Source organism: Capricornis sumatraensis, chromosome 1 (assembly GCF_032405125.1).
Source record: "Capricornis sumatraensis isolate serow.1 chromosome 1, serow.2, whole genome shotgun sequence".
Classification (NCBI taxonomy): Eukaryota; Metazoa; Chordata; class Mammalia; order Artiodactyla; family Bovidae; genus Capricornis; species Capricornis sumatraensis.
In genome coordinates this window covers 142,851,115-142,923,203 of record NC_091069.1, presented here as the reverse complement: position 1 = coordinate 142,923,203, position 72,089 = coordinate 142,851,115, and the positions used below count along the sequence as shown (strand labels likewise).

Below are 72,089 nucleotides of genomic sequence, written 5' to 3'. Positions count from 1 at the left end.
CAGGGAGGGGCTTGCAGAGGGAGCTAGCTTTCTGTATGGATTCTCCCCCTCGTACACCAACCCCCCACTTTGGGTCCCAGGTAGCTGCACACAGATCAGCCAGGTTAAGGCCAGGCTGAGACTGCCAAGATCACAGAGAGATTGAGTTCTGGGCCCCAGGCTCAGACAGGTCTCACCCAAGGTCCCCACACCCACAGTTCAGGCTGCAAATTGAAGAAGTTCGTGCTTCCCAGGTGGCTCAGTGGTAAAGAATCCTGCCTGCCAGTTCAGGAGACATGAGTTCAATCCCTGGGTTGGGAAGGTCCTCTGCAGAAGGAAATGGCAACCCACTCCGGTATTTTTGCCTGGAAAACTGCATGGACAGAGGAGCCTGGTGGGCTACAGTTCATAGGACCATTAAAGAGCTGGACACTACTCAAAGACTGAACAACTTCCCCCTACAATGTCTCTCCAGCACCCTCTACTGAAAATTTTAACATCATGAGAAGTGAAAAAAGTGAAATGTAAAAGGGAAATGCTTACAGGAGTTTCATTATTTATCATAGTGTTTATGTTCAAGGGTGCATTCAGAGCTGAGAGGCAATACATTAAGAGCTGACATAGCCCTGGATGACTTTCTCTCATATCTCCCTGACCAGAAGTGCATGACATGCACATGCCTAAACCAATAATGGATGGAATTAACCACTATATTTGGCTTAGACTAATCAAGCTTTTTTTTTCCCCCCCAGTAGTCATGTATGGATGTGAGAGTTGGACTATAAAGAAAGCTGAGTGCTGAAGAACTGATGGTTTTGAACTGTGGTGTTGGAGATAACTCTTGAGAGTCCCTTGGACTACAGGCAGATCCATCCAATCCATCCTAAAGGAAATCAGTCCTGAATATTCATTGGAAGGACTGACGCTGAAGCTGAAACTCCAATACTTTGGCCACCTGATGCAAAGAACTGACTCATTTGAAAAGACCCTGATGCTGGGAAAGATTAAAGGCGGGAGGAGAAGGGGACAACAGAGGATGAGATGATTGGATGGCATCACCAACTCGATGGACATGAGTTTGAGTAGGCTCTGGGAGTTGGTGATGGACAGGAAAGCCTGGTGTGCTGCAGTCCATGGGGTCGCAAAGAGTCAGACATGACTGAGCCACTGAACTGAACTGAACTGAACTGAACTGAATCAAGCTTTACCTTCCTAGGGCTGGAAAGGTGCTTTCTTTCCAGAGCACAAGATCCGCAAGGCCAGTCAGGGCTCTGCCCTCAGGAAGAAGCCTGAGATTGGTCATGGGCAGACAACCCACAGCACATGCTACCCAGGCTTCTGTTTCAGTGGTTTTGGATACCCCAGGTCAGAAAAATGGCAGAAACCTACAGTCTATTTTCTCCTAAAAAAAACTTTTATAAGTCTCTGAAACTTTAGCAAAATGATCGGAAAGCAGATGATACCAGAGAGCAGAATCTTACAATATTTAAGTAGCTGAGTTAGAAGATTCTGTGTGTTTTTCATAATGTGAAAATTATCATTGGGCTGCTGTCTATGGGGTCACACAGAGTCGGACACGACTGAAGCGACTTAGCAGCAGCAGCAGAAACTAGTTATAAGAAGGGAAAATGTTAATTTTGCTTGCTATGAAAAGAGAATGGGAGAAAACTTCAAGTATCCATCAAAAAAAGTCTCTAATCCTCACTTAGAGAAGTCTCCAGAAACTTTCACCATTGAACCACTGTCATCCTAGCCCTCTGATAGAACCTGGCTTCTCCTTTTATTACTTGCTGATGTCTCTGCTCTTTTGCACACTCATCTGAATGATCTCATCTTCCTCTTCCTTGCCCTGCTTTTTCCATATGATAAATCTGAATTCACATTTACCACCATACACTTTATTAGCCACACCTTCTGTCTCCGTTCAAAGGGAGTTGTACCAAAAGTGTGCTTGATGGTGAAGCTGTTGTTGGCCAGTTCAGTTCAGTTGCTCAGTCATGTCCAACTCTTTGCAACCCCATGGACTGCAGCACACCAGGCTTCTCTGTCCATCACCAACTCCCAGAGCTTACTCAAACTCATGTCCATAGAGTCAGTGATGCCATCCAGCAATCTCATCCTCTGTTATCCCCTTCTCCTCCTGCCTTCAATCTTTCCCAGCATCAGGGTCTTGGCCACAATGTTGGTTACAATATTGGTCACAATGTTACTAATTTAGAAATTACATCTGCTCAGTCTGAAATATTATTTGGTGAATAGTTTTTCTTATCTGCAAAATATAAATATATGGAGGACAGACATTGTAGTCCATACACAGTTTCATTTTTTAAAAGATATTTTAGGTTAATATGCCATCACTTTTAATGGGATAAAGTCAACCTTAACATTAAAAAAAAAATTCAAGGTTTTCCACTAAAGAATTATCTCCTGCCAGCTCAATCAGTAGTCACCTCTAAAACATGATAGGAATCATACATTTTAGGGAGCATTACAAGAATTTACCACTAGGAGTCATATTTTGGGGTGACATGTAACAAAGCTTTGGTAGCAGGCTAGTATGTCATTTACTTACTGATGTGGGATGTTGTCACTGAGACATATTTGCAAGCTGCCGAGACCTTCCTGAAGAACAGAATGGCCTCTTTGTTTTGGTGATTATGCCTTCTTTGGGAGAAGAGGAATTGTATTTATTCACAAATTTTGAATATTGAGTATATTCAAGACTTCAGAGCTTAACAGTGAAGTTCTATTTGGATGTGTGACTTAATAATTGAACCTCATTTAACACAACTCTAAGTAAAATTGGGCTTAGAGATTTTATACTGGGACAGCTACAAAGTCTTAAACTCATCCTATAACTAATTCAGGTTCAGCACCTCGATCTCCCAGGTGTAGGAAGAGGTTAAGGTCAGATCTAGGCTGAGATATGAGAGGGGAAGCTTCCTTGGTGCATCCCTCTGAGCAACCACCTTCTTCCCTATAGTCTCTCACTGTTACACCTGCAAAGTCCCCTCAGCTCTTTCCTTTCACTTTCCTCCCATCTTGATAGTCGAGCACTCCAACTACCCCATCCTCATTCAACCAGGAGTTGAGAAGAAAGGACTCAAACATTATGGGTGGGGTGGGGGGGATTGAAGGCAGGAGGAAAGACTGGCCCTGTTTTAAGGTAATCAGGCAGTTTTTGTCTTACAGCTGAGTAGATGCAAATTCATGTAGTTGCCTGGATTCAAATTCCATGTTTGATCCAGTATTTTCTGTACAACCTTGTTGATGTTATTTAATTTCTTTGTGCTTCAGATTGCTCTTCTGCAAAATGCAGAGAAAAATCATACCTACCTGACATGGTTGTTCTTAGATTAAATGATTTGATACAAATATAGTTCCTAAAATAATGCCTGAGACAATGTATATATATCAAGTCAATGCAAAGCATTTTTCAAAATAGAGAATAAAAATGTTACTTGATATACACATGAAGTTTAAATAATTTGAGTGTCAATAATTTATGAATATAAAAGTTTATGAATGTAAAAGTCAATAATTTTGACTAGAAGGCAAACGAGCAATTAAATGATTGAAATGCTGAATTGTATATTTATTATATTAAGAAATTTTTAACAAGTGTAATTGTGGCCAGTTTTTGACATGTGCTTCTGTTAAATTTTAAATACGCTGCTTTTGCAAATTATGCTATTCGATTAAATGAGTATTTATTGAACAACTACTGTTTGTAAAGTTATTCCAATTATTTATTATTATGGGAAAACCTTCCCCAACACTTAGTGACATAAAATTGTAACTAATTTATTATGTTCATTATTTTATGGATCAGGAATTTGGGTAAAACATAGTTTCTCTCTGCTGCATGATAACTGAGGTCTCAACTGATGTTGAAGTTGAAACTCCAATACTTTGGCCTTCTGATGCGAAGAGCTGACTCATTTGGAAAGACCTGATGCTAGGAAAGATTGAAGGCAGGAGGAGAAGGGGACAACAGAGGATGAGATGGCTAGATGGCATCACCGACTCAATGGACATGAGTTTGGGTAGACTCCAGGAGTTGGTGATGGACAGGGAGGCCTGGTGTGCTGCAGTCCATGGGGTCACAAAGAGTCGGACACGACTGAGTGACTGAACTGAACTGAAGTGAACAAATGGGTTGAGATGGTTAAACGGCAAAACGGAGGCCGCATGTCTGGAGCCTCATTTCTGGGTGGCTGCTGCATGTCTTGATTCTTCTCCATACCGCATATGCTAAGTCTGGAGTGTTCAAGATGCCTTCTTCCTCAAGTCCAATTACTAGGACTGGGATGGCTAGAACAGACGGGGCAGCCCAGGTATCTCTCTCTCACCTAACCTCTCCATGTACCTAGCTTGGGCTTCCTCAGAGCATGGACTTCTCATCCTTAGACTTCTCATATGATGGTTCATGACTTCAAGAGCAAGTGTTCCAAGAAGGTAGGGTAGAAGCTGCAAAGCTTTTAATGACTTATCTCAGAAGCCCCCAGATATCACTTTTGCCACATCCTATTGACCTGTAAGTCACTAAAACTAGCACAAAATCAAGGGGAAGAAAATTAGAAATGGGAAGAAAAGCAAATAATTTGTATTTTTTAATCCATCTCAAGTCAATGTCATCAACTTAATATATATCTTTTCAAGCTACTGCCCATGACAGTTAACCTTCTCAAAAGAATTGTTTACCAGGTTGTGTCTACTCTCTCCTTAATGGCCTCTAATCTTATGTTAACCCTCATTATATCACTTACACTCTCCTCGAAAAAGTTGTTAATGATCTCCATGTTCACAAATACACTGGAAACATTTCAGTATCATTTATTTTGATTTCCAAAGGGTTTTTTTAACACAGTTGAACGCTTTCTTTAAAGAGTCTCTCCTCTAGGCTTTTTGACACCTTTACTCTCTGATTTTTCTGTTTCTCTGGCTATTTCTTCTTAGCATTTCTACTTCCTCCTTTTTTTCCACCCTCTTCCTTATCACCACCATATATGCCCCCACACACCCCCATCAGTTGTCACCTCTGTTTTAACCAGTACTCAATCCATTCATTTATCTTTATTTCTACTGCTACGAATCCAGTCAAAACCCAAACTCTCTAGCACCTGACTATTTTTCAGTTCCTCAGCTACCATGCTCCTAACACCATAGCATCTTTCTCCACACTGATCTCTCCAGATGGAAAATGCCATTCCTCCCTAACTGTGTCCTGGCCAGCTCTCACCCTACTCAGAGTTGAGTTTAGTTACTAAGTCATGTCCAACTCTTGCAACCTCACAGACTGTAGCCCACCAGGCTCTTCTGTCCATGGAATCCTCCAGGCAAGAATACTGGAGTGGGTTGCCTTTTCCTTATCCAGGGACCCTGCACAGAGTCTCAGCTTAAATACCATCACCTCAGAGACAACCTCATCTCTCTACCTAAATTAGGTCTTCCTACAATTCTTTATCATTTCTCATCATAAAATATATTTCTAATTACAATTATATATTTGCTTATTTTATTTCTTTAACATTGTCTCTAGTAAGTAGGTTGTAAGCTTGATGAGGGAAGGAATACTATCTTTTAAATCACTTTTGTTGATATAATAGTGATCATTTTTCTCTCTGGAGTTAGATTACCTAATGTATATTCTGAGTACAGGACCAGCTATGACTTTGAGGAAGTTATATAATCTATTATGCTTCAGTCCTCTTATCACAAAAATGTGGATAATAATTAAATATGTCTAATAGGGTTGTGGCAAGGACTTAATGAAATAATATGTGTTAGATTAGCAGAAAGTCTAGGACATGGCATTGTATGCTTATTAAATATTTTCCATTGGTATTTCTATTATTATTATTTCTGGTGCAGTGCATGGAACATGGTGCTCAATAAACATTTTCTTTCTTTTTTAATTTAAATTTGTTTTTAATTGGAGGATAATTATAATATTGTGTTGGCTTCTGCCATACATTAATATCAACATGAATCAGACATAGGTATCTGTATGTCCCTTCCCTCTTCAAGCTCCCTCCCACCTCCCACCCCATCTCACCCCTCTAGGTTGTCACAGAGCACCAGGTTTGTGTGCCCAATAAACATTTAATTATTGGATGAATGATGAAAATTAATCATAGCTTGAGAAAGGTACTTTGTGTGATGTAATATGTAATTTTTATATACATTTTATATATTTTAAAAGATACATTTTGAAATATAAGGTAATAGTATATGAAAGAACTAAGGGAAAATTATTCTTGTATCAGGCTAAACATTTCCCTTGCCTCAGTGCCTGCTCTGTATTAAACTAAAACATGTCTTAATTATCTCTTTACAGATCATATAAAGGTTAATTCCAATTAGTCCAAGTTGAATATTTACATATTTTGAATTAATGACATTCTGATTAATGAATTTTTCTGTATGTATGGTTTATTCTAAAGTAAAAGTAAAGTATACATGCTGATGAATCATTAAATTTGATTCATATAAGCATTTTAATGAAATAATTGAATAAAATTTCTCATGAATAAGCATATATTTGTGGAATTATTATTAGAAGACAAAAATTGACCTGTGAAATTAAAAGAATAATTACCTATTTAAAATGAAAAGGGAAAGAAAAGGGTTCTTTTCTCTATAACATAATTATAATATAGTTACTAATTTATAATATGGTTTGGCTTTAATATTCTAGGAAAAGATTCATAGGTGATAATCAGACTAGATTTATAGGGGCCAGTATATAACAATATAAGTTTCGTTCTTTTCCCTTCCCACCAAATTTCCTATGAGAAAATAGAAATGAAAATTCACTCAAATTACAACTCGATATCTTACAAATTTCCAAATCAGTTATTCATCCATTTCTAAGCAGAAAAAAATATTATTTCTATTTATGGTAAAATCCAGAAACAAATTTACTCATATATATTTTAGTCAGGTTTATTCTTTTTTAGTAATTCAGTTTTATATTTTATTTCTGAATTAAATCCACTAATATTTCTGAAGGACATGTTCAGGGGATTCAATTATGTTATACATTTGAATATATCTAAAATGAAATTTTGTTCAGTTATAATGGTTTATAGAATTAACCATAATCTGCTCAAACTTTGTTGCAAAAAAATCCTTCCTATGAGAGTCTTTTAACAGCATTCATAAGAACACAAGGTGTGGGGCAGGGAGTTAGGCAAGGAGCATATATTCATTTTGGTAAGGAAATCTTAGAAAAGGCCACTCATTTTATTAGGAAATGTTTTCCTAAGAAAGCAGTATTTGCCAATTCACTCCTTTTCTCTTAAACTATAGAAAATCATGGCAATCCAAGATTTTGTTCTATGCCTTTCCTTGTTTAAGAATGATAAATGATTTTATCTCAACTACAGTCCTTTGGCCAACATGTATGGGGTTTATTGCAGCCATGAGAAAGTTGCATAAGATACTGGTGGCTTCTTTGTCTTCAAATTTACTGAAAATGTTTCTATAATCATTTTGTTAAATATCTTCCTATTGACTATGCCAAAGCCTTTGACTGTGTGGATCACAATAAACTGTGGAAAATTCTGAGAGAGATGGGAATACCAGACCACCTGACCTGCCTCTTGAGAAATCTGTATGCAGGTCAGGAAGCAACAGTTAGAACCGGACATGGAACAACAGACTGGTTCCAAATAGGAAAAGGAGTACGTCAAGGCTGTATATTGTCACCTGCTTATTTAACTTATATGCAGAGTACATCATGAGAAATGCTGGACTGGAAGAAGCACAAGCTGGAAGCAAGATTGCCGGGAGAAATATCAGTAAGCTCAGATATGCAGATGACACCACCCTTATGGCAGAAAGTGAAGAGGAACTAAAAAGCCTCTTGATGAAAGTGAAAGAGGAGAGTGAAAAAGTTGGCTTAAAGCTCAACATTCAGAAAACGAAGATCATGGCATCTGGTCCCATCACTTCATGGGAAATAGATGGGGAAACAGTGGAAACAGTGTCAGACTTTATATTTTGGGGCTCCAAAATCACTGCAGATGATTTTGGCTGCAGATGGTGACTGCAGCCATGAAATTAAAAGACGCTTACTCCTTGGAAGAAAAGTTATGACCAACCTAGATAGCATATTTAAAAGCAGAGACATTACTTTGCCAACTAAGGTCCGTGTAGTCAAGGCTATGGTTTTTCCAGTAGTCATGTATGGATGTGAGAGTTGGACTGTGAAAAAGGCTGAGCACCAAAGAATTGATGCTTTTGAACTGTGGTGTTGGAGAAGACTGTTGAGAGTCCTTTGGACTGCAAGGAGATCCAACCAGTCCATTCTGAAGGAGATCAACCCTGGGATTTCTTTGGAAGGAATGGTGCTAAAGCTGAAACTCCAGTACTTTGGCCACCTCATGCAAAGAGTTGACTCATTGGAAAAGACTCTGATGCTAGGAGGGATTGGGGGCAGGAGGAGAATGGGACGACAGAGGATGAGATGGCTGGATGGCATCACTGACTCGATGGATGTGAGTCTGAGTGAACTCTGGTAGTTGGTGATGGACAGGGAGGCCTGGCATGCTGTGATTCATGGGGTCACCAAAAATCGGACACGACTGAGCGACTGAAATGAACTAAACTGAAGTAAATTTAATTCTTTGAAAATTACTGATTCCTACATTGTTAACTCTCATTTAATCAGGGCATTCTGGTTTTGCAAACAGAATTTATTTTGTTTTTATGATGCAATTTGGTTTTTTATTTAAATCAATTAAAAGGAGATGAAAGTGTACCTGCAGATCCAATAGGAAGAAAAATCCTATCCTACCTGTCATCCTTACTGGCTTATGTTGTGACCCACCACCTCACTATGCCATTGCTGCCATCACACAGCAAGCAAAATCTCTAAAATGCATCCCTGCCCACACCCAGACCCACACCGCTGCCACAAACACACACAGCGATGCCTCCCATAACCCCACATGAGATGTGATATGATATCATTCCTGCGCTTATGTTATGCTCTGTGAAAGTTGACTTTAAAGCAGGGAGATTATCCAGGTGGGCCTGATCTGATCATGGATCTTTTAAAAGCAGAAAGCTTTCTCCAGCTGATAGCAAAAAGACAAGTCAAAGAGATCTGAAGTGTGAGAAGGACTTGCTGCTATGAGGATGGAAGGAGCCACCCTAAGAAGGATTGCAGATGGTCTTCTAGAGATAAAACCAGAAGCCCACTGATGGCAAACAAGGACATAGAGGCCTAACATAACTGCAAGGAATTGAATTTTGCCAATAAACAGGGAAGACACCATGCTCCAGTTACTTACAAAGCCTGCAAATACCCTCTGTTCAGCGTTGTAAGACCCTCAGCAGAGAACCAGCCAGGCCATCCCAGATTTCTGACTTACAGAACTGAGTGATAAATGGGTTTTGTTTTAAAATGCTAAACTGGGGATACTATGTTATGCAGCAACAGAAAACCAATACAACTAGGAACAATCCTAACATTTACCAAATGACTCACTGAACTTATATGATGATTTGGATCTGTAACAGAGTACTTCAATTTGTCATATGTTGATATCCTAACCACTGAGCGAGCATACACATTAAGACAACTATAGTTTGCCCCGGTCTTTTAAGTTCCTTTTTCAGCAACAATAAAAATTCTTATCTTTATTCTTTAAAAATTGAACAAAATCTATATTCTAACAACTCACAATTTACTAATAATATGACTGAAATTTGAAGAAATATTTATTATAGCTACTTTCTTAGAAGGGAGATTCCATTTTCACCCCAGATAGATCCATATTAGGAATCATTTTTAATAGTTTGATAATACTGCTTGTCAGCAGCAATATACATTCTTGTTCTAAAATGTACCTCTATCATCCAAAATATTATTCACAATTGCCCACATGTGCCTGCTACACATCTGTTTTCAGCTTTTCTATCCCTGTTCCTGGATTCTACTCTTAACTCTTCAATGCAGTGATTTCTTAAAATTTCATCAACCACAAATTAACCACCATTCCCCCCTCTTCCCATTTCCAAATGATTATCCACACCTGAAGACTTTACAACTTAACAGTACTTCTCTGCTTGCCTGGCATTTCTTTTAAGACTATTTTGAATAATACCAGCATCTTAAAACAATTCTAAAAATTGATATGGATGTGAATGACTTATTAGCAGTCCAGTTGAAAGAAATTAACAAGTGATTTAATCTGAATAAAGGGAGAAATAAAAAATAACACAAAAGTTTCAAGTAGATGACCTAAAGGAAGATGCCAGTAACAGTAACAACAACAACAACAAAGTACAGAAGAAGAAGCAAATCTGGAAGGAAACAGTGAGTAGATTTTAGATAATTTAATGTTCATTCAAATACTGAAAGGAGAGATTTGTACTAAGATTTAAAATTTTATATGAAGATTTACAACTTTATACTAAATCCTAATCTCCTCTCCCAAATTTTGGATTCTTCAACTCTCTATTATTAAGTAAATCTGTACTTTTCTTTATACCTAGAAACTTAATTTCATTTGTATGTAATAAACTATACTTAATGTGAGTATAAGCCCATACTCTCATGTAAGAAATCATCTTCTACTATATTTCTCTTGGTAATTCAGGGATTGACAATCTCCTTTAGGAAATATTTTTCCAAACTTTATAGCTAGTTTGCTATTATGACCAAGCAAGGAAATTTCACTTCCAAGTATAACCACAAAGCCAGCTACTTTCCTCTGTAAACTATTGTTCCAACATATTTCAGCCTGAAATTTTCCAGCTGTGCTCAAGGGCTTCTCACAACCACATGGAAACTATTTCTTGGGGCTTATTTTTAATTATAGCCTTTACTCTTTTTTGGTTCTTCAGATATTTCTGCTCCCAAGGTTACATGATGCTCTAGAGACATAACGTTTGTGACGCCACCACTGTATGATATTCTACAATAAGGAATATCATAGGACGGATGGAAGCATTACCACAGAATTTGGATTTGTTTTTGTAGTTTATTCAGACGGATGTCCATATTACCATTAACGTGTGTGCTTTGAACTCATCAGATGTTATTCATTCGGTTAGATGCCTGTAAATATGCCACACAACTAGGATCCCACAAAATGTCATGCTAAGCAAGATCCATACCCTTAATGACAGAAGTGGTAACATATATTACACATCCTTCCAGTAGGAAAATGTAGTAAAGAACATTGTGTAACATGTCTGATTTGAGAAGCAAGCTCCTATTGATTGATGTATCTTACTGGCAAAGGTTTCAAGCGAACTCTCAAGTTAAGTCCTGTTTATTTCTTATAAATCATCAAAAGTAAACCAGAAAGCTCAATAAGGTAGATATAAATGTTTTCAGTTCCGTCTGAAATAATTATAATGGATATATTCATAGTTCTTCCTCAAATTACTAGAATCTCAAAAGTTCAGGTTAATTCTAAAGTAAATCCAGAATTTGTGTATTCCAAGAAGGGGTTAAAGAGATCCAAGATGTAGTCTATGCAATAAGAATTCAGGGCCCACCATACTGCTTAAGGACTATTCAAGAATTGGCCAAGAAGATTCAAGTGATTTCTTTATGTGGGTGTCTGGAACATAGTATCCTGCAGTGGCTTTTGCCTTAATTTTTAGAGCTTTTTTAAAAATTAAAAGGATCCATACACTATATTCAGTATAATTTTTTTTCAGTGAAGTGTGTATGAGGAAAGAGGTGGAGTGAAAGTAGTGTTTATTAACTGAAAATTAGCTAAAGTAAAAGTGTTACTTATACAAGGTAGCTAATCATATAGGATAATTCCCTTTCTATAGATGATGAATTTGAGATTCAGAGACATAGAATGACTTTCCAGTAGGGCTGAGGAAGATTTAAACTTAAGTGTCTGTTTTCATTTTGAAATTCCAGTTCCCATACTTCTTCAACTATATAACACATGGTCCTCTCAAACTTATCACATTATTAATAAAATTTTTGTTTGAAAATTACTATTGCCAGAGTTAAATAGCAAAAATAACTATGCCACAAGACAGTGGTTTTCAAGGTAGGGGTCCCTAACTAGCAGCAGCTGTATCATCTGGGAAATGGTTAGAAATAGTCTTACACTCTAGTCCTAATGAATCAAAGTCACAGGAAGTGAGCCTGGGCAATCTGTGTCTTAACAAGGTTTCCAGCTGATTCTGGTACACATTCAATTTTGAGCTCTAGAACAGGAATTCTCAACATTTGATGGTGCATCATTATCACCAGTACAACTTTTCAAACTTGGATACATTCCCTACAGTTATTGCATATGTGTAATTCTCACTTGCAGAAAAGGTTGTGTGACATTGCTACAGAAAGTTCATGAGAGCAGAGAAATTCAGTTAAACAAAGAGCTTCATTATTTTCACATTTGGTCAATCTAATGATAACACTGAAACAGTAGTTTTCAACGGGACAATTTTCCACAATATATTTTATAACATTTTTCAGTATTGTGAGATTGAATTGTATCTGTAAGGATTTTATGTCAGATTTTTAGTTGAATATTTGTTTTGGGACCTGTGAGTGGAAAAACAGATAGATCTTGCCTTCTAGATATATCTAGACTTGCTTCAAGCTATCTAGACTCTACATGTGGTTATAGAGAGATGACATCTTTGAAGAATAATATAAACATGTATAGGAAAAAACACTAACCAGAGTGGAGAAACCTCATTGAATATACTGATTGTGTTCCACAATATTCATATATTAAAACCTTATTCTCCAATGTAACTGTATGTGGAGATAGGAAATATAAGTAAATGATTAATGTTAAATGAGGTCGTAAGGGTGGGACCCTACTCCGATAGTACTGGTGTGCTTATGTATAAGAAGAGGAAGAGACACCAAGGAGTTCAATCTCTCTCAGAACATGGACAGAGAAAAAGCGATATGACACCGCAGTGAGAAGGTGTCCATCTACAGGACAGGAAGAGAAGCCTCACCAGAAACCAACCCTCCTAGCACTTTGATTTTGGACTGCTAGGCGCTAGTACTGTGAGAAACTAAACCTATGTAGTTTAAGCTACCCAGTCTGTGGTATTCTGCTATCACAGCCCGAGAAGACTACTACACTGGATGTATAGAGTCCCCAGAAAAGACAGCTCTTTATATTGGGAATAAACTAATCCTGGAGAATAGCTACATTTACCCACCCACAAATGACTGAAAAGTACTTATCAGTAACTAATGCAACTTGCCAGAACACAGTATAGAACTTGTTAAAGGAATGCAACAAAGTCTAACACCCAACAACAAGAAATTGACCATGTCTAGCATCCAATCAAAAACTTCTAAATGTGCCAAGAAGTAGGAAAACATGAATCTTAAGCTGTTTTTTAAAAAAAATGCATTGATAGAAACAGGCCAAGAAATGATAAGGATAATTAAAAGGCCTGAAAACAACTACAATAAATATTTTAATATGCTCAGAATTTAAGAGAATATAAATATAAAGAGGAAAGAATTGGAAGATGTAGAAAATACTCAAATGAGACTTCCAGAAATGAAAACTCTATTATCTGTCTTGAACATGTTACTGGATGGGTTGTCAGCAAATTAAAAAATTCAAGAGGGAAAAAGAGAAGTAAATGGAAGATACTGCAATAGAAACTATCCCCCAAAAAGCACAAAGAAAATTAAAAAATAAATAGAATCTCACTGTCCTGTGGGACAATATTGAGCAGTCTAACCTGTGTTTATGGTGTCTTGGAGTGGGAGGACGGTATGTGAAAGAAAAGAGTAGAAGAGACAAAATACTTGAAAAATATAACTTTTTCCAAATTTGATAAAAATTGTAAACCCAAAGACTAAAAAAAATACACAAGTTTTTTTTTTTTTAAAAAAGGAAAACTATATTGAGAACATTATAGTTAAATTGCTGAAAATAGGTAATAAAGACAAAACCTTAAAGGAGAGGAAAGATTTGTTATGTATAGAGGGCAGTGATTAGAATGATTTCAGACATCTCATTGTCAAAAATAGAAGGAAAACTACATTTTAACATCTTGAAAGAAAACAAAAAGTCAACCTAGAGTGTTTTACTCATATAAATATCTTTTAAAACTAAAAGTGAAAGGGACTTTTAAAAAAAGCTGAGAAAAGTCATATTAATAGTTTCCAGTCAGGAATTAGGAAAAATGAATAGAACAGGCAGAAGAAAAATGATACCAGATGAAAATGAATCTGCATGAAGCAGAGAAGAGCATCTCCAAAATGGTATGGGGGCAAATAAAAAATACCTTCATCACCAATTTTATTTAAAATGTCATTTTAAAAAGTACATAAATTAATCCCTGCAAACCTTTATATTTTTAAAACAAGTTTCTCATGTATTTATTTCTGTAAATTTTCCATTTTTTTACCCTGAGGGTGGATTGCAAGTAGAGTAAATGTGAAAGAACTCTGTATCTTAATTTCATCCCTATAATGATTATTCACTCTTTATCATTTGGTTTCTTTTCACTTTATATTCCAGCTTTGTAGCTAGTAAGTGTGGATGACATTTAACTATTTTAAGACCATTTAGTCAGTTCTGAAGCACCTTCAGTGATTTCAGCATATAACAATTGCTCTTCAGGACACACTGCTGCTGGAATTCTCAGTCTGAAAAAGAATGTAAATGGCTTATATTGAATGCCATAACAAATTCTCTCAATAGGAAAGAGCCTAGACTTTTTCACTGTCTGCCAAAAGATACTCAGCACAGTTTAAAGGATCTACATTCTTGCAAATTATGTACTGAACATAATCGTTGGGATTTTTTTTTTATTCTTTCTTTCCCCTGAATAACAAATTCAGTGAATATTCCTAAAACACAGTTTAGTAACTGATCCAAATGTTTTTCAAATGAAGTCCTTTCAACTAACAAATTATCAAAATCATGACTGACTGGAGAATTATGTTGCAAAAAAAATTATGTTCTAGTGAAATATCACGAGAATCAAACATTTTTAATGGATTTCTTACCCAAAAAGCTCTATTCCTTAAACACTAAGCATATCCTGTGCAAGGTATTTTCTGCAAAAATAAATATAAAAGAAAAGAAAAAAGAAAACTAATTTAAAAAATTCTTAAAAGTTTTTAATGTTTAGAGTTGGAATTTCATAGTATAGCAGGAAGCAAAAAACTAATCTTGTACTTTCTTATAAACCCTCCAATGGCTTCCCACAAATTCTGGAATAAAGTCTATAGTCTTTGTCATTTCACTCACCCAGCTCAATGTTACCTTGGGCTGGAAGAAGCACAAGCTGGAAGGAAGATTGCCAGGAGAAATATCAATAACCTCAGATTTGCAGATGACACCACCCTTATGGAAGAAGGTGAAGAGGAACTAAAAAGCCTCTTGATGAGAGTGAAAGAGGAGAGTGAAAAAGTTGGCTTAAAGCTTAGTTCAGTTCAGTTCAGTCGCTCAGTCATGTCTGACTCTTTGCGACCCCATGAATCGAAGCACGCCAGGCCTCCCTGTCCATCACCAACTCCCGGAGTTCACTCAGACTCACGTCCATCGAGTCAGTGATGCCATCCAGCCATCTCATCCTCTGTCGTCCCATTCTCCTCCTGCCCCCAATCTCTCCCAGCATCAGAGTCTTTTCCAATGAGTCAACTCTTCACATGAGGTGGCCAAGTACTGGAGTTTCAGCTTCAGAATCATTCCCTCCAAAGAAATCCCAGGGCTGATCTCCTTCAGAATGGACTGGTTGGATAACTTTGCAGTCCAAGAGACTCTCAAGAGTCTTCTCCAACACCACAGTTCAAATGCATCAATTCTTCAGTGCTCAGCCTTCTTCACAGTCCAACTCTCACATCCATACATGACCACTGGAAAACCATAGCCTTGACTAGATGGACCTTAGTTGGCAAAGTAATGTCTCTGCTTTTGAATATGCTATCTAGGTTGGTCATAACTTTAAAGCTCAACATTCAGAAAAGATCATGGCATCTGGTCCAATCACTTCATGGCAAATAGATGGGGAAACAGTGGAAATAGTGTCAGACTTCATTTTTTTGGGGTTCCAAAATCACCGAAGATGGTGATTGCAGCCATGAAATTAAAAGATGCTTACTCCTTGGAAGGAAAGTTATGACCAACCTAGATAGCATATTCAAAAGCAGAGACATTACTTTGCCAACAAGGTCCGTCTAATCAAGGCTATAGTTTTTCCAGTGGTCATGTATGGATGTGAGAGTTGGACTGTGAAGAAAGCTGAGTGCCGAAGAATTGATCCTTTTGAACTGTGGTGCTGGAGAAGACACTTGAGAGTCCCTTGGACTGCAAGGAGATCCAACCAGTTCATCCTAAAGGAGATCAGCCCTGGGTGTTCATTAGGAGGACTGATGCTAAAGCTGAAACTCCAATACATTGGCCACCTCATGCGAAGAGTTGACTCATTGGAAAAGACCCTTATGCTGGGAGGGATTGGGGGCAGGAGGAGAAGGGGTCGACAGAGGATGAGATGGCTGGATGGCATCACTGACTCGGTGGACATGAATTTGAGTGGACTCCAGGAGTTGGTGATGGACAGGGAAGCCTGGTCTGCTGCGATTCATGGGGTCACAAGGAGTCGGACACAACTGAGCGACTGAACTGAACTGAACTGAACATGACAGAATCAACACCATCCCCAAGAAAAAGAAATGCAAAAATACAAATGGTTGTCTGAGGAGGCCTTACAAATAGCTGAGAAAAGAAGAGAAGCTAAAGGTGAAGGAGAAAAGGAAACATATACCTATCTGAATGCAGAGTTCCAAAGAATAGCAGGGAGAGATAAGAAAGCCTTCCTCAGTGATCAATTCAAAGAAATCGAGGAAAACAACAGAATGGGAAAGACTAGACATCTCTTCAAGAAAATTAGAAATACCAAGGAAACATTTCATGCAAAGATGTGTACAATAAAGGATAGAAATAGTATGGACCTAACAGAAGCAGAAGATGTTAAGAAGAGGTGGCAAGAATACACAGAAGAACTATACAAAAAAAGAACTTTATGACCCAGATAATCACAATGGTGTGATCCCTCACCTAGAGCCAGACATCCTGGAATGCAAAGTCAAGTGGGCCGTAGGGAGCGTCACTATGAATAAAGCTAGTGGAGGTGATGAATTCCAGTTGAACAATTTCAAATCCTAAAAGATGATGCTGTGAATGTGTTGCACTCAATATGCCAGCAAATTTGGAAAACTCAGTAGTGGCCACAGGGCTGGAAAAGGTCAGTTTTCACTCCAATCCAAAAGAAAGGCAATGCCAAAGAATGCTCAAACTACCGCACAATTGTACTTATCTCACATGCTTGCAAAGTAATCCTTAAAATTCTCTTAGCTGAGCTTCAACAGTACATGAACCGACAACTTCCAGATGTTCAAGGTGGTTTTAGAAAAGGTAGAGGAACCAGAGATCAAATTGCCAACATCTGTTGGATTATCAAAAAAGCAGGAGAGTTCCAGAAAAACATCTATTTCTGCTTTATTGACCACACCAAAGCCTTTGTGTGGATCACAACAAACTGGAAAATTCTGAAAGAGATGGAAATACCATATCACCTGACCTGCCTCTTGAGAAACCTGTATGCAGGTCAAGTAGCAACAGTTAGAATTGGACATGGAAAACAGACTGGTTCCAAATAGGAAAAGGAGTACATCAAGGCTGTACATTATCATTCTGCTTATTTAACTTATATGCACAGTACATTATGTGAAATGGCAAGATGGATGAAGCACAAGCTGGAATCAAGATTGCTGGGAGAAATATCAATAACCTCAGATTCCCAGGTGACACCACTCTTATGGCAGAAAGTGAAGGAGAACTAGAGACTCTTGATGAATGTGAAAGAGGAGAGGATAAAAGTTGGCTTAAAACTCAGCATTCAGTTCTAATGAGGTGGATGAAACTGGAGCCTATTATACAGAGTGAAGTAAGCCAGAAAGAAAAACACCAATAGAGTATACTGACGCATATATATGGAATATAGAAAGATGGTAATGATAACCCTGTATGTGAGAGAACAAAAGAGACACAGATGTATAGAACAGTCTTTTGGACTCTGTGGGAGAGCGAGAGGGTGGGGTGATTTGGGAGACTGGCATTGAAACATGTATAATATCATACAAGAAACAAATCGCCAGTCCAGGTTCAATCCAGGATACAGGATACTTGGGGCTGGTGCACTGGGATGACCCAGAGGGATGGTACAGGGAGGGAGGTGGGAGGGGGCTTCAGGATGGGGAACACGTGTACACCCATGGCAGATTCATGTTGATGTATGGCAAAACCAATACAATATTGTAAAGTAAAAAAAAAAAAAAAAAAAAAAGGAGGAAAGAAACCTTAATTTTTAAAAAAGAAAAGAAAGTGAAAAAAAAAAAAAACAAACTCAGCATTCAGAAAACTAAGATAATGGCATCCGGTCCCATCACTTCATGGCAAATAGATGCAGAAACAATAGAAACAGTGACAGACTTTATTTTCTTGGGCTCCAAAGTCACCGCAGATGGTGACCGCGGCCATGAAATTAAAAGACGCTTGCTCCTTCAAAGAAAAGTTATGACCAACCTAGACAGCATATTAAAAAGTGGAGATGTTACTTTGCCAAAAAAGGTCCATCTAGTCAAAGCTATGGTCTTTCCAGTAGTCATGTATGGATATGAGAGTTGGACTATAAAGAAAGCTGAGCACCAAAGAATTGATGCTTATAACTGTGGTGTTGGAGAAGACTCTTGAGAGTCCCTTGGACTGCAAGGAGATCAAACCAATCAATCCTAAAGGAAATAAGTCCTGAATATTCATTGGAAGGATTGATGCTGAAAATGAAACTCCAATACTTTGGCCACCTAATGCCTCATTGGAAAAGTCCCTGATGCTGGGAAAGATTGAAGGCAGGAGGAGAAGAAGACAACAGAGGATGAGATGGTTGGATGGCATCACCAACTTGATGCACATGAGTTTGAGCAAGCTCTGGGAGTTGGTGATGGACAGGGAAGCCTGGGGTGCTGCAGTCCATGGGGTTGCAAATGGTTGGACATGACTGAGCGACTGAACTGAACTGAACTGACATGACGGGTCGTCTCCTGCCTTTCTCAGCCCACCGTATGCAATGTGCTAAACAGTTTCAAGGCCTATTAACCTAGTAACATCATTTCACACCGTTGACCTTGCCAAACTCCTTCCGCCTGAGGACCTCCCCAAATGCTCTTCCCTCTGCCTGGAATGTGTTCTACCTGTCTACCACCATCTCCCTCCTTCTTCTCTTCTCATCTGTATCAGTTTAAAATATTGTGTTCTTTATTTTTTGTTCATTGCATTTATTTCACATAGTAATTGTATCTTTTCATATCTTTGCACTGACACTGTATTCCAGTAGGGAAATATCACATTTATTTGGCCTCTTTCCTCATGTCTAGGAAGTGCCTGGCACAGAGTAGGAACTTCATGTTTGTGGAATAAGTGAACAGCTTGATTTGCACATGAATTTATGAATGCCTTTTACCACAAGTGCCATTTCATTCTTAGATGAAACCCACAAACTGTGGTGGTATTTACTATTATTTTATCTGCTTTAATGGGTCTTTCAAGAACTGTATACTGAAATTGATTCGTTTGGCATTACATGGATTCCTCCTTGTAATATGGAAGAGCAGTTGAAAGCATCATATGTGAACATTTAGCGGTAACAGATGCATAGAAATTCTAATGTTCCTTCCCAAAAGTCCAATGCCATACACATGTATGAACTTGTACTAGAAAATGGAAGCACTTGTTTATGATAAGATGTTATAAAACGGAAAGGAAAATCAGTGCAGGCACTGGAAATCCCTGCTTCAGTGTGAGAACTCAGCAGGCCACCAGCATGGCAAGCGGAATCTGTGCTGCAACATCTCCACACTGTGGCCAAATCCAGAATCATTTACTTTTCTTTGGGAACACAAGCTTTTCGGGTCTTAAGTAAGGGTAATGCACACAAGCATTCCTTTGATATTAAATGCAACTAACTTGAATAATTTCTTGAAAATTAATCTCTCAGAATTTTATTAGTACCCCTTAATCATCATGGCTTAATGTCATGCTGGCACAGTTTACTGTGGTTGATTTTCTAACAGCTCACTCCTCTGTTTTTCATCCTACTCATATCCCAAGCCAATCTTTTTAAAAACTCAAATGCATGATACAGAAAAAAAGGAAACTATACTGTATCTCTCTTCCTCTATCCTAGCAGCAGTTTGCTTCATTAAGCATTGCTCCTTTCCCCAAAATTTCTCTAATACACAATAACCTCAATTCTAACCTTAAGCTTAAATTTTACAGTTACTTCAAAATTTTGTGCCATTACATTGAATATTTAAGATCAACTGTTTTCAATATATACTCACTTCAGAGTGCCTTTGTGTACACCTCTCTCTTCTAGTATTGAGTGAGAAGTAAACAGAGATTTCCTAAATGAAGAGAAAAGGCAGAAAAGTCTATCTAAATTTCCCAATTCTGCTGGGTCAAGCCTTTGTGATGACAAAAAATTGAGTTTAAGTGAACTCTCAAAGCATTTGGCACTTGATAATGAATTATACTACTTTGCTTCAAAAATATTAATCTATAAAATCTCTTGTTTGACTTGTCCGTTAATACTTTTACTATGTAAGAGAAAAGGCATTTTGTTACCTAAAATCATTCAGCATTCTTACTTCATCCAACAGTGACAACTTTCTATATTAGATTCTATAGATGGTATAGTAAAGATTTTTCCCAAGTAAGTACCTCCTCAGTTCAGTTCATTTGCTCAGTCGTATCCAACTTATTGCAACCTCATGAACCGCAGCACGCCAGGCTTCTGTGTCCATCATCAACTCCCAGAGCCCACCCAAACGCATGTCCATTCAGTTGGTGCTGCCATCCAACCATCTCATCCTCTGAGGTCCCCTTCTCCTCCTGCCCTCAATCTTTCCCATAATCAGGGTCTTTTCAAATGAGTCAGCTCTTCACATCAGGTGGCCAAAGTATTGGAGTTTCAGCTTCAGCATCAGTCCTTCCAATGAACACCCAGGACTGATCTCCTTTAAGATGGACTGGCTGGATCTCCTTGCAGTCCAAGGGACTCTCAAGAGTCTTCTCCAACACCATAGTTTAAAAGCATTAATTCTTTGGTGCTTAGCTTTCTTGATAGTCCAACTCTCACATCCATACATGACCACTGGAAAAACCACAGTCTTGACTAGACAAACATTTGTTGGCAAAGTAATGTCTCTGCTTTTTAATATGCTGTCTAGGTTGGTCATAACTTTCCTTCCAATGAGTACGCTTCTTTTAATTTCATTGCTGCAATCACCATCTTCGGTGATTTTGGAGCCCAGAAAAATAAAGTCAGCCACTGTTTCCACTGTTTCCCCATCTATTTGCCATGAAGTGATGGGAACAGATGCCATGATCTTCGTTTTCTGAATGTCGAGCTTTAAGCCAACCTTTTCACTCTCCTCTTTCACTTTCACCAAGAAACTCCTTAGTTCCTCTTCACTTTCTGCTATAAGGGTAGTGTCATCTGCATATCTGAGGTTATTGATATTTCTCCCGGCAATCTTGATTCCAGCTTGTGCTTCCTCCAGCCCAGCATTTCTCATGATGTACACTGCATATAAGTTAAATAAGCAGGTGACAATATACAGCCTTGACATACTCCTTTTCCTATTTGGAACCAGTCTGTTGTTCCATGTCCAGTTCTAACTGTTGCTTCCTGACCTGCATATAGGTTTCTCAAGAGGCAGGTCAGGTGGTCTGGTATCCCCATCTCTTTCAGAATTTTCCACAATTTATTGTGATCTACACAGTCAAGGCTTTGGCATAGTCAATAAAGCAGGAATAGATGCTTTTCTGGAACTCTCTTGCTTTTCCAACGATCCAGCAGATGTCAGCAATTTGATCTCTGGTTCCTCTGCCTTTTCTAAAACCAGCTTGAACATCTGGAAGTTCATGGTTCACGTATTGCTGAAGCCTGGCTTGGAGAATTTTGAGCACTACTTTACTAGCGTGTGAGATGAGTGCAATTGTGCGGTAATTTGAGCATTCTTTGACATTGCCTTTCTTTGGGATTGGAATGAAAACTGACCTTTTCCAGTCCTGTGGCCACTGCTGAGTTTTCCAAATTTACTGACATATTGAGTGCAACACTTTCACAGCCTCCACTGGAATTCCATCACCTCCACTAGCTTTGTTTGTTGTGATGCTTCCTAAGGCCCACTTGACTTCACATTCCATGATGTCTGGCTCTAGGTGAGTGATCACCCCATTGAGGTTATCTGGGTAATGAAGATCTTTTTTGTATAGTTCTTCTGTGTAGTCTTGTCATGTCTTTTTAATATCTTCAGCTTCTCTCAGGTCCATACTATTTCTGTCCTTTATTGAGCACATGTTTGCGTGAAATGTCCCCTTGGTATCTCTAATTTGCTTGAAGAGATCTCTAGTCTTTCCCATTCTATTGTTCTCCTCTATTTCTTTGCATTGATCGCTGAGGAAGGCTTCTTATCTCCCCTTGCTATTCTTTGGAACTCTGTATTCAAATGGGTATATCTTTCCTTTTCTCCTTTGCTTTTTGCTTCTCTTCTTTTCTCAGCTATTTGTAAGGCCTCCCCAGACAACCATTTTGTGTTATTGCATTTCTTTTTCTTGGGGATGGTCTTGATCCCTGTCTCCTGTACAATGTCATGAACATCCGTCCATAGTTCATCAGGCACTCTGACTATCAGATCTAGTCCCTTAAATCTATTTCTCACTTCCACAGTATAGTCATAAGGGATTTGATTTAGGTCATACCTGAATGATCTAGTGGGTTTCCCCACTTTCTTCAATTCAGTCTGAATTTGGCAATAAGGAGCTCATGATCTGTGCCACTGTCAGCTCCTGGTCTTGTTTATGCTGACTGTATAGAGCTTCTTATAAGAATACAATCAATCTGATTTTGGTGTTGCCCATCTGGTGATCTCCATGTCCAGAGTCTTCTCTTGTGTTTTTGGAAGAGAGTGTTTGCTATGACTAGTGTGTTCTCTTGGCAGAACTCTAATAGCCTTTACCCTACTTCATTCTGTACTCCAAGGCCTAATTTGCCTGTTACTCCAGGTGCTTCTTGACTTCCTACTTTTGCATCCCAGTCCCCTATAATGAGAAGGACATCTTTTGGGGGTGCTAGTTCTAAAAGGTCTTGTAGAACCATAGAACCATTCAACTTCAGCTTCTTCAACATTACTGGTCGGGGCATAGACTTGGATTACCATGATATTGAATGGTTTGCCTTGGAAACGAACAGAGATCATTGTGTCGTTTTTGAGATTGCATCCAAGTACTGCATTTTGGACTCTTTTGTTGACTATAATGGCTACTCCATTTCTTCAAAGAGATTCCTGTCCACAGTAGTAGATATAATGGTCATCTGAGTTACCCATTTTCTTCCATTTTAGTTCACTGATTCCTAGAATGTCGACATTCACTCTTGCCATCCCCTGTTTGACCACTTCCAATTTGCCTTGATTCATGGACCTGACATTCCAGGTTCCTATGCAATATTGGTCTTTATAGCATCGGATATTGCTTGTCACCAGAGTCATCCACAACTGGGTGTTGTTTTTGCTTTGGCTCCATCCCTTCATTTTTTCTGGAGTTATTTCTCCACTGATCTCCAGTAGCATATTGGGCACCTACCAACCTGGGGAGTTCATCTTTCAGTGTCCTAACTTTTTGCCTTTTCATACTGTTCATGGGGTTCTCAATGCAAGAATACTGAAGTGGTTTCCATTCCCTTCTCCAGTGGACCACATTCTATACCTCCTAGAGGGAAAGAACAATGTTTTCCCCTCCTTTTGTTTCCACCTAATCTCCTAACATAATTTGATGTCTATAGTAGAAATCTAATCATATTTAGAATTAGTAAACAAACAAATAATTATTTAATCATTTTATCAAATGTTGGTCTTTTATAGTTCTGAATCATATATGATCTGCTAATATGCCATGTGATTTTTACCTAGTTTCTTAATTTTTCTGGGATTTTCATTACTTATATGTCAAATGAAGCATGTAATTTTCTCCATGGTCTTCTCCAGATTTAGGATGCTATGATGATTCTGCAAGTGAAAATAATAATAATTTATTACATTAACAATTATAAGTAGTAACAAATATAAATTTTTATACCACATGCCAAATATTTAGGATTTACTATGAATTTTTCTAGAGAAATACTTGAAGGAGAAATCTACTGAGAGTCTATAAAAATATGAACTAGACCATACAAATGTTACTGAGTACACAGAACACCAAAGTTATATTTGTGTATCGGAGCAACTGGGTATATCATATGCTGACAGATTAGTTAAAAAGAAGAACAAAACTAGAAGAATTCAAACTAATCCCATTAATCTAATGAATGCAGCTAAAATAGGTAAACATAATAAGTGTTATCTCTAAACTTGCTGGCACAAAGTCATTTTTAAAATATTAGGACTTTAAAACCTTATCTCTGTCCATGGGAAAAGTGAAGCTAGACTGTTGGACTACACTTCATTTGTCCTGTAACTGTTTCTGGAAACTATTGTTTGGTAAATGCCCTAGAGATGAAAAAATTCCTACAACAATAAGTAGTAAGGGAAGAAAAAAAAAAAATCAAAGACTTAAATTAAATTACATAATTAATTAAAATAGCATTAGAAATGCATTAAAACTAAGTTATAATCAATCAGAAGTTCATTAGAGCTTTTAAACATTTTTAGCCTGTCTTTTGAAACCTTTCTCGCAGTAGGCACTGGTGACCTATGAATCATTAAATTCAGTTCTATCTTCTTGACCTCGCTTTCAGTTCAGTCAGTTCAGTCACTCAGTTGTGTCCGACTCTTTGAGACCCCATGAATCGCAGCACGCCAGGCCTCCCTGTCCATCACCAACTCCCAGAGTTCACTCAGACTCACGTCCATCAAGTCGGTGATGCCATCCAGCCATCTCATCCTCTGTCGTCCCCTTCTCCTGCCCCCAATCCCTCCCAGCATCAGAGTCTTTTCCAATGAGTCAACTCTGCATGAGGTGGCCAAAGTACTGGAGTTTCAGCTTTAGCATCAGTCCTTCCAAAGAACACCCAGGGCTGATCTCCTTCAGAATGGACTGGTTGGATCTCCTTGCAGTCCAAGGGACTCTCAGGAGTCTTCTCCAACACCACAGTTCAAAAGCATCAATTCTTTGGCACTCAGCTTTCTTCACAGTTCAACTCTCACATCCATACATGACTACTGGAAAATCATAGCCTTGACTAGACAGACCTTTGTTGTCAAAGTAATTTCTCTGCTTTTAAATATGCTATCTAGGTTCGTCAAAACTTTCCTTCCAAAGAGTAAGCGTCTTTTAATTTCATGGCTGCAGTCACTATCTGCAGTGATTTTTGGAGCCCAAATAAATAAAGTCTGACACTGTTTCCACTGTTTCTCCATCTATATGCCATGAAGTGATGGGACCGGATGCCATGATCTTCGTTTTCTGAATGTTAAGCTTTAAGCCAACCTTTTCACTCTCCTTTTTCACTTTCATCAAGAGGCTTTTTAGTTCCTCTTCACTTTCTGCCATAAGGGTGATGTCATCTGCATATCTGAGGTTATTGATATTTCTCCTAGCAATCTTGATTCCAGCTTGTGCTTCCTCCAGCCCAGCATTTCTCATCAGGTACTCTGCATATAAGTTAAATAAGCAGGTGACAGTATACAGCCTTGATGTACTCCTTTTCCTATTTGGAACCAGTCTGTTGTTCCATGTCCAGTTCTAACTGTTGCTTCCTGACCTGCATATAGGTTTCTCAAGAGGCAGGTCAGGTGGTCTGGTATTCCCATCTCTTTCAGAATTTTCCACAGTTTATTATGATCCACACAGTCAAAGGCTTTGGGATAGTCAATAAAGCAGAAATTAGCATCATGTTATGACCACCTAATTAGTCCCTTTCTTAGCTCTGCTTATGTACCTCTTTATGGTTCTCTTTCAGCATCCTAAAAACAGTCATTCCAGAAGATTCTATCCCACCAATATTTTATTGTTTACTTTAGATTCTGTGTCTTTTAGTATCATATTGACTAGATACATGGTTCTCAACTGTCTTTTTGGTATCTCTATAAGGAATAGATAAAATTCAGTGTGTTTAAAACTGAACTTTCTTTTCAAAATCAGCACATCCTCCTGATATTTCTGTTAATGACATTGCAGTTATCTGCGAATCTTACATGTTATCTGCACACTTGATACTCATTCAGACTCTGAATATTTTCATTCTTATCTCAGTGCTCTTTCTCACACCCATCTTTTCTTCCCCACTTCCAGTGCCAGCCTCCTAGTTACAAATACCTCTCCTTCATCTCTTGCCTGGAATGTTGAAGTGATTTCTTAAGTCTGCTTCATGTATCAGATCGATCATTTTTACAGCACAAGTCTTGATTTATTCCATACAATTTTAGTATTTCTAAAAGAACACACCAAATCTTTTAATGTCCTGCTGAAAAAGCCCTCTCTCTATATATATATATCTTTCCACTGTATGTGAACAAAATCGAAAACTCTAATGGTCAAATCCTTTCCTGAGCTTCGTAAATAATATTTCCTCCTGTTTTCTACCTGTCTCCACATTCAAGTGGAACTGAACCACCCTCAGTTCTCTTCATTTGCACCTAATTTCAAAGAAGAAACTCATGGTGTTACCTCTGGTGCCCTATTCACCTCCATCCCAGCCTTTTATCCTTTTGCTTCTTCAGACAGCTTGTTACTTTCCTTGATTCCCTCCAGTCAAACTTGATATACCCACCCACCCCAATTCTTATAGTCCTTAAAAAAATACATATTTTTAAACTATTTCAAATATATAAAAAGATATATAGAAGAATGGGGTTTCCCAGGTAGCTCAGTTATATAGAATCTGCCTGCCAGTGCAAGAGATGAGGATTCGAACTCTGGGTTGGGAAGATCCCCCAGAGAAGGAAATGGCAACCTACGCCAGTATTCTTGCCTAAAAAATTCCATGGATAGAGGAGCCTGGTGGTCTATAGTCCATGGGGTCACAGAGTCAGGCATGACTAAGCTACTGAATAATTTAACCCATATAGAGAAGAATATAACTGACGAAGAACTGAAAACATTGAGGATATCACTTAACCCTTTCCAAAATGAATTCTTCTCCCTGTCTGTGAGGTAACCATGATCATAATTTTGGTATTTTTCATTCATGGGCATACTTTATCATTTGTATCTACATATGTAAAAATATATGCACATATATAACAATATTTTTATATATAAATGTATATTTATAATTATATATTCTTGAATAATATGCAGTTGTTTTTCATTTTTCAAATTGTATTAAAGTGATGTGATTTTTATACATCTTAACCTATGATTTAGGGGGATTTGGTGGGATGGAGGTGATCCACATTCAGCCTAACTGATACATGTAATCCTAACTCATTTATTTTTATTAATATAGAGTATTCAATCATCATAATGTACAATTTTTTATTCACTCTCCATGTTGATAGACATTCATACTTTCTCTGCATTTTTTTAGTATTACAAGTTCTTAAAACAATTTCCTTGTGCATATATTTGAGAAGTTTTTTTATGAGTTTATATGCCTATAAGTTAAATTATTGAGTTGTAGGGTTTGTTCCAGTATTCACCCCCAGCATTGTTCTCATTGTTCCACATTCTCACCAAAACTTGGTATTTTCAGATCTTTTTATTGTCAGTCAGAGAGATGCACCTTCTTTCTTACTGTGGTTTTAATTTTGACTCTCCAGATTATTCATTAACTTGAAAAAGTTTACTAGTCACTTATCATTTCCTAAAAATTGCCTATTCATCCATTTCACCAATTTTTCAATTAAATTTCTTTTCTGTACATATATTTTAAGATCTTGTACTACTAGCCTTTATCACTCTTATAATTTCAAATATCTTTACTCAACTCTAGCTTATCTTTGTAGTTTTTATATTTTCATTCAGTTCAGTCACTCAGTCATGTCCAACTCTTTGTGACCCCATGGACTACAGCATGCCAGGCTTCCCTGTCCATCACCAACTCCTGGAGCTTGCTCAGACTCATGTCCATAGAGTCAGTGATGCCATCCAACCATCTCATCCTTTGTCATCCCTTTCTCCTCCTGCCTTCAATCTTTCCCAGCATCAAAGTCTTTTCCAATGAGTCAGCTCTTTGCATCAGGTAGCCAAAGTGTTGGTGCTTCAGCTTTGGCATCAATCCTTCCAATGAATATTCAGGATTGATTTCCTTTAGGATTGACTGGTTTGATACCCTTGCAGTCCAAGGGGCTCTCAAGAGTGTTCTCCAACACCACAGATCAAAAAAATATTATAGCTAATATGATTGAGTGTCCAATAATGCCTCTCACAAATTAAATAATTGTATGTATTTGTAGTCGATTTAACAATCTTCCCTCTTGTGGTCTGTGGTAATATGTCTTGTGTAAGAAATATTTCTTTATCTATAGTCAAATGTGTTCTCCCTTATTTTCTTCTAAGAAACTAAATTTTTTGCTTTTCTCATTTGATTTGCTAACTGCATGGAAGGACTTCTATAGGAAATGGAATGGTCATTTGTTTTCATATGGATCATCAGTAATACTAATATATTAAAAAATTTGGTCTGTCTTTTTCTTTTAATTGGCAATTTAATCCATTTACATTTATTACGGCTACTGATATATTTTGACTTATTGATGATATTTAATTTTGTGTTTTTCTAATTGTCCAGATTTTTGTATCCATTAAGAAGGGAAAACTTCCTTCAACCCTGTGGTAATATAAAAGTGAAAAATGCAAATATCACTTCTAAATTATATTTTCACCTATATCCTCCAGGCTGGGTTAATAGTTTCTAGGAGTAAAAGTGTTCACATATATAATGGGCACTGAAATCATTATGGTGCTCCTCGAAGCTCCAGTGCTGTCAATCCAGGAAGATTTTGCCATCCCAGCACAACTATTTTTTTATTGGAGAAGGTGATGGCACCCCACTCCAGTACTCTTGCCTGGAAAATCGCATGGACCGAGGAGCCTGGTGGGCTGCAGTCCATGGGGTCGTTGAGGGTCACACACGACTGAGCGACTTCACTTTCAGTTTTCACTTTCATGCATTGGAGAAGGAAATGGCAACCCACTCCAGTGTTCTTGCCTGGAGAGTCCCAGGGACGGGGGGAGCCTGGTAGGCTGCCGTCTATGGGGTCGCACAGAGTCGGGCCCAACTGAAGCGACTTAGCAGCAGCAGCAGCAAATACAGATATCAGAATAATTGAGTTTTTCTATATGAATAGAAGTACTTAAAACTCTAATTTGCACAGTAAAACTCACATGTTCACAGTGAATTTCATACTTACACTTAGTCCAAAGCTCAGTTCAGGTGGACTGGTTGTATAAAATTTCTGTGTGTCTATATTTGGAAATGTAAAGGGATGCATGAAAACATGGTATAGAAGCTGACTTGCTGCCCATCTCTTATTTAAACACCTCAAACTGTAACACAATTTACCCTCTATGGCTCTTAGTATTTATGTCATTAGATATCATAGACAGAGTCAACATGGGTCAGAGGTGTGTCAGAGGTTTCCAGAATGCATCCCTAGATAGACATCAGTCTTATCGGTAAACTAAGAAACCCAAATTTCTTGGGATGGGGTGGCTCTGAGTGAGGCAGCCATCTGTGTTATAACAAATCCTCCAGATAGTCTAAATGTCTTAGTGAATGAGATGGGTTTGAATTACAAAGGAGCGGATTCCACTCAACATAAAATTTTTATTTAAAAAAAAATAGGCTAATTCTAGTAATATTCTTTAAATAATTTCATTATGAAAATTTCTAAACAAATTCAAAAGTAGGCAGCATAATAATCCCCATTTACCACTTACCCTGCTAAAACAACCATAATTTTTTTCAGTCATTAATATATTATGTTTAATCTTGTTAAATGTAACAATGGTGTAATTGTTCTGTTGGCAAATTCCTCCTCCACTAAAAAAAATTACAGTAGTTCCCCCCTTATTCTTGGCATCAATTTCTGAGGTCCAGTTACCCATGTTCAACTGTGACCCAAAAATATTAAATAGAAAGTTCCAGAAATAAACAACTCCTAAGTTTTAGATTGTGTGCCCTTCTGAACAGCATGATGAAATCTGCAGCCATCCCTCTCTGATGGTCACGTTGTCTGTCACAATATATCAATGCTTGCATTAAAGTAACTTTATTTGCAGATTTTTGGATTGCAGACATTCTGACTGGTGTGAAGTGGTACCTCATTGTGGTTTTGATTTGCATTTCTCTAATAATGAGTGATGTTGAGCATCTTTTCATGTGTTTGTTAGCCATCCGTATGTCTTCTTTGGAGAAATGTCTATTTAGTTCTTTGGCCCATTTTTTGATTGGGTCGTTTATTTTTCTGGAATTGAGCTGCATAAGTTGCTTGTATATTTTTGAGATTAGTTGTTTGTCAGTTGCTTCATTTGCTATTATTTTCTCCCATTCAGAAGGCTGTCTTTTCACTTTGCTTATATTTTCCTTTGTTGTGCAGAAGCTTTTAATTTTAATTAGATCCCATTTGTTTACTTTTGCTTTTATTTCCAGTATTCTGGGAGGTGGATCATAGAGGATCCTGCTGTGATTTATGTCTGAGAGTGTTTTGCCTATATTCTCCTCTAGGAGTTTTATAGTTTCTGGTCTTACATTTAGATCTTTAATCCATTTTGAGTTTATTTTTGTGTGCGGTGTTAGAAAGTGATCTAGCTTCATTCTTTTACAAGTGGTTGAGCAGTTTTCCCAGCACCACTTGTTAAAGAGATTGTCTTTAGTCCATTGTATATTCTTGCCTCCTTTGTCAAAGATAAGGTGTCCATATGTGTGTGGATTTATCTCTGGGCTTTCTATTTTGTTCCATTGATCTATATTTCTGTCTTTGTGCCAGTACCCTACTGTCTTGATGACTGTGGCTTTGTAGTAGAGCCTGAAGTCAGGCAAGTTGATTCCTCCAGTTCCATTCTTCTTTCTCAAGATTGCTTTGGCTATTCGAGGTTTTTTGTATTTCCATACAAATCTTGAAATTATTTGTTCTAGTTCTGTGAAAAATATCGCTGGTAGCTTGATAGGGATTGCATTGGTGGGAATGCAAACTAGTACAGCCACTATGGAGAACAGTGTGGAGATTCCTTAAAAAATTGCAAATAGAGCTACCTTATGACCCAGCAATCCCACTGCTGGGCATACACAACGAGGAAACCAGAATTGAAAGAGACACATGTACCCCAATGTTCATCGCAGCACTGTTTATAATAGCCAGGACATGGAAACAACCTAGATGTCCATCAGCAGATGAATGGATTAGAAAGCTGTGGTACATATACACAATGGAGTATTACTCAGCCATTAAAAAGAATTCATTTGAATCAGTTCTGATGAGATGGATGAAACTGGAGCTGATTATACAGAGTGAAGTAAGCCAGAAAGAAAAACACCAATACAGTATACTAACACATATATATGGAATTTAGAAAGATGGCGATGACGACCCTGTATGCAAGACAGCAAAAAAGACACAGATGTGTATAATGGACTTTTGGACTCAGAGGGAGAGGGAGAGGGTGGGATGATTTGGGAGAATGGCATTGTAACATGTATACTATCATGTAAGAATCGAATCGCCAGTCTATGTCCGACGCAGGATACAGCATGCTTGGGGCTGGTGCACGGTGATGACCCAGAGAGATGTTATGGGGAGGGAGGTGGGAGGGGGGTTCATGTTTGGGAACGCATGTACACCCGTGGTGGATTCATGTCAATGTATGGCAAAACCGATACAGTATTATAAAGTAAAATAAAGTAAAAATAAAAATTAAAAAAAAATAAAGTAACTTTATTTTACCTGATAATAGCCCCAAAGCTTAAGAGTAATTATGTTGGCAATTCGGATACACCAAAGAGGAGCTATGAATTGTTTCCTTTACATGAAAAAAGTTCCCTACTTAGTAAGGAAGGAAAAAAAATTGAATGCTGAGGTTGCTGAGATCTACAGGAAGAATAAATTTTCATAGACAGCATGAAGTTGTGAAAATGGAAAAAGAAATTTGTGTTAGTTTTGCTGATGCATGTCAAACTGCGAGCCATAGTGTGTGATAATGCCTCATCCATCTTAACCAAGCACTTAAATTTACACAGTAAGATATTTAGAATGAGAGAGAAAGACCATCTTCACATAATTTTAATTACAGTATATTGTTTTACTTATTCTATTAGCTACTGTTGTTACTTACTTACTGTCCCTAATTTATAAATTAACTTTATCATAGATATTTATGTATTAAGAAAAAAAAAAACATAGGATTTGCTACTGTCCACTGGGGGTTAGAAAAAGGGAGAGAGTTCCAGAAAAACATCTATTTCTGCTTTATTGACTATGCCAAAGCCTTTGACTGTGTGGATCACAATAAACTGTGGAAAATTCTGAGAGAGATGGGAATACCAGACCACCTGACCTGCCTCTTGAGAAACCTATATGCAGGTCAGGAAGCAACAGTTAGAACTGGACATGGAACAACAGACTGGTTCCAAATAGGAAAAGGAGTACGTCAAGGCTGTATATTGTCACTCTGCTTATTTAACTTCTATGCAGAGTACATTATAAGAAATGCTGGGCTGGAGGAAGCACAAGCTGGAATCAAGATTGCCGGGAGAAATATCAATAACCTCAGATATGACAGATGACATATATGCAGATGACACTACCCTTATGGCAGAAAGTGAAGAGGAACTAAAAAGCCTCTTGCTGAAAGTGAAAGAGGAGAGTGAAAAAGTTGGCTTAAAGCTCAACATTCAGAAAACTAAGATCATGGCATCTGGTCCCATCACTTCATGGGAAATAGATGGGGAAACAGTAGAAACAGTGTCAGACTTTATTTTGGGGGGCTCCAAAACCACTGCAGATGGTGACTGCAGCCATGAAATTAAAAGAAGCTTACTCCTTGGAAGAAAAGTTATGACCAACCTAGATAGTATATTCAAAAGCAGAGACATTACTTTGACAACAAAGGTCCATCTAGTCAAAGCTATGGTTTTTCCAGTGGTCATGTATGGATGTGAGAGTTGGACTGTGAAGAAAGCTGAGTGCTGAAGAATTGATGCTTTTGAACTGTGGTGTTGGAGACGACTCTCGAGAGTCCCTTGGACTGCAAGGAGATCCAACCAGTCCATTCTAAAGGAGATCAGCCCTGGGTGTTCTTTGAAAGGACTGATGCTGAAGCTGAAACTCCAATACTTTGGCCACCTCATGGGAAGAGTTGACTCATTGGAAAAGACTCTGATGCTGGGAGGAATTGGGGGCAGGAGGAGAAGGGGACGACAGAGAATGAGATGGCTAGATGGCATCATCGACTCGATGGACATGAGTTTGGGTGAACTCTAGGAGTTGGTGATGGACAGGGAGGCCTGGCATGCTGCAGTTCATGGGGTCGCAAAGAGTCAGACACGACTGAGCGACTGAACTGAAATGAACTAGGGGTTAGTGAAATGAATCCCCTGTCGATAAAGGAGGACTACTATACTTGCTGAAGTATTTAAGGAAGGGTGAAATAATAAATCTGGGATCTACTTTATAAAAGAGAAAGAACTTTTAACAACTATAATTGCAGGCACATTAAATGAGCTATCTAGGGATACAGTGATTTCCATCTTACCTAATATGGTCTAAGAAATTTGGGTGCTGTAGAAAGAATGTCTGCATTACTTTTTAGAGAGGAATAGATAATCTCTACGATCTCTTCAGACTCTAAACCATATAATTATATGATGAAATGCATTATTTTTATTAAATGTGATTTTATTTAAAGATATTTAAACTTCTAAGAATAATTTCTCATTGAAATCACAAGTAATATAAAAACATACAAGTATCTATTCATATATAAATGACAGACCTGAGTAATGTCATTAACTGAAAGTCTGTTTATATATCATAATTATGATATTAGAAATACAGTTTGCAAATTATTCAACCAAACCCTTACATATAATCACTATAATCACCATGGAAGATTTTGCATAAATAATCTTCTCCCAATACCAGAGGCACTATATAATATATCTGCATGGCAGACCATTGAAGAATATATCCCGCATTCATGAAACACAGTACAATTTAGTTGTCAAATATAAAATAAATGTAATTGAAGAACTGAGAGTATTCACAAATGTCAGCTTTATGATTCAAGGACATGGCCCCCTGTGAAGAACATAGAACAGAGACTGCATTTACCATGAAGCACAGAAGACATCTAGATCTGAGATGATGCTTGGATTTTACTTCTTTTTCTAATGTCAATTGATTAGGAACGGTGCCTGGAAAAACGCACTGAAGGATGTGTGACCCTCTGAGCTCAGTGGGAAAAAAATGGGAAGGTTGATGATTGGTGTCCACTACAGGTTGGGAATAAAGGAGAATGGATGAGTTTGGAATCAAGTATTTGCCAATCCTGTAGTAGACCATTAAACATTGACTCGCCACGAATCTTTTTCCTCCCACCTCTACTACTTTGACTAGCTATAGAATCTCTCACTAATATTTAAATTGTTACCCTTTTTTTCAGAATACATCCTATTCCAGCAGAGTAATAGTTATTTTGAGTGGGCAGAATCCTTTTTTTTTTTTCTTAAATCTTGAGAGTGCATAAAACAGGGTGGCATTCCAGACTTCTTTTCAGCAGATACCCTTTATCTATCAGCAGTATAACAGAAAACATTAATTTGGAAAAGAAAAACCAGAGTGATGTGGATAATCATAGTACCTCCCCCACCCAAAGAAAAAAAAACAAATTGCTGATTCAAAGTTCCTCCTTCTGTCTGGGTCCCATGATGTCCCTAGACTCTTCCTGAATAGGGATTAAAATTTTCCCTTGTTGTAGCATCACTGCAGCTGTTAACTCCCACTGCTGGCATCTGCCCCAGTACCCTCTCTAGTCCTTGCACATTTTGTGATTTTGATGACTAGTTTTTATTTTCATTCTTATTCTTTTACTGTTAATTGTAGTTATAATCATTTTAATTTTTTCTTGTTAATGTCAGTTAAAATCTCTGAATTTTTAAGTAGTTGATTTACAGTATCATGTAGTTTCAGCTATTACACCAAAGAGATTCAGTTATATTATATTTGGTTTTCAGATTATTTTCCATTTTAGGTTATGTCAAGATATTGAATATGTGTTGTAAATCTTTCTTGGTTATCTGTTTTATACATATATATTGTTCTTATTATTACCATACTCCTAATTTATCCTGCGCCCCCTTCCCCTTTGGTAGCCATAAATTTATCTTCTATGAGTCTTTTTCTGTTTTGCTTTTACAATCTATGTACTGGCTTATTTAAATGATCTTCAATCATTTTTAAAAAATTTATTGGAGTATAGTTGATTTAAAATGTTGTTTCAATTCTTTTATGTATTTGCCTATCCTATTGTGATTTTTCCCTTTCCTGTAGATTTTTGCTCTTTTTCTATTTAGAGATCTTTAATATGTCTTTTAGCGTAGATTTAGTATTGATGAATTCTTTCAGTTTAGCTCATCTGAGAAATTATCTCTTTCTGTTCTAAATTATAGTCTTACCGGGTAGAGTATCCTAGGTTGCAGATTCTTCCTTTTCAGAACTTTGAATATGCCATGCTACTCTCTTCTGGCCTGCAGAGTTTCTGCAGAGAAATCTGCCCATAGCCTTATGCAGGTTCCCTTGTAAATAATTCTTTATTTCTCCTGCTGCCATTAGAATCTTCTTTTGGTTTCACTTTTGTCATTTTAATATGTAAGTTTGGTGTGGGGCTGTTTGGTGTCACCTTGTTTGGGGCCCTCTGTGCTTCCTGTACCTCAATATGTTTCCTTCTTTAGGTTGGGAAGTTTTCAGCCATAATTTCTTCAAATACATTTTCAATCCTCTTTTCTTTCTCTTCTCCTGATACCCATATTTTGGATAGATTTGCAAGCTTTATAATAACCCATGAATCACATATGTTGCTTTCCTTCTCTTGTTTCATTTGTCTCCTGTCTGATATTTTGATTGGTTGATTTCCATTATTCTGTCTTCTGGATCACTTATTCATTCCTCTGTGTCATTTAGTGGGCTATTCATTGCTTCTAAATTGGTTTTTATCTTGGCAGTTCAATTTTCTAATTTTCATCAGTTCATCTTCATAGTTTCTATTTCCTTGTCACAATGATCTGCACTTCTAATCAGTAATCTTTATTAATTTAACATTTTAATTTTTTAATTTTTTTTCTCAATCAGTGGGAGCTTTTATTTAAAAAAAAAAAAAAGAAGTCTATTTTTTCATTTGAATGTTTCCAAATAATTAAGCTTGTCCTGAGCAGCCTGCATGGGAGCTGCCCGGAGGGACTGAGAAGGGAGGCATTTAGTCACTGTCATCCAGCAGTAAATTCTTTATGGGGTTGGGTTTTGAGTTCTTCGTGCTGCTCTTGGTCAATCCATGGCTGTGATTCTGATCCAGAAGCCATCCAGGGAGAGCAAGGGCTGGGCCATCCTTAGCTCTTACCCAGATGGAACAATTTCCGCAGAAACGCTGGTCCTCCCCAGTAACCCCTCAGCATCAAATTCCAGTACAGGAACAGCATCATGTCAGCCTTCATGAGGTACATGGAAAGTCTCCCTTTGCTCTGGTCAAAAGGGAAGATTTCCAGGGGCTCAGCGTTGTAGTTAAACTCCATGAGAATCACACGGTTGTAGCCAGTCACCAGTGGGCACGACGTGTAGTCATCATACTTCTTCACTGGTCTTTGATTCTTCATAATCAGAGAAATTGTTCTGGCAAGTATTCCTGACTGGGCAGCTATGGCGGCAGCGGTCTTTGATGTCGGCAGGTTGGTACAGTCCCCAGTCCCAAACACATTTGGGTACCGTTTGTGCTGCAGAGTGTCTTTGTCCACGTCCACCCAGCCGGCAGCATCAGCCACAGGACTCGTCTTGAGGACATCTGGTGGGCCCATGGGTAGTGTAACGTGAAGCATTTCATATGAAATCACTTGGGTCTCTCCAGGTTTGTCCAGATTCTCAAAAATAGCCTCTTGCTTGTCAGCTCGGACTTCAATGAGATTTTGCTTGTAGTTAACGGTGAGGGCCCTCTCCTGAATAATCTTCTGTAGGGCATCTTCATACTTCTTGACCCCAAAAATGGCTCCAAGAGAAGTGTTGAAAATGATATTGGCCTTGGGTCACTTTCCAGTCTTCCTGAAATAGGCTTCTGAGAAGTACATCATCTTCTGCAGGGCCCCAGCGCACTTCACTGGAGTGTTAGGGAAGGTAAAGACGGCATTGCCCTCCTTGAAGTCCTGCAGAGCTTTCCATGTCTTCTCCACTGTCGTCACTGAGTAACTGGACCCTATTTTGGGATGGGCAAAACCTTCAGGGAGGCCTTTGATCTTCTCATATTCCAGCTGGATTCCAAGAGCAATAAGATATTTGTAGGAGATCTTCTTGTCATCATCTGTGTGGATGCAGGTCTTGTCTGGATTCAGATCAACCACCCTAGCTTTGATCCACTCCGCACCAGATGGAATCACCTTTGCTGTGGGACGGCCAGATGAGGATAATGGTTTGGCACCAGCACCCACCAGGGTCCAGATGGGCTGGTAGCAATGTGTCTCGCTGGGCTCAACGATGGCCACATTCTCTGCGCCCACTTTCCTCTTCATGCGGGCAGCCATGCTAATCCCACCATGGCCCCCACCCAGCACCAGCACCTCATAGTGGCTCTTGGCTGCGAGGCTGGCCCCTGTGTGCAGTTGCAGGGGGCTGGCCTGCTGAGAGCCCAGCCTGAGGAAGCAGGCAAAGAGCCGGGCACAGGAGCAGGACATTACAGAGGCCAGCAATGTCATCTTCAGGCCAGATCAGGCTGCACTCTGGGCCTCTAGCTTCCCTATCAAGCTTACACAGAGCTGTGAAGTCCTGAAGCTCTCTCTTTAACATTTTTATTACCTCGTTTTTGAACTTGGAGTGTAGATGACTGGTGAAGTCTGTTTCATTATTTGTTCTTTCAAGGGATTTCACTTGTTCTTTCAATTGGCCGTAGCTCTTCTGCCTTTTCATTCTATTTAAATTTCTCTGTCTTTATGAATTTAGAAGAAACTGTTATTTATTTTGGTCTTGAAGGAGTGTTTTTATGTGGGAGCACCTCTGTATTGTTGTGTGTCTAATATGTTTGATATGGGGGCTGATTTTGGCATGGATGTCAGCCATCTCTTTCCTCGGAATATGCTGGACATTGTCCCCTTGATGGGTGAGTAGTGTTGCAGTGTTTAGAACCCAAGCTGGATGTGAGTCCAGGTTTCATCTTTGCTCCAAGCTGTTACCGCCCTGTCCAGAGCAGAGTCTGCTTCCCAGTTGTTGGGGTAGAAGCCCTGTGGGTAGATTGGATTAAACTTGCCCTTGAGTGCATGCCCTGCCCGAAAGAAGGTGATTGGTGAAGCAAGTATGACCCGTGATGTCACAGCAGACCTAGGCACCACCTGTAGAGGCACTGGCAGTTCCACCCAGAAGCAGCATCAGGTTGCATCCCTTTCTCTGTTGTGTTCATCCTAGGTCCAGTGCAAGGCTACGGTGTAGATTAGGCTGAATGTCAGGGTGTTGTGGCTGCAGCAACTGAGGTGGCTATCCTGCTGCCTGGACTCTGGGGTGCCACTGTGCCGACTTCTTCTAGAACCTGTCTGCGCCAGAGCTAGGGTAAGCTGTAGAGTGATGTGGGTGGAGCCAGGGTACTCTTTCTGGGAAATGAATCTCTGTGTTCCCTTGCCCAGGGGCTGTCAGGCTGAGATTCAGTGCTTATTTGCGGCTCATTCTTGTGACACTGCTGTGGCTCCACTCAGACCCTTGGGTCTGCTTCTATGGTACTAGATAGAGTGCTCTCTCTGCCTGAGACTTAGCGCTTTGCCGCTGCACGTTCTATGGCACCACCCACTGCATGCATTGGCAACGGTCGGCCTGGCCTAGCCTGCCACCCCCATGTACATGCTGCCCATGGTCTCCAGGGCTCCTCTTGGATCACACCCTAGGTGCCACTGTCTCTCTTTGTAGCTAGATTGAACTTTGCCCTAATCTAGCCCCAGCCTGTGGTATGGAATGAGCAGAGCTGAGGTATTTGGCTTTTCAGATTGAGAAGTGTGGTGAGGTGGCAGCCACCAGTGCAAGGCTCTTTCTGCTGACTTAGCAAGCCAGCACATACACACTCCTCGCAAGTAGAGTCTAGGGTTGTCTAGACCTCTGTCTGTCTCGGCAGATTTCTCAGCAGGCAAAGAAAGGGCTTTGTTTCTCCATAGGGTACCCTACTACTGGGATGCCTTGACTGTGAGTCCACATACCCCCTTCTCTGGGCAAGGGTCCACCCATGGAGACCACCTCTTCCTTAGTGACCCCTCCCAGAGGTGCACGTCCCAAACTAAGGCCTTTTTTTTGTCCTGCCCAGTTACATGGAGATATTTCTTGCAACTGTGGTATGTGGTAGATCTGCCAGTTTCTAGTTAGTTTTCTGTTCCACAGGTAGATGTACTTTTAACGTGTTCATTGGGAGAGGTGAGCTCTGTCTGCCATCTTAGTGACAGTTTTTTGCCTCTTTTGTTCACGGCTCTTGCCTTCAGCACCAAGAAGAGAGCTTAGATCACAGTAGGCAGAGAATAAATTCTTAGTGAATAAACGCTTTAATAGATGATTAAGCTGACAACATTGCATTCAAGTGGTCATGTTGTGATTGGTTTAATTTCACATTTGGAGAGATGCCTTATTATAAACAAGGTTCTGTATAACAGATTTGGGTCAAGTTATGTGAACTAGACCTAGGATGAAATGAAGATTAGGATATATTGAACATTTTATTGCTGTCAATTATTAATAATTATTAGAGTTAATTATGTTTCTATCCATTCCCAAATCACCAATGAATTCTAGATATACACTGCCTTATATTTATAGCCATTGCTTTAATCTTCTAAACTGCTTCTCTACTCCAGTTGTTAATACTGTATTTTAGTCTATTTTACAAACTGCTGCCAAATTCATCTTTCTGAAGAGCACGATGACAATCATGCCCCAGAAAGTGACTGTGGCATCTCGATGCCTAATGCAAAGTCTCTCAAGCTGGCCCTAGTCCACCTCTACAGACCTGCCTTCTACTACTTCTACGTCATCACCTTGTGCTCCCACCACGGAGGCTTTGTGAGTGTCACCAATTCACATACAAAGACGATCCTCTACATCAGAAACAGGCAAGCATTTTGTGTTGTTTTTTTTTTTTTAAAAAGATCAGGTAACAAATACTTGAGGCTTTGCAAGTCATACAATCTCTGTTACAACTACTCAGCTCCGCCCTGTAGATACAAAATGAGCCCAACAGTAAGGGATTAAACATAGATGTGCTCCGGGAATATATGAATTTCACATAATAGTCATGCGTTACCAAATATTATTTTTAAAACCATTTAAAAATAGTAAAACCATCTTAGCTCGATGTATTATACAAAACAGATGTTGAGCGAACTTTGACTCCGGGGCCAATTTGCAACCCTTTGTTCTACATGGATGTAAATCCTGCCCTTCATTTACAGTTCAGTCTATTCTGTGAGTGCTTCCAAATTGTTAGTACCAACTGTGCCATCTTCTCCCTATCAAACTTTCTTCTGTGTATATAACAAAAATGACAAGATTCTGTACTTCTGTGTAACCCCAGCAGCACACTATGCCAATACTAGACACTCAGCATTTGCTGTTTTCTGTCACTACTGATAATAACTTTGATGAACATTAGTTATATCACATTTAACCATACCTTATAAAAAGAAAAATTAAAGACCTGTTATTTTTTAAAAAACACTTTTATATTACCTTATTTCTTCCATCCTAAGATATTTCCTCAGCCCCTCCACATATGCTATTATTTAACATTTCTGACATTAGATTTTTCTTAACTCTATATATCCATTGAGAGTGATGCCAGGTTTTGGCACCAAAAAGTAATTGAATCGGTGGTTCAGCTTACAATCAATGGACTCTTCAGTTCAGTTCAGTCAATCATCATTTGTGTCTGACTTTTTGCGACCCCATGAATTGCAGTGCCTCAGGCCTCCCTGTCCATCACCAACTCCCAGAGTTCACTCAGACTCACGTCCATCGAGTCGGTGATGCCATCCAGTCATCTCATCCTCTGTCGTCCCCTTCTCCTCCTGCCCCCAATCCCTCCCAGCATCAGAGTCTTTTCTAATGAGTCAACTCTTCACATGAGGTGGCCAAAGTATTGGAGTTTCAGCTTTACCATCACTCCTTCCAAGGAAATCCCAGGGCAGATCTCCTTTAGAATGGACTGGTTGGATCTCCTTGCAGTCCAAGGGACTCTCAAGCGTCTCAAACACCACAGTTCAAAAGCATCAATTCTTCGGCACTCACTTTTCTTCACAGTCCACCTCTCACATCCATACATGACCACTGGAAAAACCATAGCCTTGACTAGAAGGACCTTTGTTGGCAAAGTAATCTCTGCTTTTGAATATGCTATCTAGGTTGGTCATAACTTTCCTTCCAAGGAGTGTCTTAATTTCATGGCTGTAGTCACCATCTGCAGTGATTTTGGAGCCCCCAAAAATAAAGTCTGACACTGTTTCCACTGTTTCTTTATCTATTTCCCATGAAGTGATGGGACCAGATGCCATGATCTTTGTTTTCTGAATGTTGAGCTTTAAGCCACCATTTTCACTCTCCTCTTTCACTTTCATCAAGAGGCTTTTTAGTTCCTCTTCACTTTCTGCCAGGACACTTCAATTCTAATCAGAAAAAGGAAAAATAATTCTTCTACAAATTTTTCTTTTGATTTTGAGCTTAGCAGACCACAACTTCCTAGATCTAGGAATATGGTTTTGATTTGAAATATTCTATACAGCACTCAGATTTTGTCCTATTTTTAGTTTCAGAAAATACTACCATAATCTAAAGCACAAATGAAAGTGATTTTCCTCCCAAATATCTGAATCCATGAAATAAAAGTCAAGTAGAAATGATATGAGTCCTGCCCTTCAAACTTGTTTGCCTGCATATCCCCTGAAAGAATGCTTGTAATATTTACTCCCTCACAAATTTTGAGTTGACATCTGAAATATTATAGCTGAAAAGAAGTAATTTCTATTTTTAAACAAGTGTTAATTTTAAAAAATGTGTCCAACTTAATTGTTTTTCTACCAACCAGTATCTGTTTAAACATTTACAGACTTTTACACCTAGAAATTTTACTTGCAGTCCTTTAATTTGTACTTTATTTCCCCACTTTCTTTTATTGAACATTGATTTACAATGTTTCAGGTGTCAGCAATCAGCTGTATGTAAATATTCCTTTTCAGATTACTTTCTATTATAGGGTATTAAATACTGAATATAGCTCCCTCTGCTATATAGTAGGTCCTTGTTGTTTATCTGCTTTATATATAATAGTCTGTATCTCTTCATCCAGGCCTGGTGTGCTGCAGTCCATGAGTTTCAGAGTCAGACACAACTGGGCAACTGAACATCTGTTCATTTTGAACATCTGTTCAAAATCCCTCATTTATCCCTACCTCCCTTTCACCTTTTGTAACTATAAGTTTGTTTCTATGTCTATGTCTATTTGTTTTCTTTGTCTATGTCTATTTTGTAAATAAGTTCTTTTGTATCATGTTTTCAGATTCTGCATATAAGTGATCTCACATGTTACTTATGTTTATCTGACTTAATTGACTTAGTATGATAATTTCTAGGTTCATCCATGTTGCTGCAGATGTCATTATTTCATTCTTTTTATGGCTGAGTAATATTTCATTGCATATGTATTAATTTGTATTCCAGTTGTACAGTGGAAACAGTGTCAGACTTTATTTTGGGGGGCTCCAAAATCACTGCAGATTGTGACTGTAGCCATGAAATTAAAAGACGCTTACTCCTTGGAAGAAAAGTTATGACCAACCTAGATAGTATATTCAAAGGCAGAGACATTACTTTGCGACCAAGGTCTGCCTAGTCAAGGCTATGGTTTTTCCTGTGGTCATGTATGGATGTGAGAGTTGGACTGTGAAGAAGGCTGAGCACTGAAGAATTGATGCTTTTGAACTGTGGTGTTGGAGAAGACTCTTGAGAGTCCCTTGGACTGCAAGGAGATCCAACCAGTCCATTCTGAAGATTAGCCCTGGGATTTCTTTGGAAGGAATGATGCTGAAGCTGAAACTCCAATACTTTGGCCACCTCATGCGAAGAGCTGACTCATTGGAAAAGACTCTGATGCTGGGAGGGATTGGGGGCGGGAGGAGAAGGGGACGACAGAGGATGAGATGGCTGGATGGCATCACTGACTCGATGGACATAGGTCTAAGTGAACTCTGGGAGTTGGTGATGGACAGGGAGGCCTGGCGTGCTGCGATTTATGGGGTCGCAAAGAGTCAGACACGACTGAGTGACTGAACTGAACTGAACTGTCCCAGAGAATTTTATCTTAATATATTTTATTTTTTAAAAACTTCTTAATCACTGTATAACACTTCTATGCAGGAAAAAAAATCACAATTTTAAAAAATTTTACTATGTTTAAAGTGTTAAACATGTCTTCTGGTTATTATAATTTTTAGTTTTATATAATTGACCAAAATTCTGTAACTAATTCACACACTTCACTGAAAATCCGTGATTTAATGAAGTAGGTTATTTCTTATATAAATCAGTTTGTCATCAGTTTTGTATTTTAAATAAGCATTAGAAAGTACGCTTGCACTAAGAGAGAGGAATGAAATTATAATAGTTGAGACATTTTCTAAGAATTGTACGTTTTAGTGTATATAAACTTTTGATCAAAAGGAAAAAAACAGATGGTGATTTATTGCCAAGTTTCATTTTAATAAGTGATCAGATGATAGATCATCATCTGGTAATATTTTCTTTAATTTTGTTGAAACCAAATAATTTTAATGAAAGCTTAGCAAGCACCTGACTTGCAAAGCTTTTGTTGAATGATAATTATAGTGATTCCCTTTCCCTACACCAACTAATTAAAAATTTTGATTTTTAAAATTTGAGGTTTTGATACCGCAGAATAATGCACTACAGTGAGGTGCAGGAGGGGTAAGAGTAACTGTAAAAGGAAGGTTGGAATAAAGGAAATGGCATAGTGCCTAGACTACAGGCCTGGTCCGGTTAGTATAGGGAGAGGGCAGGTACTGAAGGTAAGGAAACTGATTACCTTAAGACCCTTTATATCAGTTTAAATTTTTGGAGTCTTCAGGTACTCTCAGAAGTACATTTTCCTGTTGGAAGCCCACTAGCACTAGACATAGAACACTCAGAGAAAAGCCTTGGCCACAAGATGTCACTAAAATTCCATGTTCTACTTTAAGATGTTATTAGAAGCTCCTTTACTTCAAAATAATCAACAGCAACATTTGAGTTTTAAACAAGAGGGGGATAAAGTATTCTTAATGCCTTCTTAGTTTCAAAGGAAAAAATGCGATGGGGAAAGAAAGGATGATGAAGACAAGCAAGACAACAGCAACATTTAAGTTTTAAACAAGAGGGAGTTAAAGTATTCTTGATGGCTTCTTAATTTCAAAGAAAAAAGTGTGATGGGGAAAGAAAGGATGATGAAAACAAGCAAGATAGTTTTTGCACTATTATGCTATCTGAGCCTATAGTAATTTGTTTCTAGCAAAATGTAATCCAATAACATTTAAATGGAATTAAAATTTAGTAATTTAAAGTAGGGTACTCTTAAAATGGAACATCTTGTAAAAATAAGCATTTTATTAAAACTCCTAGAAAATTAATACATTTTGTGGATGAAAATAAACCTATCCATTTCATCAGATTTACCTTAGAAAATCTGTTTATTCATCTACATAGCTGTGCACCCCTTAAAACTTTTTATAATGCAAGTCCACTCAGATTTGAAAACTTAGCGATTGCTTAGTTTTTTAAGAGTGATGTATATTTATAGTACTCACTATATACTTACGTATTTTGAGAACTTGTTTATTGGCATGCTACATTTATTATCAGTAAAAGTTAAACTAATCACTATGCAAAATCTAGCAATTAGGAACAGGCATATTTTAAAGTTATCTGTGTCCAGTTCTTGGAACTTTCTCTAACGTGCAAACCCAAGAGTTTCAGAAGACCCAGCTTTATAAGGACTAACATATAATGAAGAAAGATATCACAACAAGCCATCTGAATGGAGGGATATAAATAACATAAATTTTCCTATTTACTAATTATGATAATGAATGCTTTATTTTGGCTAGGAAATAACAAAGAATATGAAAATCATCTGATGAAAATATCCCCCCCATCCATGTATCATGCAAAAACATACCCTTGCTCAACATACATCTAAAAGAATATGTACTGATTAATAACATTCTGAAATTGTTGATAATTGTAATTCATAAATGTGAATGAAAGAAAATAGGATTTTTTAATGTCATCTCTAATTTTTATTGAAGTATAGTTGATTTACACCATTGTGTTAGTTTCAGTTTTATAGCAAAGTGATTCAGGTTTGGGATTTTTCTTTTGCAGGTTATATTTCATTATAGGTATTATAAGGTATTGAGTGTAATGACCTGCGCTATATAGTAAACCCTTGTTGCTTCTCTAGTTTATGTATAGTAATTTGTGTCTGTTAAACTCATACTCTTAATTCCTTCTTTCTCCCCTCCCTTTCCCCTATGGTCACCAAAAATTTGTTTTCTAAGTCTGGAGTCTGTTTCCGTTTTGTATATAGATTCATTGCCATTATTTTTTAGATCTCACATATGAGTTATATCATATGTATTTGTCTTTTCTCCAATTTATTTCACTAAGCATATTCTTTAAGTTCATCCACATTGCTGTAAATGGGAATAGCTCCTTCTTTTTCTTAGCTGGATAGTATTCCATTGTGTGTGTATAGAACCACTTCTTCCTAAGTCAGTTGTCTATTGTGGACATTTAGGTTGTTTCCATGTGTTAGATATTGAAGTAGTGCTGCTATGAATATTAGAGTGAAAGTATCTTTTTGAATGAGAGTTTTCATATTTTCCAGATACATACCCATAAGCAAGATTTCTGGATCGTATGGAAGGTTCTATTTTTAGTTTTAAAGGAATCTCTGACAGTTTTTCACAGTGGCTGTTCCAGTTTAATTCCCACCGTGTTAAAGGGTTTCCCTCTACTCCATACCCTCACCAGCATTTATTATTTGAAGATTTTTGATGACAGTCTTCTGACTGGTGTAAGATGATAGATACCTCATTGTGGTTTTGAGTTGTATTTCTTCAATAATTAGCAATGTTGAGCATCTCTTCATATGCCTGTTGGCAATCTGTATTTTTTTTGAAGAATGTCTATTTAGGTCTTCTGCATATTTTTGACATGGTTGTTTTTTTGATATTGATTTGTATCAGCTGTTTGTATATTTTGGATTTTAATCCCTTGTTGGTGCCATCATTTGCCAATATTTATACCCATTTCATAGGTTGGCTTTAGTTTTGTTAATGGTTTTCTTTGCTGTGAAAAAGCTTTTAAGTTGGATTAAGTCCCAGGTGTTTATTTTGCTTTTATTTCTTTAGCCTTAAGATCTAAGAAAATATTGCTATGGGTTTACATTAGAGAATGTTTTGCCTATGTTCTGTTTTATGAGTCTTACAGTGTCATGCCTTATAAAGCTCTTTAAATCATTTTGAGTTTATTTTTGTATATAATGAAGGAGTGTTCAAATTTCATTGATTTATATGTAGTTGTCCAGCTTTCCCAACATCAACTGCTGAAGAGACTATCTTTCCTCCATTGCCTGTTCTTTGTCACAGCCTCCTTTGTCACAGATTAACTGACCTTAGGTGTGTGGGTTTGTTTCTGAGCTCTCTATTCTGTTAAATTTATCTATATTTATTTTGGGGTCAATATCACACTATTGTTTTAGAAACATTTTATTTTACATAAAAGTATAGCCAATTAACAATGCGATGATAGTTTCACAGCAAAGGGACTCAGCCATACATATACATGTCTCCATTCTTCTCCAAACTCCCCTCCCATCCCAGGCTGCCACCTAACACTGAGCAGAGTTCCCTGTGCTATGCAGTAGGATCTAATTGGTTATCTATCTTAAATAGAACAGTATGAACATGTGGATCCCAAACTCCCTGTCTTTTCCCCTCCTTCTCTCTCCCCTCCCCATATTTTGTTCTCTTAAGTCTGTGAGTCTGTTTCTGTTTTGTAAATATGTTCATTTTCATCATTTCTTTTTAGATTCTGCATATAAGGGATATCATATGATATTTCTCCTTCTCTGTCTTACTTCACTCAGCATGACAATCTCTAGGTTCACACATGTTGCTGCAAATGGCATTATTTCATTCTCTTTAATGGCTGAATATTAATGGAATACAATATTCCATTATATGTCAGTTCAGTTCAGTCGCTCAGTCGTGCCCGACTCTTTGCGACCCCATGAATTGCAGCACGCCCGGCCTCCCTGTCCATCACCATCTCCTGGAGTTCACTGAGACTCACGGCCATCGACTCCGTGATGCCATCCAGCCATCTCATCCTCTGTCATCCCCTTCTCCTCCTGCCCCCAATCCTTCCCAGCATCAGAGTCTTTTCCAATGAGTCAACTCTTCATATGAGGTGGCCTAAGTACTGGAGTTTCAGCTTTAGCATCATTCCTTCCAAAGAAATCCCACGGCTGATCTCCTTTAGAATGGACTGGTTGGATCTCCTTGCAGTCCAAGGGACTCTCAAGAGTCTTCTCCAACACCACAGTTCAAAAGCATCAATTCTTCGGCACTCAGCCTTCTTCACAGTCCAACTCTCACATCCATACATGACTAGTGGAAAAACCATAGCCTTGACTAGATGGACCTTAGTCGGCAAAATAATGTCTCTGCCTTTGAATATACTATCTAGGTTGGTCATAACTTTCCTTCCAAGGAGTAAGCGTCTTTTAATTTCATGGCTGCAGTCACCATCTGCAGTGATTTTGGAGCCCCAAAATATAAAGTCTGACACTGTTTCTACCGTTTCCCCATCTATTTCTCATGAAGTGATGGGACCTGATGCCATGATCTTCGTTTTCTGAATGTTGAGCTTTAAGCCAACTTTTTCGCTCTCCGCTTTCACTTTCATCAAGAGGCTATTTAGCTCCTTTTCACTTTCTGCCATAAGGGTGGTGTCATCTGCATATCTGAGGTTATTGATATTTCTCCTGGCAATCTTGATTCCAGCTTGTGTTTCTTCCAGTCCAGCGTTTCTCATGATGTACTCTGCATGTAAGTTAAATAAGCAGGGTGACAATATACAGCCTTGATGTACTCCTTTTTCTATTTGGAACCAGTCTGTTGTTCCATGTCCAGTTCTAACTGTTGCTTCCTGACCTGCATACAGATTTCTCAAGAGGCAGGTTAGGTGGTCTGGTATTCCTATCTCTTTCAGAATTTTCCACAGTTTATTGTGATCCACACAGTCAAAGGCTTTGGCATAGTCAATAAAGCAGAAATAGATGTTTTTCTGGAACTCTCTTGCTTTTTCCATGATCCAGTGGATGTTGGCAATTTGATCTCTGGTTCCTCTGCCTTTTCTAAAACCAGCTTGAACATCGGGTATGACCTAAATCAAATCCCTTATGATTATACAGTGGAAGTGAGAAATAGATTTAAGGGCCTAGATCTGATAGATAGAGTGCCTGATGAACTATGGAATGAGGTTCGTGACATTGTACAGGAGACAGGGACCAAGATCATCCCCATGGAAAATAAATGCAAAAAGCAAAATGGCTGTCTGGGGAGGCCTTACAAATAGCTGTGAAAAGAAGAGAGGCGAAAAGCAAAGGAGAAAAGGAAAGATATAAGCATCTGAATGCAGAGTTCCAAAGAATAGCAAGAAGAGATAAGAAAGCCTTCTTCAGCGAACAATGCAAAGAAATAGAGGAACAGAATGGGAAGGACTAGAGATCTCTTCAAGAAAATTAGAGATACCAAGGGAATATTTCATGCAAAGATGGGCTTGATAAAGGACAGAAATGGTCTGGCCCTAACAGAAGCAGAAGATATTAAGAAGAGGTGGCAAGAATACATGGAAGAACTGTACAAAAAAGAGCTTCACGACCCAGATAATCATGATGATGTGATCACTCATCTTGGGCCAGACATCTTGGAATGTGAAGTCAAGTGGGCCTAGAAAGCATCACTACGAACAAAGCTAGTGGAGGTGATGGCATTCCAGTTGAGCAATTTCAAATCCTGAAAGATGATGCTGTGAAAGTGCTGCACTCAATATGCCAGCAAATTTAGAAAGCTCAGCAGTGGCCACAGGACTGGAAAAGGTCAGTTTTCATTCCAATTCCAAAGAAAGGCAATGCCGAAGATTGCTCAGACTACCTCACAACTGCACTCATCTCACATGCTAGTAAAGTAATGCTCAAAATTCTCCAAGCCAGGCTTCAGCAATACTTGAACCATGAACTCCATTATATATATATACACACATACATACATACATACCACATCTTCTGTATCCACTCCTCTGGGATGGACATTTAGACTGCATCCATATCTTGGCTACTGTAAACAGTGCTCCAGTGAACACTGGGGTGCAGGTTTCCTTTTGGATACCTATTTTTCTCTGGGTATATGCCCACGAGTGGTATAGCACAGTCATATGGTGACACTTATGTTAGCTTTTTAGGAACCTCCACACCATTCTCCATAGGGGCTATATCAATTGACATTTCCACCCACAGTATAGTAGGGTTCCTTTCTCTCCACACCCTCTCAGCATTTATTATGTGTGGATTTTTTGATGATACCCATTTTGCCTGGTGTGAGGTGAAACCTCATTGTAGCTTTGACTTGAAAGTGAACGTTGCTCAGTAGCGCCCAACTCTTTGTGACCTCATGGACTATACAGTCGATGGAATTCTCCAGGCCAGAATACTGGAGTGGGTAGCCTTTCCCTTCTCTACGGGATCTTCCCAACCCAGGGACTGAACCCAGGTCTCCCGCATTGCAGGCAGATTCTTTACCAGCTGAGCCACCAGGGCAGCCCTAGAATACTGGAGTGGGTAGCCTGTCCCTTTTCCAGTGGTTCTTTCTGACCCAGGGATCAAACTGGGGTCTCCTGCATTGCAGAGAAGCAGTTTTGACTTGCATTTCCTAATTCGCAATGTTGACCATCTTTTCGTATGCGTTTTGGCCATCTGTATGTCTTCTTTGGAGAAATGTCTATTCAGGTCTTTTGCCCATTTTTTGACTGGATTGTTTTGATGACGTTAAGCCTCATGAGCTGGCTTGATTGTTTTTAGTCTGAAGTCTAGAAGGGTTATGCCTCCAGCTTTGTTCTTTCCTTGGGATTGCTTTGGCAATTCTGGGTCCTTTGTGGTTCCACATAAATTTAGGATTATTTGTTCCAACTGTGTGAAAAATACCATGAGTGTTTTGATGAGGATTACATTAAATTTGTAGATTGCTTAGGATAGGATGACCATTTTAACAATATTCTTCCAATCCAAAAGCATAGGATATTTTTCCATTTCTTTGAATCATCTTCAATTTTATCAATGTTTTATAATTTTCAGCATATAGCTCTTTCACATCCTTGTTTAAGTTTATTCCTAGGTTTACTTATTTTTTGATGCCATTTTAAACAGGATAGTTCTTTTAGTTTGTTTCTAAAACTTCATTACTACTATAAAGAAATGCAACAGATTTTTGTATCTTTGTATCCTTCAACCTTGCTAAATTCATTTGTTACTTCTAATAGATTTTGTGTGGAGATTTTAGAGTTCTCTATATATCGTATCTGTATATCTCTATATATCACCAGGGCTTCCCTGTGACTCAGCTGGTAAAGAATCTGCCTGCAATGCAGGAGACCTGGGTTTGATCCCTGGGTCAGGAAGATCCCCTGGAGAAGGGCATGGCAACCCACTTGAGTTATTCTTGTCCTGAGAATTCCATAGACAGAGGAGCCTGATGAGCTACAGTCTGTGGGGCAGCAAAGAGTTGGGACACAACTGAGCAACTCTCTCTCTCTCTCTCGATCACATACACACACACACACACACACACACACAGAGTCATCTGCAAATAGTAACAGTTTCACCCCTTTTGTTCCAATTTGGATATTTTGTATTTTTCTTATTGGATTTCTGATACTATGAGAGTAGGCATTATGAGAAGCTATGAGAAGTTATCCTTGTCTTGTTCCTGAATTTAGTGGGAAGGCTCTTTTTTTCACTGTTTAGTATTATGCTGACTGTTGTCATAAATGGGTTTTATTATGTTGAGGTATATTCCCTCTGTATCCACTTGAGTAAGAATTTTTATCAGGAATAGACGTTGAATTTTGTCAAATGTTTTTTTGACATTTTATTGAGATGATCATGTGTTTTTTGTCTTTCCTTTTGTTAATATGATGTACCACATTGACTGATTTGTATATGTTAAACCACCCTGTGACACTGGAATGACTCCAACTTGATCATGTGTATGATATTTTTTATACATTGTTGGATTGTTTGCTAATATTTTGTTGAAGATTTTTACTTCTATAGTTGTTAAAGATATTAGTTTATAATTTTCTGTTTTTATGGCATTTTGGTATCAAGGTAATTGGTGGCCTCACAGAATGAATTTGGGAATACTCCCTCTTCTTCAATTTTCTGGAGTAGTCTTCAGTGAAAACAAACTCAAATAAAATTTTCAGGATCATCACCCAAACAATGAGATCCAAATATCTGAGAACTCACCAGAACACCTGAGGAATACCAAGAAGCCAGAGCAGCACAGTGGGCCCTTACTGGTACTGAGCTCCAGTTCCAGGCAGACTCCAGGTGTCCTCTGGTGAATGTCTCTGATACCCAGGCAGCTGCACCAAGCATATGTCAACAAAATTAGTCAATCTAAGAAAGAAATGGAAAATTTTGAGCCAAAATTGAGGACTATAACCCAGGAAGAATATCTCACAAAGTTCCAAGAACCATTCTACCCATCAGAAGGCAGTTATACAAGTTTTTTGAGACAGAAAGCTGTACACTGAATGATAGTTTATTGACAGTTTACACAATCCAGAGCTAAGTGCTCAGTAGCTCCTTACAAGATCAAGAAGGAATGTTACTTTTAAGGAGTTGTCTTGCTCTTTATGGTTAAGCAACTATTTCTGCTGATGGGGGAGGTTTGGTTGATGCATAATGTTGATACATAATGCACAGTAGAGGGGAGAGAGGAAGTCAAAGGACAGAGAAATAAATTTGTTCAAATCCTTGTCTTTCTATAAAATGAATTTTATTTCATAGCCAGCACTTCCACACTTTTCATGAGTCTACACATCTTGAGCCCTTCTATCTGTCCCAGTAGTTCTCCCCAGCATCCAAGGGGGCTTCTCTGCTCCGTGGAGGACCCTATGATTGGGCTGCCCAGTCTGTGGCTCAGCCTCCCTTGCTCCCCAGGGTGAGGGTCCATCCATGCAGACTGTTTCTTCCTTTCACATTCCTTTCAGGGTCGGAGGTCCCAATTTTACGCTGCTTCTTCCATCCTACCAGTATGTGATTTTTCTTAAAGCTTCCGTTGTGAACAAATTCCGCAAGTTTCCAGTTAGTTTTCTATAAGAATTGTTCTGTATGTGGATGTATTTTTGATGTGTTTGTGTGGAATGTGAGCACCATCCTCCTACTCCACCATCTTGATCTGAACCCTGAAAATAGGTTCTTTTAAAATTTTTTCACTCTACTACTGAAAATGTTTCAAAGTAGCTTTATTTGGGTGGAAAGTAAAAGGAGATAGTTAAACTGATCTGCCAGAATATGGGTTATAAAAGGACAGAAAATAAGAGCATTGACTAGCTGCTAAAAAATGATGATGATTCCAGTTAAGTGTTAGTGAGAGAAGGTGATTACTGTGTTTTTTTTAAACAGTATAGTCACGGCTATGGATTTTCCAGTGGTCATGTATGGATGTGAGTTGGACTATAAAGAAAGCTGAGCACCGAAGAACTGATGCTTTTGAACTGCAGTTTGGGAAAAGATCCGAGACTCCCTTGGACTGCAAGGAGATCCAACCAGTCCATCCTAAAGGAGATCAGTACTGGGTCTGCAAGGAGATCCAACCAGTCCAGTCAGTCATTTGAAGGACTGATGTTGAAGCTGAAACTCCAATACTTTCACCACCTGATGCAAAGAGCTGACTCATTTGAAAAGACCCTGATGTTGGGAAAGACTGAGGGCAGAAGAAGGGGACGACAGAGGATGAGATGGTTGGATGGCATCACTGACTCAATGGACATTGGTTTGGGTGGACACCGGGAGTTGGTGATGGATAGGGAGGCCTGGCATGCTGCAGTTCATGGGGTTGCAAAGAGTTGGACATGACTGAGTGACTGAACTGAAAATCAGGTCAGCATAAGCTTTTAGTGTACAACTTGTTCTATAAGAATGATATATAAGCAATTTTATCTTATCCCATAAATTTGTTCTGTATTACCATGTTCGTATGAAAGAGGAAGCCTGTCACTGCTTTAGTATTCTAATAGATATTGGAGGCCCCTAACCTCCTGTATTTATGAATCCACATACCAAATTTCTTTTCAGTCATATACTTTCTCTCACAATAATCTTGAGTCATCATAAGAAACATCTACCTGTAGATAATGTTCAGTGGGTTTCCAACCTGTCCTTTGCATGTAGCTCAAGAAAGAACTTTTTCATGTTATGTTGCAGTACCCTAATATACCTAATGTTTCTGTATTAAGGCAAGAAAATAAGATGGAGGTTAGGTGGGGATAAAGCTCTACACAACTAAGCCATTTGCAGAAGACTTTTGTATTACAGTTAACATTATGGACCTGGAGGGATGTTTCTTCAAGAAAGTAGGTCAGCGGGTTGAGTATGCCACATGAGCAAGGCACCTAAAATCAAGGAAAAGCCATTTACTGACATTAACAGTGTCTGAAAGAAATATTTTTAAACTCTGCTCTGATCTCAAAACCTCATGTGCACACCTTTTCTCTAAAAAAGGAAGTATCCAGGAAAAAGTTTTCACCTCATGCAGTTGTTCACATTATAAAAATGGTGCAGACTGAGAAAATAAAACTTGGTGTTTTCTTTCCCTTTCAGCATTGGATCAACACCTAGACAGTTCATAGTTGATAATTAACTGTTCTTTTTTAACAGGATGAGTTGTTTGACTTTTTTGCGTAACACTTTAATTTACCTAGCCACACCTTCATAGCTGCCCTAATAGATGGCATTCCATCATTAAAAGTTCATGCTACATACTTTCTGTGTGTGTCTGCTTAGGTGCTCAATCGTGTCTGACTCTTTTCTGACCCCTCTGGACTGCAGCCTGCCAGACTCCTATGTCCATGGGGATTCTCCAGGCAAGAATACTGGAGTGTGTTGCCATGCCTTCCTCCAGGGGATCTTCCCAACCTGGGGATCAAACTCAGGTCTCCTGCATTGCAGGCATTCTTTACCGACTGAGCCACCCAGAGAAGCCCACATCCCGTACTGAAAAATAAATTTTGGTGAAGACATCCTTTTTAGTCTTCACCAATATTTATTTTCCAGTATATTATTATTTTCTATATACACAGATTTTTCAGGGATGAATTAGGACAAGCTAAGGACTTCTCTCTCAATATATGTAATACACTTATACCCAATAAGGGGTCTGAAAATATCCTCTAGAACATATATGAAAGGAATTACTCTTCTGTGTTGTCACTAAATTACAGAAATTTCTGATAGAACTTTTCCAGTACCATTTTTGTCCTGATTATGTTATTAATGTCGAAACTGTTTTTAACAAGCTTTCAACAAGTCTTTTTTTTATATTATTGCTATTACTGTTACAGATTTGACATTTGAACTGAGTCTACAAGTTCAGACCCACATGTAATGGATTGTTTCATCACTGCTGGAAGGCTAGTGTTATTCTATAATTTTATACATAAATAAGTTCTGAGGATTACATCTGATGGCAGGAAACACATGACAGATGGATATAATCATTAAGAGATGCTAAAATGTGCCTGAGTGTCCAAGAGACTTATCTAAAGTGGGGACCCTCTTAAGGCAGGGACTTAAGTTATTAATCTTGAGACGTCTTCATACTACGAGGTGCTGAGTGAGCTGTAAGCCAGGTGCCTGGGACAGAAACTGACAACAGTCTCTTACACTTGGCCTCAAGGAATGCAATTCAGGATGATGCTTCTATAATTTTGGACTCTCCTCCATCTTGTATAACATTTTAAACTGAGATATTTTATAATTACTCAGAACAAATAAAATTACCTAACTAAATTCATTTACTAGAGAATCAATGTTTTAAAAGGATCTGAAAACTTCAGCAACATGCAAATATATGTGCTACTGATCAACGGTAAATCGATTCAGTCCAAAAACGTTTTTCGGATGTTTATTACTGTTCTTCCTTATATGGTTTAGGTGATGTTTTGAAGACATCACACAAAATCTCCTGCACAGAACATACAGATTCTAACTCCATTCACACTGAAGTTCTTTCTACTATTTACATTATGGAATTTTTTTGAACAGTAGTATTCATTACTATTCAATCATTTTTCAGTTACTTATTTTTGTGAATTGGGAATAAAGAAGTATCAACTGTAAGATGCAAGTCTAATTAATTTACATGAAAATTAATAGAAAGTTCCTTAGTGAAGATGAACACCTTGTTGACTCTATGCTGGCTAAAGTAAATTGACCAACAGTCCTTGTATACATATGTATCTAATAACTAGAAAGAACATAGTTAAAAATGACATTTTGTATGAAAACCATATCTTACATTTAAAATTTGGAAAACATGAATTATGTGCAAAGAATTTTAAAAATACATTTGAAAAAATATTTCATTTTTTTCCTTCTGAACTATGAAACTGTTTACTATGGTCTCCATTCTTTTAGCAGCATTGTTCTAATCTGAAAATTAGGATTTTACCTACAATTCAGATTAACCACTAAGAGATGTCAATGGTTAAAACAGTAAGGGCATCAATGAGAGATCACAGAGAACCACCTTCTAATAGTAATAAAATAAGCTATTAACCAGTAATCATTGCTTTATACAAGTTAAAGTGAGAAAAACATTAAGAAACTAGAACAAATAAGCTACTTTATGTACCAACTGTCTTCTGTTAAAATACTTGCTACATAGTAAGAACTCAATAAATGTTCACCAAATTCAAAGAACATTTAAGAGAAAACACCGATGTTACTTAAAATCAACTTTTCCCCTCAGTCCTAAACTCTTGCTCTAGCATAAGGTTGCTCTCAGAATTAAAATTATGGCTTACTCTACGTTTCTGATCATTCCTAGGAGTCCACTGTTCATAAATTTTGATTGTCCTATTATTAGTTCCAGCATTAAACTCCTGACATGCTAAAATTTTCTAATGCTAGTTTCTGCACTCTAAACTCATTTTATCATAAAGCTGTACTTCTCATCTAATAAGTGCAATCAGTACAGCAAAACCTTCTGTCTGCTCTACAAATGTTTTCATTACACTTCCTGGAATAACTTAAAAGCAGGAGCCAGTACCCATCAGGGGCCATGCTTCCCTCAGCAAAATCCTATCCCAAATCTGCCACTTGTCTCCAATGTCACTCCTACTACTAATCTCTTAGAGTCACAAATACTTGATTATTAACATCTTTATTTTTACTGGGGATTACTGGCAGTCTCTGTGCAGGAAGCGCAGCCAAGAGGAGCTACCCCATGCCCAAGGTCAGGGGCGGCGACCCAGAGCGCCAGGTTGCGACGGTGCAGGAGCGGCGGAGGAGCTACTCCACGTCCGAGGACAGGGGTGGCAGCTGATAGCTACCCCATGTCCGAGGTCTGGGGCGACGGCCAAGAGGAGCAACCCTACATCCAAGGAGCGGCGGCTGCGCGGTCACAGGAAGGCCGAGAGGAGCTACTCTGCATTCAAGGTCAGGAGGGGCGACTTGTTCAAGGTAAGGAGCAGCGACTGCGCTTTGCTGGAGCAGCTGTGTAGAGATGCCCCACATCCAAGGTAAGAGAAAGCCAAGTAAGATGGTAGGTGTTGCGAGAGGGCATCAGAGGGCAGACACACTGAAACCGTAATCACAGAAAACTAGTCAATGTAATCACACGGACCACACAGCCTTGTCTAACTCAATGAAACTAAGCCATGACTTGTGGGGCCACCCAAGACAACAGGTCATGATGGAGAGGTCTGACAGAATGTGGTCCACTGGAGAAGGGAATGGCAAACCACTTCAGTATTCTTGCCTTGAGAACCCCATGAACAGTATGAAAAGGCAAAATGATAGGATACTGAAAGGGGAACTCTCCAGGTCGGTAGGTGTCCAATATGCTACTGGAGATCAGTGGAGAAATAACTCCAGAAAGAATGAAGGGATGGAGCCAAAGCAAAAACAATACCCAGTTGTGGATGTGACTGGTGATAGAAGCAAGGTCCAATGCTGTAAAGAGCAATATTGCATAGGAACCTGGACTATTAGGTCCATGAATCAAGGTAAATGGAAGTGGTCAAACAGGAGATGGCAAGAGTGATGTTGACATTCTAGGAATCAGCGAACTAAAATGTACTGGAATGGGTGAATTTAACTCAGATGACCATTATATCTACTACTGTGGGCAGGAATCCCTTAGAAGAAATGGGTAGCCATCATGGTCAACAAGAGTCCGAAATGCAGTACTTGGATGTAATCTCAAAAACGACACAATGATCTCTGTTCGTTTTCAAGGCAAACCATTCAATATTACGGTAATCCAAGCCTATGCCCCAACCAGTAATGCTGAAAAAGCTGAAGTTGAACGTTCTATGAAGACCTACAAGACCTTTTAGAACACCCAAAAAAGATGTCCTTTTCATTATAGGGGACTGGAATGCAAAAGCAGTCAAGACACACCTGGAGTAACAGGCAAATTTAGCCTTGGAGTACAGAATGAAGCAGAGCAAAGGCTAATAGTTTTGCCAAGAAAACGCACTGGCCATAGCAAACACCCTCTTCCAACAACACAAGAGAAGACTCTACACATGGACATCACCAGATGGTCAACACCGAAATCAGATTGATTTTATTCTTTGCAGCCAAAGATGGAGAAGCTCTATACAGTCAGCAAAAACAAGACCGGGAGCTGACTGTGGCTAAGATCATGAACTCCTTATTGCCAAATTCAGACTTAAATTGAAGAAAGTGGGGAAAACCACTAGACCATTCAGGTATGACCTAAATCAAATCCCTTATGATTATACAGTGGACGTGAGAAATAGATTTAAGGGACTAGATCTGATAGACAGAGTGCCTGATGAACTATGGATGGAGGTTTGTGACATTGTACAGGAGACAGGGACCAAGACCATCCCCATGGAAAAGAAATGCCAAAATGCAAAATGGCTGTCTGGGGAGGCCTTACAAATAGCTGTGAAAAGAAGCGAAGCGAAAAGCAAAGGAGAAAAGGAAAGGTATAAGCATCTGAATGCAGAGTTCCAAAGAATAGCAAGTAGAGATAAGAAAGCCTTCCTCAGCAATCAGTGCAAAGAAATAGAGGGAAACAATAGCGTGGAAAGACTAGAGATCTCTTCAAGAAAAGTAGAGATACCAAGGGAACATTTCATGTGCTGAAGCGGAAACTTCAGTACGTTGGCCACCTCATGCAGAGTTTACTCATTTGAAAAGACCCTGATGCTGGGAAGGATTGGGGGCAGGAGGAGAACGGGACGAGAGGATGAGATGGCTGGATGGCATCACCGACTTGATGGACGTGAGTCTGGGTAAACTCCAGGAATTGGTGATGGACAGGGAGGCCTGGTGTGCTGCGATTCATGGGGTCGCAAAGAGTTGGACACCACTGAGACTGAACTGAACTGAACTTGCAATCTATAATTTGGCCTTCTGTCAACCACTTTATACTTTTCTTGACTAAGACCTGGACTTATGATTTTAACCATATGCAAGAAAGCAAAACGTTGTAGAGAACACCACTTTTTCACATTTAAGCATTTATAGTGATTAGAAAGTAAGAGTATTTTAAAGGCTTCATACCTTCTTCCCTTTTTTATTCTAGATATGATTTGTAATGTTTTTATATATATATTTCCTCTGTAAACAGAAGTACATACTGCACACACATCCTCAAAAATGTTTGGAAAAAACAAAGAATGCAAAGTGTTTTTCAATGAGCGTGATTTATGAAGAAGCAAAATAATAATTTCCTTAACAATGAACTGCAAATTCACTTAAAATATTTTTAAGTTGCTGAGAAGTTATACAATCACAAAATCATGTGTAACTTTAAAAAAAAAATTGTAGCAGACCTTAGAAATCATCTGGTTCACTTTTACATGTGAAGCAATTGAGTTGAAATTCCTTCAAAATAAGGAAGTAGCAGTAGTCAGACTGGACTTAAAGTGCAAGAAAATAGGTTTTGTAATTTAAAAAGAAAACAAACCAAAAAAATAAAAAGCCAGAGTGAAAAAAAAGTCTCTACAACAAAAGTATGTGAACTTTGGCACATTATTTAACTTTTGGAGCCTGTTTCTTCATCTTTACAAAAGCATGGACTTTAATAATTCTGCTGCTGCTGCTAAGTCGCTTCAGTCGTGTCTAACCCTGTGCGACACCAGAGATGGCAGCCCACCAGGCTCCGCCATCCCTGGGATTCTCCAGGCAAAGAACACTGGAGTGGGTTGCCATTTTCTTCTCCAATGCATGAAAGTGAAAGGTGAAAGAAGTCGCTTAGTCATGCCTGACTCTTTGCAACCCCATGGACTGCAGCCCACCAGGCTCCTCCGTCCATGGGATTTTCCAGGCAAGAGTACTGGAATAATTCTGTCGACCAGTTAATTTGAATTCATATTCAGGAAAATAACTTTGGTTTATTCATTAGAAATTTACTGAGTATCTAATATATGTGCTAGGCAATGTCTTTAGCAGATACACAAAGGACTAGGAACCTATAAAATTCTGAATAAAAACTAGCATTTGTTCCCTAACTTATATCTTTAATAAACATTATTGAATACCGTGTGTGCAAAGCAATGGAAAAACAATGGAAAGGTAAAACAATCCCTGCTTTCAGCTTAAAATCTTAGTACGGGAAATTCAACTAACAATAATATCTGAAGTGCTATAACTGAAACAAAGTGCTCTGATAAATACCAATATTATAAAGAGGGTCCACTTGTGAGAAAACATTTAAGGCAAATCCTCAAAGATGAAAAAGCAGCCATACAAAAAGCTGGGGAAAGATTATTTGTGATAAGACAAGGTACACAAAACTCAAGAGAAAATACAGTTTGACTTACGGAGAAATTTTCAGTTTTTAAACTCCATTTCTATTACAGTCCTTTTCTTTCTACAATAAGGCTGTCTGAAGCAACAAAAAAATTAAATTCTACAACTTTGGATACTTTCCAGTAAAAGCAAAGAGCTAAGTAAGCAAAGGATAAATACAAAGACTACATAGCTACAGATGTCTGCTGGACCAAACAGTGTGTGCAAATGAATGGAATCAAGCTAGACAGTGATAAAAAGAAGACTGTGATATCCGGATTTTATTTTGTAGGTAATGTAACACCAGTGAAATATCTGGAAGATATGATGAAAGCTGTAGTACTTTAAGGAAATTTTAATGTCACAAATATGCAAGAAATATTAAAGCAAAGAAATAAGAAATTACTACATAACAAGGGTTAGGTAAAGAGGGTCTAATTTCAGCAGCTAAAACAGAAAACAGTACTATAGATATGCTACATCCAGACATGTCAAGAAACTGCACGTATGAAACAAAGACTATCTCTAAGGCCAAAATCACAACAGTGTCACAAACAAGAAGGAGAGGGCACTAAAGCTTGTGACACAGGGAGTTCAAGAAATCTGATATAAATTGTTACACTTTTAAATTATTTTAATTTCCCAATTATCCAATTTATCCTTTTTTGATAAGTAACACTGTCATACAGTAAGATTCTTTTATCTTTCTTCCAAGTGGTTTTATACCACCTAAAAAAGCAACTTAAGAGGTATAATATAATTACAAGAGGAAACACTATGCATTAACACTCCCGCCTAATCCAGGTGAACAATTCAAAGGCATGTTTGCTTTGGAAATGTGACAGCAAATGACAGTCAAAAAAGATTCACCAAAAACTACTTTAGGGACTTAGCTGGTGGTCCAGTGGTTAAGACCCCATGCTACCACTGCGATGAGCAGACGTTCGATCCCTGATCAGGAACTATTAATAAGATCCCACATGCTTCTCAACACAGCTGAAAACACAAAACCCACAGGCTACTGTAGATACAAGGCACTATGTATAGTAGTTACCACACACTGGCTCTCAAAATCTAAAATTTGGGTTTAACCCTAGGCTCTACCATCAGCTCTGAAAACTCAGGAAATTACTCAACCCTATTTTCCAATAAGTGATAGCTGTCCACAGGATTAATGAATTAAAACACACAATATGCACAGAAAAGTAACTGCCATATAATAAATACCCCAGTTTAGCTACTATTTATATTGTGCAAGGCACAGGTGGAAATGATTGTGAAATAAGGAAGAATCATCAATTCCAGGAACTATTTAGGGAGACAAAAGTACCTTTAACAACTTGAGAACAATTAGTATAGTACAAGATCAGAAATAGAAAAGATTAATTCAAGTTTATGAAATTCTTCAAGCAAAAAGGCTTTTAAGTAGTTATGATGCTTTGTTCAGAAAATATCCCATCAGAAGATTCCTTCAATCCTTAAACTCATTAACTCAAATATTACTAATTTCATACTTGAGATTTAAGTTGTTTGAAAACTTAAGATGAAATCTGCCAACCAACGAATCCTCACTAAGTGACTCACTGAAAAGGTAAATGAGATTAGGCCAGGGATTCCAGTAACATTTCATGACTATACACAAGGAATTCTGGAGTTTCTGGTTTAATATTGTGTGGCACATTATGATTCACAGTAAATATCAGTCAACACTTTACTGAAAGACTACAGTAGGAAAGGTTCAAACTAGGAAAAATAAAGCTGAAAGGATTTAGTGCACTCTTGGACAATGCAGAAATATCTTCCAACTCTAGCAAAGGGCCTAATGCAATTCTCACCTTAAGACATCTAAAATCAGAGAGCTGAATTCAAAACAAGTTTAGGTAGATCAACCTACTGAGGTATTGTTTTCTCTTATGCTTGATTCACTGACTTACAGATTGCAGATGTTCAATAAATACATGCATATAAACCCATATGTAGAAGTCTTGTTTTCCAGCACCACAGCTGTGCTACATGCATTCAAACTGGCTACATACACATTTCATCCCTTTCTCCAAAGCATGGCCATTAAACCTATCTTGTCAAAATAAAATGAATTCTGCATTAATATTTTTGTTTCACTTGATACTATTTTAGTAGGTTTTGTCATAACATCTAACACCTACTAAAAAAGAAAAACTCACAAGTTAACTATCATAAACAACAGACTTTCTAGAGATTATTCTTAGTAAGATTTAGTCTTTTAGCTTAAGGACTTTGGTAAGAGCACAAAATCTTCTAAAAATAATTTTAAGTCTGCAGGAAATAAATTATTATGGCAGGATTTGGATATCAAATATAAGGATCCCTACAGGACTCACAGATGTGCTTTAGGTAAGTCCATGAATTCCCTGAATTATGCAAAAATTATAATATATGCAGGGGATGAGATAGTATCACCAATTCCATGAACATGAATTTGAACAAACTTCAGGAGATAGCAGAGGACAGAGGAACCTGTGTGCAACAGTTCATGGGGTTGCAAAGAGTTGGACATGAATTACTGACTGAACAACAACATATACAAACATATTTTTTATAGAGAACATAGCTCCCTTTTTTCAAAAGGTCCCCCACAACCCAATTTTAAAAAGGGGCATTTAAATTTGTGAAAATAGATGCTGAGAAACGGTTTTCATTCATTTTTATGACTTTTTAAGCCATAAGAGCCATTTTGCTAAAAGCTAAAATATGTTTCTGATTATTTTTTATTTAGTTATACCATTATTCTTTAAATCCTTTTCTGGAGTGCTATTACACTGTCTAACTGGGCTTAACTAACTAGTCTTCCTTTGGCATAAAAATATTGCCTTTCTGATAGCCCAAGAATGTCTTCCTGTGTTTGCCATTTTCAAGTTGATTTAATAAAACTAGAGAGAGCTTTTTCTATTACTTGATATTTTAGTAAGACACATGAAATGTTTTTTGGTATTCTAGATACTAGTAAAACATCCAAATACAACAAATACATTTTCATTTTAACAAAAAAGGATATTGATGTGTCACTGTCAGCTATAGCAAATCAGCCTCCAGTAAACAGACCAGGTATCCCCTGGTTTGACCACTGAATTACTATGAATTAAGTGCACTTTTGGATGTTCTCAAAGGCCTGGCCAAGCTTTAAGTGTCATGAACAAATTTCACTTCCTCTAGATCTTTCTCTGAACAGAAATACATACTTCCCCAAAACTGTTTCTAGGCCTCTTGCTGGTGGTGGTGGTGGTTTAGCCTCTAAGTCATGTCCAACTCTTGTGACCCCATGGACTGTAGCTAGACAGGCTCCTCTGCCCATGGGATTCTCCAGGCAAGAATACTGGCGTGGGTTGCCATTTCCTTCTCCAAGGCATCTTAGGGCCCTCCAGTATATCCTACTCTGACCTTTATGTCAGTAAATTTTAATGGGAAGTTAAAATTTTATCCTAATTTGGGGCCTAAAAGTTTGTGCATCCACATATTAAATTCTAACAGATTACATAACCCCAAGACCACCACTAATGACTAGAACCAAAGACAAAACCTAGATGCAAAAGAAGTCTTTTATACAGTAGGTTAAGTGTCTTTTACTCATTCATTCACCCATTCACTTGGACATTAGGTCCCACTGTGTAGCCAGCTGTGGGGATTCAAAGGAAATAAAATATAGCTCTAATTCTCAATTGTGCTTAGTCACTCAGGTGTGTCCAATTCTGTGTGACTCCATGAACAGTAGCCCACCAAGCTCCTCTGTCCATAGGATACTCCAGGCAAGAATACTGGAGTTGCCATTTCCTTCTCTAGGGGAATTCTCATTTAGTACATCAGAAAGATTTCACATTTTTAAAGGGTGACTGAAGGGACACGCAGATTGCAGCCTAACTTGAACATTACACATTCAAAAATTCAATACTGAACATACCTACAGGTAATTTCTGCCCATCCTGAGCATCTTCCTTTGGTATCATTTCTACAGTATTTGACAGCAATAGAGCAAAGAAAATGTGAATAATTTTAAATTTTATCCTTTACTAAGGATATCTGTCAATTACATGTTAAAATGATACTTCAAACTTAACAACAACAACAAAAAACCTAAACAAAGCATTGTTCTTACAGCAGACTAAAGAGATTTCCTTTATTAAGTTCTTATTTGGGGAGTAATCAATTTGTACTCTTCATAAGAGGCATGGCACTAAAAAAAATTTACAAAGATCATTCTTTTCCTCCTGTTTCCAAAATTTTGTAAGTCACCTTAGATGATCATGAGCTGAGTTAAAGTTAAAAAAAAATTAATATGTACAAGCACCTCATCACAACATTTCCCAGCTGAATTTTTTCCAAATGACATTCCTGTAAATTAAAATTATTAAATAAATTCAGATTCAGCAAGCAGCTGCTAGGTGATAAGGAATTTAAACTTTAAAGCAAGTGTGTAATCTGGCAATCTAATCTTGTAACTCAAATCTAGTAAAACAAATTAGAAGTGCAAAAATCCTAATAATTTTAATTTATGATGTGAGAATATATCTCAACATATGTTTAATTTGGCATATTGGTCACCTAAGATCATTCAAGAGAAAAAAATTCATTTAAATTAGAAACTGGGTATACCTTTTAAAAAATTTCAATAGTATAATAAATGCTCTATAAAACTGTTACCTGAAAGCTTAAAGAAAAAAGTCTGTTTTAAGAAAAGCACTTATTACCCAAAATACTTCAAAAAACGTTCCATATTATAAGATATTTTGCTTGGACAATAGATAACTCTGAAAAACGTTCATTAAATATTTTAAAAAGCAAATTAAATTTTTCTCCACCAGCTAAATTTCTGTACTTTTTCTATGAGAATGTCATTCAAGTTTCTAAAAAAAACCCTGACTTTAAACATCTTTAAAATATGTACTTCTTTTTAAAGCAATACTGTCATTAAGATGTACTTGTAAAATTACTTAGATTTAGATAAAAGTAACTGAAAAACTTAAAGGGGAAGCCTTGAACACTATTAATTTTTCCCCCACATGAAAAGTACAGATAGCAGCAGAATACCCACTAAGTGAAAATATTAACTGATTTCGAAGGCACACTGTTAGTTACAACATCTGAAGTGGGATTTATTTGACGAATTGCATGAAATTTTCAGAATATCTGCTGCAACTCAAGTAGAAAAGAGGGAAGTGTTCACATAATGTTAGCTTGTAGTCAAGAAAGACATTTCAACTAAAATATGTCAACCCCCCAGTATGAAATCACTTAAACATTACTGATGTAGTATTTGGATGAATTTCCGTATAGAAGATTTTTCAGACTGACACTGTACTCAGTGCTTCAAGGGCGAGGTAAAATTAGTTCTCTTTTGTTCAACAGTGCCTAACTGCCACTAGATGAATCTTGGTCTCCAATCCCACTGTCCAGTGCCTGCCTTACATGGAGTTGTACTTCACTGGACCACATAAAGTGTTTATATTATAAAAGGCTTCTAGGTCACTTGGTTCAAATGTAATAGCCGGTTTCATTAATGTTCCAGGAGCAAGGGAACTCTCTCCTATAATCCTCAGGTTGATAAATTTGATTTTCCAAGTATTCTCCACAAAAGGGCAGCGGATGAGTCCAAAAATTTGTTCAAAAATGCCCAAACAAGTGTTTCCTCGGTGGACAGTCCCAGCAACTCCAACCATAACGAGACCATGGGGAGAAGCAGCACATTTTAGTCCATGGGAATCTAGGTTGGGACTGAGAAAAAGATATTCCTCTTTCACGAGTGACAGCAGACGAAGGCTCACAATTTCTGCTCCATGGTAGTCTATCACATTTTGTTCAGATGTGTTGTAATAAAACCTAAGCTTGACATCGTGCCAGAAGTGCTGTGGCCCCCATTCATCTTGAGGTGGTCCCAGAAGAGGATTCTGAGAATTCAGAAGTTCAAAGAACCACTGACAGAATTCTTCACCTAATCGACGAAAATCAACCTTTTCAGCATTTTTTTCTTCTTTCTCCTGCTGATTAATAAAACCAAGGTTAATTCTCGTATCTATTTTCTATCTAGGCTATTTCAGAGTCAAGTTTTAATGTACTAGTTGTAGCAAAAAGGAAATGAACCACCTATGAACTCAATGATAGTACATTCTTTCTCAAAAAGGGGAGGTCATTTAAGAAATTTAGTTTAAACTTCTGACACTTCTAAGAAATTAAGATTCAACCAAGTCTCTTAAAATATCAGCATGAATTAAGTCAATAATAATGATTTACATAAGCATTTTCTCTTGATTGTGGCAGTGAATCACAGGTATGTTACCTGTCAAAACTTCCAAACTGCTTTAAATGAATACACCTTACTGTGGTATATTTCATATGCAGCAAAGTTTATAATAAAACCAGTCTTTAAAAGACACTTCTAAATTTGATTGAAATAGATTATTTTCTATGATTGGGATTAATTTCATACACAGGAAATATGTTTTCCAAAGGAAATATTGTAAAAATACACCTGAGAGACTACCATTCTATTCAACATGTATTCCAGAGCATAGTACTTCACATAAATGTTTAAGATCTTATATTTACTGGGCATATGCCCAGTACATTTACATACTACTAAATGTACTGGGCACTGTGCTTGGCACTTAAGTGCTATTCCCTTCTATCTTCACAAATCTTATGACACAGATTTATTGTTATGCCTGTTTTATAAAGAAAACAAGGCCCCCTAATTTGAAGTCACATCTATATGATTTCAAAGTTAACACTCTTTCCAGTACATTAAGGAAGCCCTAGAATATCCTTTCCTAATGTGAAGGCAAACATCTCTCACTTAGTTTAATGTGAGTGTGTAGTTTAAAAACTTCAAGTTATCTAAAGGGTCAATAGGTATTTAAATATTCACACAGTATTTAAAATGCACAGTAGAAATACAAAGAAATACAAACAGCCAATGTCAGTGGAGGAAGTTACTAAAACAGGGACTTTTTTTTATAGATAACAAAAATTTCTTTCATTTTTGCAATTTAATGCCAAAGAAAGTCTTCAAAATAAGAAAGGGCTTACAACAGCATTCTTTTAAAGAAGGGGGAAAAAAATTAGAGAACCAGAGGCTAAATTAAAATTAAATTGCCCCTGCAGTCTATCTTGGAGAGGGGCATGGCAACCCACTCCAGTATTGTCTGGAGAATCCTTTGGACAGAGGAGCCTGGTGGGCTACAGTCATAGGATCACGACTGAAGAGACTTAGCATGCATGCAGTCTATCTACCGTCTTTAAAATCAAGTCTCCATTTGATAAAGGGCTGCAAAACATTTTCCCTTCACAAATCAACAGAATATCATATATACATTGAAGTGAAGTCACTCAGTTGTGTCTGACACTTTGCGACCCGTGGACTGTAGCCCACCAGGCTCCTCCGTCCATGGGATTCTCCAGGCAAGAATACTGGAGTGGGTTGCCATTTCCTTTGCCAGGGGATCTTCCCGACCCAGGGGTTGAACCCAGGTCTCCCACATTGCAGGCAGACGCTTTAACCTCTGCACCACCAGGGAAGCCCTTAAACACAAGAATACAGTCTCTCAGAAAACCTCCTACAGAGACACAGAACTTCAGATCCAAGTACTAACATCGAAGATTTCAAGGGAAGAAAGCAAGCCAGATTGAAAGAAGGGGGAGGAGGTGGGCAAAAGGGGTGGCCTTATAGACGTCTCCTGCCACCTACAGATACCCAGATGTTATGGGACTTTTCCCAGGGCCTCCAGAGAAGGGAGGACTGGAACTCGGCCCTACCAGAAATCAGACCTAAATATATTTTTAAAAAAGGTTCAAAAGGTAGGGGATATATGTATACCTATGGCGGATTCATGTTGAAGTTTGACAGAACACAACAAAATTCTGTAAAGCAATTATCCTTCAATAAAAACAATTAAAAAAAATACTTTGTCTTAGGTGCTTTACTGCTCCTTTAGGATGCAAAAGATATAAAGCTAAAATTATAAAAAATAAATATTAATTAACCATGTCACTCCAGATCTATGGTTATCTAAAGATTTTTACACAAACTATGGTTTAGGATTATCACTATGAAATCTGTTTTACCTGTTCAGAGGGTCTAATGTCCTCTGTCTTAACTGGCTCTGGCATCTCCTTCAATTTTGGTTGTAACTGCTTTTTCCAGTAATCCTTTGCATGCTGAATAAGATTGTGTTTTTCAGTAGCTGGAGGTATAACAACACCCTGTGTTGCCAAGTACTTAAATATGACTTCTCGGTGGACTTTTCTTCGCCTCAAAAGTTCTTCTACACTTTGACTGTAGACTAATATTGCACGAATGGCATCTAAAAGAAAATTGTAAAGATTAGCAGAAAATCATGAGTCATCTGTAAACTTGTCCAGGATTAGCAGAAACACTATCAAATGATATTTTATAAATTTTTCTCATAGCATTATTGCTTTTGTATGAGATGGTTATCATTTTTAAAAACCAGGAAGTGGGTTGTCAGGTTTTGGGTTTTAAAAAAATTTCTTTATAAATTTCCCTACCTAAAATTCCTCCTTCCTTTCACTTCTCATAAAGGATTGTGAATTTAAGCATTTTAAGGAATGGTTGTATTTTAAGAAAAAAACTGAACAAGAGGAAAAAAAAATTCTAATAAGGTCAATAGACCTACATTCATTTACAATCTCTAAAAACAGACAAAATTACAATTCTTTTCAGTTCAATCTCCTTACTCTACAAATAATGAAAGTCAGGGATACATAAGGCATCAATAATCATACTTGTAAGAAGCGGCAGAGCCAAGACCGTCTCTTTTTTTAAAGAATTTCTGTTAAACAGACTAAACATTATTTTTATATGTATGAGGTATGAAAGTAGTGAAAGTCACTCAGTTGTGTCCGACTCTTTGTGACCCAATGGATTATACAGTCCATGGAATTCTCCAGGTCAGAATACTGGAGTGGGTAGCCTTTCCCTTCTCCACAGGATCTTCCTGACCCAGGGATGGAACCCAGGTCTCTGGCATTGCAGGTGGACTCTTTACCAGCTGAACCACAGGGAAGTCCAAGAATACTGGAGTGGGTAGCTTATCCGTTCTCCAGGGGATCTTCCCAACCCAGAAACTGAACCAGGTCTCCTGCACTGCGGGTAGATTCTTTATCAACTGAGTTATCAGGGGAGCCCATATAAAGTATACAGAACGGCAATAAAATGAACTCCTATATACACACGACATAAGTTAAGATATGGGAATAATTAGTATCTTTGAGGTCCTCACTTCAGCTTTCCCTACATAATGCTATTCCCTCTCTCTCTTTACCTCACATGTAGATACTCTCCTAACTGCTATTTATCATTTCCTCGATTTTCGTTCTTTTTGGCTGCCCCTTGGGGCTTGTGGGATCTTTGTTCTTCGACCAGGAATTCCAGGGATTGAACCCAGACCTCCAGCTGGGGAAGCACAGACTCCTAACCACTGAACCACCAGGGAATTCCCTCAATTTTCTTTATAGCAGTACAATGCAACCATGTAGCCCTACAGAATATAGTTTGGTATTTCTTTGAATGGTCTATAAACCTAATCCATCATTATATTACTGCAATTTTAATTTTTATTGTTTCTGAGATAAACAGAGCTGTAGTCAACTGATTTTCAGTACTGTACTAAGATAATTACAGACTATACCACAAGGTATTTACTTTTGTTTTATAGACTTATTATATGTATCCAAGTACTAATACTATTGCTTTGAACATCTCCACACTATTGGTGAATGTGACTAAAACTGTAATAGATTAAAATGCTGAATATAATTGATGGTGGATCTAAAAGCAAACAAGAAATGAAACTACCCAGTACACAAATGTCTCCCAGCCCAGAAGGGCAAAGAGAATGCTCATCACCTGGAACCTATTACAAAGAATTTCTGAGCCTGCTCCAAAACTACTGAATAAAAAGCTGCATTTTAACAAAATCCCCAAGAGATTCATGGGCATATTTAAGTTTGAAACACTCAGGTAAGCAATCTTCCATTTTAGAGATAATATCAAACTTGTTTTCTCAAGTAGTTGTTCCAATTTACACTCCCCAGTAGCTGTCAAAGACTTACTTCACAAGATAAACAATACTTGAAGTTTATATGTTTAGTTTTTGGAAATTTGGTACATATAAAAGAGACCATATATTTTCGGATTTTATTTCATTGCCTTCTAAAGATGTTGACTATCTTTTCTTATGCTCTCCCCGCCCCCTCCACCACCCCAGAAATGATTCTTCACATCACCTAACATTTTTGTACAGGGTAGTTTCATTTCTTGTTTGCTTTTAGATCCACCATCAATTATATTTTAATCTATTCATCAATAGTGTTAGAAGGTGATTACCATGTAAAATATATAAATGCCAAAGAACTACATTAATTCTAAAATTATTTTCAGTCTAACTTCTTAGAAATTCATTTGGTGTTCATGGTTCACTTTCAAATGAATGATCTTAAACGGCGAAAACGTAAAAGGTCTTAAAAAAAGAAAGGCAGACTTTAAGAGGCAGACTCATACTTAAGTCATAAGCTAATACAGGAGTCAGAAATTTTCCCATTTTAAAGTAAATTTCAGCAAATTTAAAATAAAACTAGTCAGGTAATATACAAAATGATAAAGGCTTAATGCTTAAGCTACAACCAAACAATATTTGTAACCCATGAAATCTACTCTACCGAAATGTTTATTTGGCTCTGAATGTAGTCCGAGTACACAGAATCATTTCTGAAAAAATTTCGATCCAAAAAGAGACATAAATTCAAACTGTCTGCTGCTCTTTCATCACAGCAGTTGTTTTAAGCTCATAAAGCAGCAGACTGATAGTGTTTATGGTATCTTCCCCAAGCTCAAGAAAATAAGCAGCAGCTGATACTCCTCCCCTGATCGAAACTGAAAAAGAACACCCGCCTTCCCGGAATTTCTTTAAAAAAACCCCACTATTCACGTACCTTGAATTTTCGAAACGAAACAAGCAGCATTTGCCCATAACATTTAAAGGATTAAAACCTGGAAAGAAGCACCATTTTCGGCCCACCATTTCCCCCAGTGCTTGGCGAGGCGGGGGTGAGCCATGGATGGCTACGAGGCAACACAGCAGCTAAACTGTCCACGATTCCCGGGCTTTCCGTCCAAGTGCAGTCGCGGACCTGCCGCGAGAGACCTACCACGGCCCTCACTCACACGCTCCGGCAAGCTGGGGGCCGAGTGAGGCCTGAGGAGAGATGGCCACTCTTTGGGGGTTGGGGGGTTGGGTCTACCATTACCTTGGCGGTCCTCAGGCTGCACCAGACGGTTGGTGATAGTGTCGCACAGGGCCATGATCTCATCGTTGTCCAATAGGCTGAGCAGGTTACGACAGCCCTCCATCTCCGTGTAGCTGAGCCCCGTCATCTCGACCCCCAGAATGGGGGGAGAGGACGCCGCCAACAACGTCGCTTCCTTAGGCCCAGCGGGCCGGCGCTTTGGCAACAGATACCGGAAGTGCCTTTCCGGCCGTTCGCCACCGGAGAGCCTCGGGTATTCCAGACCCGTAGGCGGAAGTCGTAGTAAATGAGGGCACTCAGGAAACTCGGTGCTCCGATCGGTGGTTCCGGGCTGCTGGGAACTGAGAGAAGTATCTCGCATCTCACTTTAGGGAAGCTCCACGTTTACACCGGAACGCCGGCATTCCACAAGATAAAACGAAACCCTCAATTCCTCAGGAGTCACGC

At 38.3% G+C, this 72,089-nt stretch overlaps 1 protein-coding gene and 1 pseudogene across 2 annotated transcripts; both read right to left on the bottom strand.

Moving 5' to 3' along the window:
- Positions 1-36,564: 36,564 nt before the first annotated feature.
- On the bottom strand, positions 36,565-37,914 carry LOC138073003 (sulfide:quinone oxidoreductase, mitochondrial pseudogene; annotated as a pseudogene).
- Positions 37,915-64,563: 26,649 nt separating this feature from the next.
- On the bottom strand, positions 64,564-71,788 carry C1H3orf38 (chromosome 1 C3orf38 homolog). 2 transcript variants are annotated; one of them, XM_068979833.1, is made up of 3 exons: positions 71,643-71,788; positions 68,439-68,677; positions 64,564-66,358 (listed from the first exon to the last, which is right to left on the bottom strand). In XM_068979833.1, exons 1-3 carry the CDS (start codon positions 71,767-71,769, stop codon positions 65,783-65,785), a joined length of 942 nt encoding a protein of 313 aa, XP_068835934.1. In that variant the 5' UTR covers positions 71,770-71,788; the 3' UTR covers positions 64,564-65,782. The 2 variants fall into 2 exon arrangements, with proteins under 2 accessions (XP_068835934.1, XP_068835942.1); XM_068979841.1 differs by having other exon boundaries at positions 64,564-66,355.
- Positions 71,789-72,089: the final 301 nt, after the last annotated feature.

Bases quoted from the DNA above. Each gene is read 5' to 3' on its own strand.
- C1H3orf38 (XM_068979833.1), bottom strand. From the start codon at position 71,769: ATGACGGGGCTCAGCTACACGGAGATGGAGGGCTGTCGTAACCTGCTC. The intron at 68,678-71,642 runs GTAATGGTAGAC...ATTTTCTTTTAG, and splicing joins GCAGCCTGAGGACCGCCAAG to ATGCCATTCGTGCAATATTA. The intron at 66,359-68,438 runs GTAAAACAGATT...TTTATTAATCAG, and splicing joins ACATTAGACCCTCTGAACAG to CAGGAGAAAGAAGAAAAAAA.